At 35.4% G+C, this 72,089-nt stretch overlaps 2 protein-coding genes and 1 long non-coding RNA gene across 3 annotated transcripts; all 3 read right to left on the bottom strand.

The window, feature by feature from the left end:
- Positions 1-36,202: 36,202 nt before the first annotated feature.
- LOC122197882 (uncharacterized) lies at positions 36,203-40,451 on the bottom strand. The gene is made up of 5 exons (XM_052771719.1): positions 40,073-40,451; positions 38,623-39,887; positions 36,884-36,925; positions 36,581-36,660; positions 36,203-36,212 (listed from the first exon to the last, which is right to left on the bottom strand). Exons 1-5 carry the CDS (start codon positions 40,449-40,451, stop codon positions 36,203-36,205), a joined length of 1,776 nt encoding a protein of 591 aa, XP_052627679.1.
- A 177-nt stretch (positions 40,452-40,628) lies between these two features.
- On the bottom strand, positions 40,629-43,253 carry LOC111920364 (uncharacterized). The gene is made up of 6 exons (XM_023915930.2): positions 43,073-43,253; positions 42,894-42,971; positions 42,533-42,845; positions 41,486-42,426; positions 40,759-41,377; positions 40,629-40,671 (listed from the first exon to the last, which is right to left on the bottom strand). The coding sequence occupies exons 1-6, from the start codon at positions 43,251-43,253 to the stop codon at positions 40,629-40,631; spliced, it is 2,175 nt and encodes a 724-aa protein (XP_023771698.2).
- A 4,582-nt stretch (positions 43,254-47,835) lies between these two features.
- Positions 47,836-49,149, bottom strand: LOC111920362 (uncharacterized). Its single transcript, XR_002859823.3, has 3 exons — positions 48,770-49,149; positions 48,299-48,382; positions 47,836-48,202 (listed from the first exon to the last, which is right to left on the bottom strand). It is a non-coding gene; the product is annotated as an uncharacterized LOC111920362 (long non-coding RNA).
- Positions 49,150-72,089: the final 22,940 nt, after the last annotated feature.

Here is a 72,089-nt window from a genome sequence, read left to right as displayed (position 1 = left end):
TGTTATGGCTCGTTCTGTAAGCAGAGTCTCCTGGAGGGAGAGCGTGAATTTACGTATAGATCTATACTGGACTGACCATCCTACACCTTGCCGCTAGCTACAGTGGGACCTGCAAGTGATCGAGTGACTAATTTCATACCATTTGGACGTCTTCGAGCGTCGTGTTTTACTAAGTCGATCAAGTATGGTTACAATTATATCACAGTATACCATAATTAACAATTTGTTAAAGGTAGTTACTACAGCAGTAGTTACTATAATACAACACTACAATACTTTATTATTTCCCCCTTGCATTCACATTGAGATCTTATCACATAACCGGTAATGTATAAACTATATTTTGTTAATGATAGTCACAGTTGGGAAAAATACTCTTTTACAAGAAACAGACATACATAACATTTAACGCCTTGGTAGAAGGATACTTTTAGTATGAAATATAGGATTTTCTAGGAGATACAAACATTACTACAAACTTTTACACTAAACACTTACAAACATTTTCATATAAACAATGACACTAAAATGCTTATGAACTCACCAGCTTTAAAGTTGATAAACTCTTTCAAAATAACTTGTATTCTCAGGTCATCAGCAGATAGGTACCGATGCCAACTTTTGAGAAGATGGAGCGCATTCAAGACTCATCCTTTATTTTGATTCATATTTTTGGTGTTTTATAAACTATACAGAACATACTTTTATTAAATTATAATATTGATGCAATGGATGATGTTGTTGCTTGTTTACTATTATGCTTTGTTTTGATACTGTACATGTCGTCCTCCACCCCAAAATGTTTCGGTCGTTTCGGTTTTATGGTTTGACACATCCTGCTCGTGCACTTTCAACTGATGATTGCCAGATGTTAAATCAATATTTGAGAAATAGCTAACACCCTAAAGTTGATCAAATAAATCATCAATGTGAGGTAGTGGGTACTTGTTCTCAATAGTCACCTTATTTAGCTCATGATAATCAATGCACATTCACATTGATCTATCCTTCTTCTTGACAAACAATACCAGAGCACCTTAGGGAGAGGTACTCAGTCGAATAAAGCCTTTGTCAAGTAGTTCATCTAGTTGGATCATCATTTCCTTAATTTCATCTAGCGCAAGACGATAAGGAGTCTTTTCAATTGGAGCAGCACCAGGTACAAGATCGATTCGGAACTCTACTTTCCTGTCCGGAGGAAGTCCAGGCAAATCATCAGGGAAAACATCAGGATCTTCGTTAACAACGGGAACATCATTTACAGTTTTATTCTCTTCTCTTGACATATCAACTGTGTAGGCAAGATAGATAGGGCACCCATTCGATATAAATTTACGAGCTTTGAGGAAAGAGATTACTTTTAAGATTCTTTGTTTGTCGTAAACATAGATAGGATCTTCCCCTTCAATAGGAATGCCTACCATCTTTTTGTAACACAAGAGTTCTGTGTGGTTCTTTGACAACTAATCCATGCCTAGAATAATATCAAAGTTGGGTAAGGAGATAGGAATTACGTTAGCAAGAAAATTATAGCCTTCAATTTCTATGACACAATCCCTATAGATTTTATTAGCAACTAATGATATACTTCCCGCAATATCTACATGAAATGGTTGTGCGAGTGCATAGTAAGTAGTTTGAAAAGAATGCGTAAATTCCTGAGACACGAAAGAATCTGAGGCACCAGAATCAAATAAGATGTGAGCACGTCTAGAGTTAACAAGAAATGTTCCTGTCACAACATTCGGGTCCTCGCGGGCCTCCTATGTGGTAATATGGAATGCACGACCCTTAGCTTTTGGTACCTACTCCTTTTTAGCTGGAGTATTCTTTGGTTGTTGAACGGAAGCTTGACTTTCCGCCACTTGCTGGTAATAGTAGGGCAGAAACGCTTCTTGTGGCCAGTAACACCACATGCATAGTAAGTCACATCCTTTGCAGCAAACTATGCTTTTTGATTGAACTAAGTTTCATACTTATTCACAGTCATTCCTCCCTGTTTAAGTTTGAGGAATTCCTTCTCCAATCTCCTCCTCATATCTAGAGGACAATACTTCTCTAGCACACAAGTTTTGAACAACTCCCAGGATAAATTCTCCTTGTCATACCCGTTGAGAGCTTCACATGTTGCTTCCCACCAGACCAAGGATTATCCATGAGCTTTGCTGAAGCATAAATAGCCTTGTCTTCATTATCCACATGAGAGACATGAAATACTTTCTCAGTGTTCTTAATCCAAGTTAGAACTGTTGGCATTAATCCAACAAGAACAACTATGGGACTAAGGACACCACAAAACTTCGTAGCACTACTATTCTTGAAATCTTTGAACGAGGTACGCTTCACCTCCCCTTTTGAAGATTCTCTAGTGGGTTTCTCTTTTCCTTTATCTCCACTCTTTTTGTGTTCTTTGAGAGTCCGTCGAATAACACATATAAGTTTACCCAAGAGTCGCTCCTCACGAGGAGATACTAGAGTATTTACTTCCTCAAGTTTAGGACCTCCACTCACCTCAGGGGTATGGCTACTCACTTATTCAACCATCACTATGAAATTTAGGAGTAATATAGTATTTTAGAATATTAGGATTTATTATAACCTAATACTTCATTTAAGTCTTTCCTATGGTTTGTATCCATATACTTACAATGATTCAGTTCATATATTGAACTTCCAGTAGTTTAAGTCTAAATACTAATCTATGGCATTTAGTTCGCTTAAACTACTGCTCTGGTACCATGATTGAAAGACCCTCACCTTCATATTTGACAACAGTTGTTACTCCAAAACATGCTACATGCATATTCACAAATAATATTTTACATTGATAACTTGTATACAAAAAACTGGATACAAACCAATTATTAAGACTATTACAAAGTGTTATATATATTACATAACTTCCCAGGATACTATAGTTTTATACATACGGGAGTACAAAATACAAAAGTAATATTATAACCATTCTAAACCTTCCGACAGTATACGATTATACTGGTTACTTATCTCCTGCAATTGTTAAACATAAAGAGGGGTAAACGGTGACGCTTAGTGAATTCAATAATAGATACAATATAACGTTACGCCATATATATATATATATATATATATATATATATATATATATATATATATACACTTCAATATGGCAGAAGTAAAGAGAAACAAGGAACAACAAAGACATATGTGAATCATGTGATAAGTTTTCCATATTAAACAATGATTGGATTTAAAGATATACAATCAATGAGACCTAACAATTTCCATACTTGATATGCATCAACAAAGCTTCTGCGCAAATGGCACAGAAGACATATAATTTCTTATTAACATTTTGGTAGATTTCAGTCTTATAGCCTTGTCTAACCACTTTCCAATGTGATAGAATATAAGTCGTTCTCTTACGGAGACATGCGCTACATGGCCAGACGCTACGTACCAATACCAATGTGAATCTAAGTCCTTTCACTGATCACATGGTCAAAGGTATTGGTTTGCTACCAAAATAGCGAATAAAAATAACGCGACAACATAACCCAGGATAAAAACACTAAAAAGCACATAGCACATATAACACATAACATACAATTGTTCCTATATATTGAACTCATCGTGAAATAATCGGGGGGTAAAATAGTAATTTGAGCAGCACTTTGTTATAATAAATAGCTTTCTTCGTTGAAAACCGAGAACTTTCTTGAAAGTCGAGCCCTGCAAGGGTTAGGCTTCAAACCGAAAAGATAAATTTCTCGGGCTTCTCGAGCACTCCGGGGCGTGCTTTGGGTGTTGGAAATGATTCCGGGGCTTCGAGGGAAATCGTAATAGTGAAAATATGAGTTTAGGGTGAAAAAGTGACAATTTTCTAAAATTAACCGGGAGGATTGGCACCCTCCTATTTATTGATGCGAGCCTCAGATCCGAAGCAAGGTGAAGGAGGCAGGTGGCTCGCATGCGAGGCTCCAGGTAGCTCGGTTTGCAGGTTAACACAGGGAGAGCACGAGTCGGAAGGCTATTGGTCCGAGGCCTCGGGTGTGAGGGTTGCGACACGGATGCGACACACGACATACGAAATTCCTCAGATTTTGTGCCCAAACTTCTAAAATCCATAACCTTCGCATACGAGCTCCGTTTTGACGTTCTTTATATGCACGCGTAGGCGGGAATATACTCCACAACTTTTTTTTAGACTTCGTCGGCTAATTTTGATTTATTTTTAATATTATTGTTTTAAACAGAACGGGAAGGAAAATCCATTAAAAATTTATGACTTCTTCATCCGACGTCCGTTTTCGTCAGTCCTTTTATCGTTGTACTACTATTGATGAGGTCTTCAATTCCCGTTTAGGTTGTGTTGGCTAAATATCGCTCCATCTTTATTTTGAGTTTTTAGTTGTCTACTACTATTCCGAAACTTAGAAAAATCTTAATTTCTCATACGAAGTCAGATTTTGGCGTTCTTTTTATGAAAATTCTTGGTTTAACTAGTACTAAGAATTTCATTTAGATCACTAAGGCTAAAAAGTAGTTTTTCAAAAACTCACTTTTTTATGTCTTTCGGCGCCGTGCCGGTTTTGTCGCAGATCTTCGATTGGTCATAACTTCATTGTTATTACTCGGATTTCGATGAGGTTTTCGCCTAAATGTTTCTAACAAAATTATCTACAACTTTCAATAATAAAATTTTACTTATTTCAAATGTTATATTTTCTCTATATTTCATTATTTGTCATCTGATTGGAATCTCATAAGACTTCCAATATTTTGGCAGTGATTCTAAACATAGTTTTAATTCAACCTTAGTAAAAACTATCTTGTTAGAACTCAACTTTCAAAATTATATAATATTTCATAATATTATTCACTTTAATTTACAAAACACGATTTCAAAACGTGTTTGTTACATCTATTTTCCAGATAATCTTTTGCACCTGCTAGGTATCTCTATGGCCATCATAAACAATATTTAGAAGAATGCGATAGTAGACAATAAAGTCTGAATTTGTTGTAGAAAAAAAAGAATGTTTTCAAGGAAGTAAAATTCTTTTAAACCTAGTTCTTTGGCCAACACTTCATTCATATTGCCTCCCTCTATGTTCATTGTTGATGTGTAAATTATACTCTGTTTTAAATATGTAAAATGATGTTAACTATGGGTAGAAACCAGCAAAGCTTAGCCCGAGACTGACCAACCTCCGCTCGGTATGGTTTTAGTTATACATGGCTCAAACTCGAGCTCAGATCGATCAAGTTTTATTGCACTAAGGCTCGAGCTCGTAAACAAATATAAAAGCTCGGCTTGGGTTGGAGCTTGAATCTTTTCTGTCTAAAATGCCTAAATAAGGTTAAGGTCACAGCTCATGAAGAAGCTCGTTTACTAATGGTAGAGGATTTAATGATACATAATGTGTGTCGTAAACATGTCTCATAAATTTGTGTCGTAAGCTTATGACGACCAAACATTTGTTGTCTTCATTTATAACCGGGGATTCAATGATACACATTTTTTGTGTCATATATACACTTTTATGACACACAATGTGATTCATGAAAGATAGTTTTGTAGTAGTGATTGCTAGTTCTTCAGGTGGCGTTCATAGCTTCCGCTATAGATCCAAGTGTTTTGCCTCGACCATCCATTTATTTTTACAAATTCTCTGGAGGAAGTTATCAAAAAATTGAACAAAGGAGAATACGATGAAAGTGATCTCGAACTGTGAGATGTTTTGTAGTACGAAACACAGAAATAATGGTCTCAAATTTGGAGAGAAAAGGTACGGGAGTTATTGTAACTTTTGGGATTTCATTTTTCCGACTTGCTATCTAATAAGGAGAGACCGTCCATTACCTATAAATATTATAAAAATGACACCTAATTTTTGGGCACACAAAAATGGATGTCCTAAATTATTCAAATTTGTAGAAATGACATTTTGTTTACGATACCAGTCTTTTCTATCATAAATCCACCTGTCTCTAAGTTTTGTGTCATTAAAAGCCTTTATTCCAGAAGTGGTTCTTCTTTTTAGAAATGTGTGCTTGCATTTCCCAAGAGGATAGTTATGATGATGGGAAAATTTTCTAGATCTCGAGGTATAAAATTCACACATTGACAAACATATATACAAAACATATACATTAAGTATATATTTATACTCATACAAATACATTGATCCGATAGAAATTAAAGGGGTTCCGAACAGAGATTAATCTGCCATGCGCCCAAAGAACAACATTTGTTGCTTTTATCAACATAGACGTATAGGAAGCTTGTACAATAGACATTATGAGCCTGAATTTTGCAGCCGAACTCGGTGTGTCCTAATATAATGCGAATTTTGGTCTCGATTATAAGAAAAACTCATGGTCATTATTCATGTGATACACAAATTCATGATCCAGTCATGATTGTGTGTTGTGTAAAGCCATAGCGAGATGATTATATGATACATGAATTTTGCTTGGAACACCAACAGATGAGCAATCGCTACATGTGACATCTCTTAAAGCTACCCTATATATAAATACCATCGTAACACACAAACCAATTGTAACGTCCTTAATAATACACCTAGGATCGAGTGTAAAGGATAAGTAATCATTAATAACTTAGAACAACTGTAATGTCCTTAATAAAACACCTAGGCTCAAGTGTAAAGGACAATCATCATTTAGATAACACCTAGGTTCGAGTGTAATGTCCTTAATAAAACACCTAGGCTCGAGTGTAAAGGTCAGGCACGTTAGAACTTAGTTAGTCGTAGATACTACTTCTCTAAGTGAGAAGTAAAGAGTAATCTTAAAGATTGGAGACACGTCCTCTATAACACTTCCTCGGCACGAGATAGTGGGGGACTGCCCCTGTAACCAGAATCTTCGTACGTAGGAGAGCGTGACTTGAGTGTATAGATCTATACGGGACTGACAATCCCATACCTGGCTGCTAGCTACAGCCAAAACGAAAGGTTCAAGGGTGACGAAAGTCATAGATTATTAATGCTTTAGACTCATTTATAAGTTTTATGTACGTAATAAAACTAATGTACGATCAAGGATGACAGACACACACACATTTAGGAAAACATGGGGTTTTCTTGGGAAGAACATCGAAGATAATCAGAATTGGTAATAGTTCACACACACAGTCAGGAAAACATGGGGTTTTCCTGGGGACAACATTGAACATAATCGGAACCGGTAACAGTTTGTACAAACAGAATCAGTAACAACTCACACACACACATATAGGAAAATATAGAATTTTCCTGAGTAACAGTAGTATGTAATCAGAAAAGTATAATAAGTTAAATAACTGAACTACAATTCACAATAAACAATGAGCGAAAATACTTCAAAACGAGTGTTTGGAGTGACCCGGGTGACATCTACGGACGGAAATTGAAGCGAGGGACTTGGGATTTGAGTTTACTCCCCAAGAGTAAACTTCCTAATGAGTTTTCAGCCTCTAAACACATAACCACATGATTTCACGGCCGTGAACTCATGTCTGGGTGTTTTATGGTGCTTAATGGGTCACAAATGGCTATTAACACTTGGAAATGCTTGGAATAATTTTACCTAAGGCTTGGAATGAATTAAAATCACCAAATACAACACTTTAGGGAGTTTACGGCCTTAGCATGGAGCCTATGGCCGTAAACTCTCATATTCCCTTGAATATGTGTTTCTAAGGTCCAAAAGTTAATCACATGTGATTCTAAAAATTCCTACAAGCCTTGAAATGATTTTTGGGCACAATTTGACATCCTTTTTGGAGTTTACGGCCTTGGAGCACCTTCTATGGCCGTAAACTCTCAAATGAAGACTTTTGATGTGTTTAAAGCCTTTAAATTATTTTTGGTTGGTTCTATGATTTATTCCAAGGCTTTTGGTGGTGTTGGATGGCTTTCAAACACCTTGAAAATGAGTTTACACCCATGTTTAAGGAGTTTACGGCCCAAGCACATGCCTTGGCCGTAAACTCACACAAACCCCTCAAAATTCATGTCTAAGGTGTTCTAGGTCCATAATCAATATTCTAAAAGTCGTATCTATGTCTTGTTTGAGCCATGGAAAGGTTTAAGGGCTTAAAAACCCTTTAAATATGGGTTTACAGCCTCAGCACCATCCTGGGCCGTAAAATCATATATAAGGCTCTAAATCATGGTTTGAGGCATTCTAATTCCATTTCATAAAGTCATGTAGCCATATTCAAGGTCTAATTGTGTTTTGGAAGGGTTTTGTTGCTTCAAAAACCCCATTCATATGAGTTTACGGCCTAGGACTATTATAGGGATGTAAACTCATGATAATGGTCCTAATCCATGGTTTAAACTCGAATTTGAAGGCTCAATATGATGCAAAATGAGTATAGGAGGGTACCTTGAATATTTGAGACCTTAAACTTGAGATTTGGACCTTTAATTCTAGTTTGAGGAGAGAGGTTGGAGTGAAAGTTGTAGAATGGAGCAAAAGCTTCAAAATGAAGACTTGGATCACTTTAAATAGTGTCCAAGTCCGGGACACGGTAGAATTCTACCCGATACCGGCGTTAGACGGGGCTTTTGGTCGCACCCGGCCAATTTTCCGTAACCCGATATGGTTGATTCTAGAAATGTTCTGATCATTAATATGAGACGTTAGAATGAGTTCTAAGGGTATTAAGACACTTATTAAGTCATAAAATAAAATACACAATAACGACTTAATAAAAGACCGGAAACAAAAACGAAATCGGAAGCGGCGATTGGATGATCGGAACGAGTCGCGAAAAGATTTACATTTAGGGATATGAATTTCAGGTTGTTACAAATGGGATGCGGATTCGATTCGTTCGTTTGACCTCTTGGCTCATAAGTTCTACAGGTTCCTTTACGAAATTGGGGTTCTCAAAGATTCTTATCTCGACGAGTAGGATTTCGAGAGTCACGTCGGACAAACACCTTGTCCATGCTGGAGACGCGAATAGTCTAAGGCGAAATTTACGGAATTCCTAAAGTAGCCAAGGTCTGACGAGGGTTGGACCAATTCTTATAAAGAATTTCAGATGGTCGTAAGCTCTCGGAAAGGTAGAGCATTTTCAGTACTTAGAACATAAAGTACTTCTATGGTGAGATCATCACTGGCGTGATCGCCATTTTAAAGTTCCAAAAGTTCTCTCTTACTCAGGGTGTAGTTCCCGGGTTGGTTCATAGAAGGCTCCTGTTAACTTCGGATTCGTACTTCCTACTGATTGGTTTTCTAGATCCTCGGATGTAATGGTTACTACCAGTATCTATTGGTTACGAGGCATCGATCTCGACCTAGTGCAAAATGGACTTGCACTTCTGACTCTTGAGGCGTCCCTAATGGAAACTCTCAGAGTCGGTGAGATGGGGTTTTACAAGACGATCGTTTAGAAAATTTTTAAACTTTTCATCATCGTCTAGTTGATGCTTTCATGATATGATTTCTCACAGGAAAGAATCGTGCTCTTACTTGCTTTGTTGTTTCATGAATAGCAATCTCTGCTCAGGGCTAACTCAGTCCTTAGAGATTTTATGAAGTGTTCGACTATCTCGGGGGGTGGTTGTCACACCCCGAAAACCGAAGGCGGAAACATTTACGGGGTTGACTCCACGTTGAGTATCAAATCCAATGTACATAGTAAGTAAAGTAAACAACCATTACATTACATATAGAAACGTTTTACATTTGTTTCAAAAGCAAAAGTTATACATGTGATACATAGTATATATGAACAACACAAAACGAATCTTCTGAGAACTCCGTCTTCATACAAAAGGATCTTCGAGTACCTGTCCAACACAGACCTGAGAATACAAGCGGTTTGAAAATCAGCATAAAGCTGGTGAGTTCATAAGCGGTTAGTTTTTCTGAAAATGTACGAGTTCCTTTGGTTTCCTGAAAAAGTGGTTATCCAAGAAGATCCCATATTTTCTTATGTAAAGTTAGTTTCCAAATCCGAGAGTAAAGTAAACGATGTACAATGAAAACATGATTGTTCTTATGAATTGTAGTTCAGTTGTTTAACTTGTTAGACTTTTCTAGTTACGTACTACTATTACTCAGGAAGAACCCCATGTTCTCCTAACTCTATGTGTGTGAACAATTACCAATTCTGATTATGTTCGGTGTCCTTTCCAAGAAAACCCCATGTTTCCCTGACTGTGTGTGTATGAACTATTACCAATTCTGATTATGTTCGGTGTCCTTCCCAGGAAAACCACATGTTTCCGTGACTGTGTGTGTGTATCTTTACCGGTTCTGGTTATATTCAGTGTTCTCCCCAGGAAAACCCCATGTTTTCCTGAATGTGTGTGTCCGTCATTCTTGAACGTACATTAGTTTTATTACGTACATAAAACTAATAAATACTCGTTAAGTGCTAATAATCCTGATTGCGATTCATTAACCATACTCAGACTAGATATGACTCGGACCATGGCCAGTATCCTTCTTATAACTTTCGTCACCCTTGAACCTTTCGGTTCGGCTGTAGCTAGCAGCCAGGTGTGGGATTGTCAGTCCCGTATAGATCTATACACTCAAGCCACTCTCTCCTACGTTCGAAGATTCTGGGTACAGGGTTAGTCCTCCACTATCTCGTGCCATGGAAGTGTTACAAGGACGTGTCTCCAATCTTTAAGATTACTCTTTACTTTTCGACTAGGAAAGTAGTATTTACGACTAGCTATGTTCTATGTACCTGTCCTTTACACTCGAGCCTAGGTGTTTTATTAAGGACATTACACTCGAGCCTAGGTGTTATCTAATGATGACTGTCCTTTACGCTCGATCCTAGGTGTATTATTAAGGACGTTACAAATGACATATATGTGTTATCTTATGGTGATTGTCCTTTACACTCGATCCTAGGTGTATTATTAAGGACATTACAATTGATTTGTGTGTCATGATGGTGTTTATCTTTTACACTTGAGTCTAGGTGTATTGTTAAGAACATACAGATGTTTTATGTTTTCTGATGGTGTCTGTCTTTGACACTCGAACCTAAGTGTTTTATTATAGACATTACAATATTTTATGTGTTCTATCAATATAAGTGTCAACAATCATATGTAAAGTATACAATATAACAGTGTATAATAAGAATTGAAAATCGGGTTAAAACAAACAACTCTACATGTTAAAACAGTTTGTTAAAAGGTTTTCAATTCTTAAAATGTACAATTATGAAACCATTTGACTGAAATCATAAGTTTATGTACAAGATATTCTTGTACTTTTGCTTGTATTCCCCCCCCCCCCCCCTCCCCCTGAAAACATTGAAAAACCATTGAAAAAGGGTAGGGGTATGAACTCACCGGACGCGGAAATGTGTCGATTTCGGATGCTAAATGTCGAATCGAGGCCTGATAACACGTGAGGTTCCTATGTAAAATGAAATGGCATACAAATATATCTAATTAGATTTACAAACTCTTATTAGATATGAAGATACACTCCAACGAATGAAAATACCTTAAAACGGGTGTTTGGAGTGACTCGGGTGACATCTACGGACGTGAATTGAAGCGAGGGACTTGGGATTTGAGTTTTCTCCTCAAGAGTAAACTTCCTAATGAGGTTTACGGCCTATACACCACTCACACATGAGTTCACGGCCTTGAACTCATGTTGGTTTGATTTATGGTGCTTAATGGGTCACAAATGGCTATTAATACTTGGAAATGCTTGGAATAGTTTTACCTAAGGCTTGGAATGAATTAAAATCACCAAATACAACACTTAAGGGAGTTTACGGCCATGGCATGGAGCCTATGGCCGTAAACTCTCATATTCCCTTGAATAATTGTTTTTTAAGGTCCCAAAGTTAATCACATGTGATTCTAAAAATTCCTACAACCCTTGAAATGATTTTTGGACACTAAATGACATACTTTTAGGAGTTTACGGCCATGGAGCACCTTCTATGGCCGTAAACTCTCAAATGAAGAGTTTTAATGTGTTTAAGGTCCTTAAACTATTTTTGGTTGGTTCTATGATTTATTTCAAGGCTTTTGGTGGAGTTGGATGGCTTTCTAACACCTTGAGAATGAGTTTACACCCATGTTTAAGGAGTTTACGGCCCAAGCACATGCCTTGGCCGTAAACTCACACAAACCCCTCAAAATTCATGTCTAAGGTGCTCTAGGTCCATAACCAATATTCTAAAAGTCGTATCTAAGTCTTGTTTGAGCCATGGAAGGGTTTAAGGGCTTAAAAACCCTTTAAATATGAGTTTACGGCCTTAGCACCATCCTGGGCTGTAAAATCATATATAAGGCTCTAAATCATGGTTTGAGGCATTCTAATTCCATTTCATAAAGTCATCTAGCCATATTCAAGGTCTAATTGTGGTTTGGAAGGGTTTTGTTGCTCCAAAAACCCCATTTATATGAGTTTACGGCCTAGGACTGTTCTAGGGCCGTAAACACATGGTAATGGTCCTAATCCATGGTTTAAAGTCGAATTTGAAGGCTAGAGAGGTTGCATAACAAATTAGGGAAGGTACCTTGGTGATTTGAAGCCTTAAACTTGAGATTTTTACCCTTAAATCTAGTTTGAGGAGAGAGGTTGGAGTGATAGTTGTAAAATGGAGCAAAAGCTTCAAAATGGAGACTTGGATCACTTTAAATAGTGTCCAAGTTCGGGACACGGTAGAATTCTACCCGATACCGGCGTTAGACGGGGCTTTTGGTCGCACCCGGCCAATTTGCCGTAACCCGATATGGTTGATTCTAGAAATGTTTCGATCATTAATATGAGGCGTTAGAATGAGTTCTAAGGGTATTAAGCCATTCATTAAGTCATAAAATAAAATCCACATTAATGACTTGATAAAAGGCCAGAAATGGAAACGAAATCGGAAACGGCGATTGGATGATCGGAACGAGTCGCGAGAAGGGTTACATTTAGGGATATGAATTTCGGGTTGTTACAGTGGTTCTACTATTTCTATGTAATATAGTGTTATTGGAACACCTAGTAGTCCAATGAATCTCTAAGACATTCCCTATTCTCTAAGGCATTGGTTTATTTCATTTGCAGAATGCGCGTGCTCCTGTATAACCCATTGACTAACACCTAGACTGGTGTCATGTCTATAATCTCTTCGGGGTCTGGGTTATAAGGCTTAATGCAACATACCATTTTACTTTATTCAAGTATTTCTTGGTTGCGAGGTTATCATGTGGTTCTTGGCATTCTAGTATTCAGTTCGGAGAATGCAGTCTATCATCTATAGAGCGACGGTGACTATTCTCACATGAGGAGGCGGTGTGTCCTAGGCACTACTTGTCGGTAACGGGATGGACGAAGTGCCTGAGTAGTGCGAGTATCTTTGGCAACTACTCTTCCGATGTTTATGAATTTCCTTGATTTAGATTATGTCTAGAAGTATAGGGTTCTGTTACTCGGAACTTCTAATTTCCTCATCCACTCTTCTTAGAGCTTATCTTATTGCAGCTTCCAGGTTTCCAGGATATCTGCTGAGATGCTTAATTCGTGGGATTAAGCATGAATGGATGGTCAAAGTCAATGTTCTTGCCTCTTACGACTTGAGTTACTTTTCCAACTGAGGGTGTTAACTACGATGTTGGCTTAACAGGGATGACAACAAATTTCCGAATTTGTGGTCATTTTAGTAGCTCAACCCGCAGTGGTTCTCTTGACTCTAGTTCCTATCCTATGGGATAGGATGAAGGGTTTTATCACAAGGTTTGTGGTAGAGCTCATACTCGGCTTAATCATTAATACTTGGTGTATGCAAGCCGTATATAATTGAGATCGGCAGGATGTTTAGTTGTGCGACTCCACCCCAGACCCACAACCCAACGAGGATCAGGGAGTAGGGAGGAAGCACACATCTTAAATATTTTTGATCTAAATCATATACCACTCTTATACACATACTCAGTTAATAGTAGTCAATCCCATGAGTTCTTTCCTCTTGTTCACAAACCTGATTGTGAGGGGCTGAGGGTCTTTCTAGGGGATCTACATAGTAGGTTTCAGGTGGTTATCGTCCTCTGGTATGCCTATAGTGTCTTCTGCTTCAGGTTCTATTTGTCTAAGGAAGGGTTGGTTAACAGTGCGCGATACCCTACTCAGGGGTATCTCGGAAAGTTTTAGATAAGAGAGACGACTGACGAATCACATTAGGTTTCATTATTAGGTTCGGAAGGACCTTTATTTGCCGAAATGGCTACGGTGAAAGTTCTTTTTACACAGCACTAGGAATTTACACGTGGTTTCACTAAGTCGAAGCATGATTGATAGAGGCGTCGAAGTTGGCATACATCGACATGACATAGAATGAGGGTCGATATGGCCATGTGTTGAACGGGCACACAAGTTCTTGGCGTCTCGGGTTCTGTCCCGTGTATCACTGTCACAGATACTTAGACAGATAGAGTCGACGCGAATCTATAGAGGGTCCTGAGGTTTTGGAATAATGTACTTTTCATGAATGGATCCTCACGAGGTCTTTCTATAATCGCTTAGCATACACTAGTCATGTATAATTAAGGTGGGAAGCACTGTTGACTGAGCGACTCCACCCTAAATCCACAACCAATCGAGGAACAGGAAATAAGGCAGCATCACTCACTCGAGGTTTATCCATCTTAATTATACATGGCTTTAACGTATATACCAAGCCATCATAGCTTTAACTGATGAAATTTTGAATTTTTTTTTACCACACTGCTGCGACTTTCGCCTTAATCGGGAGAGTAATTACATTTAGAATTAGCCTTTTAATGTTTTCGGTTAATGCTTTTGGTTAGCTATCTGTGATTGAGAGATGTACCAAAATCTTACCGGGTTCATTGATGCTTCTTCCTAGGCATTAGAGTTAGACTCCTCCGGATTCATTTGTCGTTTCTTTCAGTTGGGTAGTCTCGCTTGAAGTGCCCTATCTCACCACATATATGGCATACTGGACTGGTCGCCATATTGGTGGTTGATGTAATAACTCAACTGGGGTTCTGCAGGTACGAGTGGTATGCCCCTTCTTGTTTCACCTAGTGCAAAAGAATTCCCAGCAGATACCATGATGATGGTAGCTGCATTTGCTGCAATGGGGGAGGTTTCTTAGGTATGGCCTTCTAGGTGTCGGGATGGAAGGGTTGGCAGGGATACTGACTGCCTCAGCTCGTTTCCCTTCAAAATGTCCTTGAGCCGAAGTACTTCCCTCCTCGTTCTTGAACTTTCTCTTTAGTGGCTTTGGTTGGGATTCTTGGGGGCTAGGTACGCAGGAGTTGGTTGCTGCCGTCTATTGCTAGGATCGGGAATCTCGATAGGGCTCCTGCTAACATTGGCTTTGGTAGCATTTAGATGAGTCATGAAAGCTGCTACGGCTTCTGAGAATACATCTTGGAACGTAGCTTCATCGAATAGGAGAGTCGGTTTCTTGCTAGCAGATTGGTTACGTTTCTTCGGAGGCATGGTTTTTCCTACACGGAAAGGAACACAAGTTGATGAGAGACGATGTTTAACTCTAGACATATCTATCCTTAATATAATAGGCATAAATTTTCCCGCGCCTCGGATATTGGTTATTTGAGTGTCGACCTACATCCCTATGACGTAGTCCAGGTATTCAAGGTAGAAGTAAGAATATCGGAAAGCCATAAGATGGGAGTCGTTCCTACTATGTTATCTTTATGCTGGAAAGGTTCACTCTCCGGCTTGGAAAGATTTGAGGGATGTTTGGAACGAGGATCACGGAAGAAAAGGGCTCATGAAAACTTATGGCTAAACACCCTTAATTGAGGTTTTGAAATCCGATCTAATCATATTACTTGCGACGGGAAAGGCGATTTACCTAACACATAGTGTGAGTAGTGTAATCACTAACTCACTAAATTGTATTATTTTATGGGTGTATTAACGCGACGAATACGAGGAAAAGACACTTCTCGGGTTCCATGTATTGGCTCCCTCTGTCTACCTCTTATCCTTGACTTTGACCGGCGTTGGTTGTCTTCGGGTAGTTACCTAGGGTTCTCTTCTCGTGAAGACATATTGAATTTCTACTCCATCTTACTTCCGATCCTAACTTTAAGTGTCATCGCTTCATGATGGATGACTGGAAATCTCGGAAGTGCAGGCGGATTTCCCACCGGTGTCCCTAAAAGGTATAGGCACTTGGTGGTTTCAATAGTCTCGTCCTGGTTCATTTATTCCCGAACTGGAAATCTTCTCAATGAACTTCTTCTTGGTATGAATCAACTCTTCGGTCGAACACTGAAGTGGATAGGGTTTCCTATAGGGTTCGTGCGAGAATGGAAATGTCTAGAATCCTAAGAGATTATTAACATTTCACTGGGTGATCCATATCGAGTCCTGCTACAATTACACAGGGTACACAAAATATATGTAGCTTAGATCCGATAGGCCTTCGAATATGTGATACTACTCTATATCCACATCCCAACGAGGAAAAGGAAGTATAGCGAAACCACACATTCTTAGTCTATGGGATCCTTATTATATATAACCTTGGAAGTATACCCTCTATAATCATAGGTATATCAATAAGGATCTTTTTAGTTTTTCACACAAGGTTATCTATGGATCCTACAATACCCCTATGGCATTTAATTTCTTGTTTGATTCTTAACTTCTGAATATGATTTTGGGATTAATGTGAATCTTTTAGTATTCCAAAATACTCCCATAGTATTTTAAACTTTATGTTTGGCTTTATCATTCCTAGTTGGTAAGTTTCAGATTTGTTGCAACACCACCATCACTCCCAAGCACACGTTGGTTGCATCTCGAATAAATGTAGTTGATCAGGTTACATTTATTCCAGCTTACAATTACATAACTGCCTAGGTTTAACGATAATGGTCAACATCCAAAGACTTTTCTTTGTTCTTCTTGTGATACTTTTGTTTAAGTGTTTACATTCTGGATGTTCTTATACTTTGGCAAAATATGGTTATATTTTAAAGTATAATTCTTGGTCAGAGTGTTTTATCCCTATGTATTTATAGGCTGTATATCTTTTATGAATTGATATACTGAGCTCACTATAAACAATGCTCTAATACCAATTTGTCACACCCCAAAACCGGAACTGCAGAAACGTTCTGGGGTGGATGACGTCATGTCAAGTATCACAACATATGCAATATAGTAATCAAAGTACAACAACCATTGCATTAATAGTAATAATTTTACATAGGTTACATGTTATAGTAATATCAAAGTAATTACAGAACATAACATAGATGCAACTCGGTACTAGGCTGTCTCCAAAAAAGCTCCCAGGATGTAATTCATCCAAGACTTTAAACCCTAAATCTAGCATATGATAATCAATATTAACATAATAATGGGTTTAAGATATTACCTTGATTGTTATGTAGCAATAACAATCACAAATCTTCCTTGTAATGACTTTAGAAAGCTTAGAGTCACAAATGTCACTCCTCTAATGGCTCACAAACACCAAGAGCAAGAGGGTGAAGAATAAGGAGAGAGGAGGCTGCCCAAAACGTGTGGAAACCCTAGAGAACAAGTTCACCGCGTTTTTGGGGCTTAAGGGTTGTTTAAATAGTGAGGCTATTAGGGTTATCTAACAAGGAAATCCTAATTTGGATGCTTAGGCCCTAAGCAACCCATGGACTCCTTCCTTAAAGGCCTAAGACGATTTCTAGAGGGTTTTAACATAGAATTCATCCACCCCTTTAATATGGAGTCCATTAGCTCAATATTCAGCTATCACACAATTGGCATTTCTAGTCCTTTAAGTTTAATTAATATCTTTTAGCCACAAACTTAATTCTTATTAATTCTTGACTAATATTAATTAAACAATATGATTTCTCCTTTAATATATTATTCTCATAATATATTAATAAATCATAATTAATCCTTTCTCTCCATAATTCATCCTATCAAGTCGCTTTGGTGAAGGCAACCCAAAAGGACCATGCACCATCGGGTCAAGTACATACCAAAATAATTATGGACTTAGACACAAATCTAACAGTCTCCCACTTGGATAAGTCTAATAACTATCTTGTGTATGACTTCAGATCCTGATCTGCAATCGTAGCATTCCAAAGCCGCTGTCAACTCTGATCTTATCAGATACGCGTGTCCTTTAGACAAGGGATCATCTATTCCGCCATTCTAGATATCATATAGATATGAGACATGAACTTAATCATTCTCTCTATATTATTTCCCAACTTCCGATTTATGATGACTGACAACAGACTACAATTGAACCATCAATTTAGTCCCACCTTGGCCAAGGACTTAGGTGCCATCACTAAATCATCGAGGGTCCCAAAGATATCGCTTTTATCCTACTTTGGATAAAAGGAACGGATAAACTTTGACTCAATGGTCGCTTGCACTCACTTACCGAATCACACACAACAATATGTTTTATAACACCAAGTTACTGGTGCGTTTACATATTATCAATGTGCAACCGACTCGCAAGATACAACTCACACATCTCGGTTTCAAGAATATAAGATGTTATCGTCTCACCAATCACTCGTGATACAATTCATGAAGTGATCCAAGTGAGCGTGGGTTTAATCCAATGCTCAAATCATATTCATAAGCACTCATGAACGTTGCAGCAAACATTTTCTTTTGTCGAATACACTTTAAACAATCCACACACCAATTCACGACAGTCTTCATTCATACCTACTTCCATCATATGAACGACTGTGGCCCATTCGAATAGTTTAACTGTTATGAACCAATTAAATTATTCAGGAAGTCAAAACATGCAAAGTGAAACACATGAATAATACTAATCCCATATGGCCTCAAACCTTTGAGTATAAATAAAACACCTTTTATTTATCACCATATCGATTACTCATTATTTGTTGTTTCGGGTAATCAACTTCTTACTAGAATTATTACTACACTTGTCCCATGCTCTTAGCATGCACACAATGCTTACCTATGGTTCTTACTTTGTGAAATAGATCAAATGAACACATTTCCAATCATACTCATTTCACAACTCCTAATCCTTTTCACAAGTGAAAAAATATCAAATTCTTTCCACTTATAGAATATGCTAGATTCTAACATTTTATGCAATGATCCTTTTGTAATGTCACTGCACTAAGGTCACAATCACTATTGCCAATGAATTACAAAGCTCTGTATCGGAAATTGTTACAAGACAATTCCATAGATGTGATGTCTCTCACTTAAAGTACATTCATTTGAACATCCTTTTGCATAAAAGTTTCTAATCTAGACATAGATTCTTAATATGGAACTCCTAATATGGAACCATTTCCATATTTTCCATATGACAACTCATTCTTAATAGAACCTTTTCTATTCATAATAATGTCGATATGGTCCATCCAATACTATACTTCCAACTACTCACAAGCGACCAATCCTCAGCGAGCTTTGGATCGTCCTTTGATAGTTGTTTAATTATCTTAGTCAAAACCGATTCTTGTCCTTTTCCCCTCTAAATGCACTAGACATTTGGAAAATTTTAGAATGGTCAAATATTATAGCATTCACAATCGATGCTATACCCGAAGCGTATAGGACACGATAATAAACGATACGATACTTTATGAATCTTTTGCCATAATATTTTATGTGTCATGTTCTCACAATTCGAATTATGAAGAAGGATGCCATAATCATAATCAAAATTTGAGAACGCACTAGGTATCCTTGACTAAATTTATTAACATTCCACAACCTAAGCCTTTAGATTTGAAATGAAGCATAATATTCTCTCCCTTAATTATAGCAAAACAACTTTTCAACCCTTGCGACTTTGCAAAGTATAACTCTTGTTTTCTATAATTAATATTGCTAACTTGCAATACTCTCCATAATAATCATACAAGCACAACATTTATGCTCCCACTATCATGATGATTATTATCATATAAGCATAACACTTATGTTCCCACTAGCTTTGACATGTATTCAAAAACCAGCTTAACTTCCAGAAAAACAATACCTACTGAATTTCTTAAGTTCATATTTATAATACCTAATGATTTGATAATCTTTTATATAAGCTTCTCAAACTTATACACATTTGCCTTAGATAGCTCATACGTGTGTCTAAACAATTCAGACTAATTGCCAAATCTCACAATTCAAATCATGGAAAGGGATACCGTAACCATAATCGAATTCGAGAATCGAATTTTCACAATTACTATCTTCTTAAAATCTCTCTTAGTGAAAGCATTTCCTCACAGTCATTTTCATGAAGGAAGGAATCTTATGACACTTAGATTTTAATGGTGTATGTGTTCCTATCCATGTGAATTTGTCAAAACCAAAGTTTGCGAAAAATCCAAACTCATATGGACCCAACTTTCTCAATCTTGATTTCTTGCCTGATGGTAACGCGAGTGCCCACCATGTCTTCCAAGTAGTTAAGCAGCTCACCATTTCTTATCAATGTACTTTTCATTGATCAAGGTCCTTTCCTTTTATGCATTCAAATGAGAAATTATAGAACTCACATGCATAATTAGCTCAATTGGAACGGCACAGAAACAAGATAGTGTCAACACGATAGGTTGTAAACCTCAAGTCGTGTGCTAGTGATGTTCGATAAGTTTTATTCTTGATTTGTTCTTGAAACCTTTCAAGACCATTAAGACTCCCACTGACTCCTTGACATATAAGATTCTCTTGTCAATAAACATTTCTTGACAAACAAATATTCAAGAGTGTTTGGAGTTTACTCTTGAGAGTGAAAGTAAAAAGTGAGGTACTTTGGGGAGTAAACTCTTGCTTAAGGCATGAGTTTACGGTTTTTGGGGTACTTTACGGCCCAAACATAAAAGTTTGGCCATGAATTTCTAAGCCATGTGGTGTTCGCGGTTTTGAAATTTCAAGACTCGAGGCTTACATTCTTTCACCCGTTCATTTAAAGAATAATTATTGTAATAGTCAAACGAACTTTAAATTTGTTAAAAACAAATAGAAATGAAATTGACTTACAATATGAAGTGATTGACTTTTAGGGTTTAACCGAATGAAAATTTCGGGTTGTCACATCGTATAAGTTAAACGTGCCCGAGCCGATCCTGATTAGGCTTGGGCTCGGCTCGACTCGTTTGCACCCCTATTAACAACCGTTACGATAAGAAGTTATGATATCGTTCTTAGAAATGGATTGGTTTTGGTCCTTACCATACTAAATTCCTATGCCACGTAATGACCCTTCGCCTTAAACAACCAACTAACGAAACTTTCTTCACTCATAAGAATAAACTAGATACGAGCCTCAGAATTGTCTTTCGCTTCAAAACCTCAGAAGTACCCATGCAAGGAGTACCACATCTTCCTAGCTTATTCCGTAGACAAGAAACTTAAAGTGAAAAACACCAAGGATATTTTGAAAGTCTGTGACTTCCCGAAGCATCCCCAACAGACCTTTTTGGAAATACTACATATGCAGCAAGTCAAGTTCAAGCACAGAGGCTAGGGACAAATACGGTTAACATATCATTATTAAGTGAATACGTAAGAGTGGTATATAATTACGATTTTATAGAACTAGGATGTTTGCTTCCGCCCTATCTCCTGTTCCTTGTCTGGTTGTGGACCTAGGGCAGAGTCGCACATCCAACCGTCTTATTAATCTTAATTATATACGACTTGTATACACGAGTAATGATAGATGGACCAGGTACGAACCCTACCATGAACTTCAGGACAAATCTGTTCAGGGATACAAGTGAGCACCTATAATTCAGATGAACAAAGTAAACCGAACACGTATACTCTTTACCGATCAAAACATCAGATCCAACAGTGAAGATCCGGTAGATACTGGAATGTGTGACTTTCGCCTCATTTCCTTTTCCTTGTTTGGTTGTCGATTTAGGGCAGATTCACACATTCAACTGTCTAATTGATATGTATTATATATAATTTGTATTCACTAAATGATCATAGAAGGAATAACTACAGTCATATTACTTATTAAGAAAATATAGGATTTTCTGGAGGAACATGCGAACTTTTCCAAAGAACAAAGAGTATACTTTTTATAACAAAAATACTTATGAACTCATCAAATTTAATGTTGATAGTTTTCCAAACCACTTGTATTCTTAGGAACGTTAGTAAACAGGTACCTCTCAGGTGTTCCGAAGATGGAGCGTTACATCTTAACTTTTGGTGTACTTTTAATGTATTTCAATTAATGTTTTGAACACAATGTAAATATTATATTATCAATGCAATGGTTGTTGTTACTTTGATTACTATGATGCATGTGTTTTGATACTTAACGTGAAGTCATCCAACCTCGGAGATTTCTGCCGTTCTGGTTTGGGGGCATGACACAATCAGGACCCGACCGGGTATTCATGATGTTGATGCGTTCTTTAGGTTATAACAATTAATGTACATAACATAAAATTACACTTAACGATTAAGGATACAAGTAACCTATTATGGATCTATGACTTACCATTAAGGTAACATTTTATAAACTACAAACCCCAGAAGAAACCTACTATAATCAAAATTCATATATAGGTTAAGGTCTACATTTCATTGAATTGTTATTGCAAAAAATTCCTTTGACTCCTTCCCCTATAGACCTTCATAAAGCTAGCAACAAACAGATGATTCCTCTAATGGCCCACACCCAAAGCTAGAACTAGAACAAAAAGAGAGGAGAGAGTAGAGGGGATAATATTTTCGGCTAAGGTAATCTTCAAAGAAAAGGACGAAATTTGCTAGTCAATGACCCATATATATAGTTGCTAAGCAAATCCAAAAACCCTAGATTTGAACATAAAATGATATTATTTCAAATCATAGTAAGTATCTCCTTTCCTTTTATTAAACGGAACATTCTCGATAGCCTTGCAAGGCATCCAAAATCTCTCCATATGAAGAGGTTTCCAGAACCTTTCATTTTCTTAACTATTAAGCAATTACAAAGCGGCTCTTGCACATTGAATTAAATCTAACTGAACCTAAGATTATGTTTCTAGTTTTTGATTTATGATGACATCATCAGACTACTAATTCAACACATCAATTTAGTCCCTATTTGGTCAACATTATAATGTCAGCATCAAATCATCAAGGGGCCCAAATATATCGCTTTTCATGTTAGGGTAAAATAATAATAAATTACTTTGACTATATCGTAATACACCTCACTTACCAAATAATTCATGAAATTACTCTTTATAACATCCTATTACGAGATGTGTTTAAGCAAAGAAACGTACAAATGATTCATGAACTATGAACTATATATCTTCGCTTGAAGAATAATAAATATTATCATCTTAGAATTACTCGTGATAAAATCGATGAAGTAATCTCTATGAAACGTCCCATAAAGAATGACATAAAATTTTCATATTTAGATTAATAAATCGTTAATACATATCATTTACATAACCCAAGGTAATTAAGATTTAGCAAAACATCATCGAATCAGAGTAAATCAGAGAATGCAGAAACACGTGTTGTGCTCTACAATCATCCTGAGCACTTCCATTTGAAAAGAAAAAGTACCTGAAACATAAACTAAAAACCGTAAGCACAAAGCTTAGTGAGTTCCCCAAGATACATCATAACGGGCCTCACCCAACGAGATATGGGCCCCACCAAATGAGATACAAGCCCTGCCCATACTCGAATAACAATGATATATGGGCCCCGCCCACACTCCCATAACAATGAGATACGAGCCCTGCCTACACTCGCATAACGGGCCCCGCCCACTAAGCATATAACCATATAATCATATAACATTCAAACACATGCAAAAATCACAATGATAGTAGTATACTCTACAATCATCGGGCCCCGCCCACATACAAATCGTATATGCATAACCTAATACTTGCATACAGAATAATCATTAGGCCCACCCAATAAGCATACAAAACACATATACATGCAAGAGTCACGCAGACATCTATCACTTTACATAGCAAGTCATGGGCCGTTTTCGTACTTTCGATTCACTAAACATAGTGAGGACACTCACCTCGCACTGCCGAATCACACAGAAAGAATCTTTGGCTGCTGGCCCGTAAGAATTCTCGTGCTATCAATCACAAGTTAAACATCCATCAATAATCGGATCTGACCCACACTAAGTGTCCAAACTAGGGTAAAAGAACTTTTTACCCTTTTGATAACTTGGCCCAAAACCAAGGACCCATTCAACAATCCAAAAGCCCAATTCCGAATAAACATCCAAGGTCGAAAATAACCTATGGTCAACCTTGGTGAAACTTCTTGTCAAATTCAAAGTCAACAAGACATTTTGACCAAACACGCCGTGTTTCTCCTTGAACACGCCGTGTTCCTCCCTCATCCAGATAAGCGGGAAATCCCCAACCAACACGCCGTGTTTGTCTGAGATTCAACAACTTAATATATTAAGATACTATCTCCGATTTCAAGAGCTCTGAAGCTGAGATCTAAACCAAAATGAGACTTAGAAGGGTAAAGTTTCCATCTTTACCCATAGGGATTACCAAAAAGGGTCCAAACCCAACCAAAAAGGCCTGATATAGAAAGAGCATAACCAATAAACACTTGATCCTTGAAGACATAACCCCAAAATGCAGATATGACTTCCTTGAGCTAGAAAACCACGTAAAGTTGTCAACTTTGCGTTTTTGCATGCCTAAATAAAGCTCTTAAGATCTTCTCCTCGTTCACAAGGACCAACAATAAGCACCAGGGACCTCTTACTAGCTCAAGAACACCATGAAGAGACTTAAAGATCGATTTTAGGGTTTTAGGTGTCAATGAAGGCTGGTAAGGAGACCAACTCTTGCGGCTTAAAGAGATTATATAAGGTGCAACATCCTAAAAATTAGGGTTTCCTTCCCAGCTTCCAACACGTCGTGTTTAGACACCAACACGCCGTGTTGACCTTAATGTGAACCATGCTTTTCCTCAATTAGACACGTTGTGTTGGTTCCTCCAACTCGCCGTGTCCAGACCTCAAAATGGGATTCATTCCTTATAGTTGCTCCTCAAGATTCCGGGTGTTACACTCTAAGCGTGGATTTATCCGATACTTAAAATCCCTATTTTCCAAGTACTCATGAATATTGTAGCAATCTTTGTGTGACGTCTAATCTCCATAGACAATCTATAAACAATTCATGACAGTCTTGATTCACTACCTATTTCTAAAAGTATAAATGCCTGCAAAATTTGAATAATAGAATATTTTTCTCTCTTTTCAGGGTGCCAAATGAAGTCGTCAAAAAGACTAAGATGGAGAGCATCCGGACAAAATTCTATTCGGTAGGTTCGATTACAACAAGAAAGTTACTTGTCTAGGTTCAGGTACAATAAGATAATGCTTTAGATACCAACGAAAAATGTAGTTTCAACATTGGCAGAGTACGAGCATTTAATCTTGCTTTATTGGCAAAATGACGGTGACGGTTCTATGTAGACTAATGGTCTGTTAGAAAAAAAAAATTTATAATGGCACTCTAGAGAGAGACCGATTGATGGTTTGTAAAAGTGGCATTTGGGGTAAAATCTTTCATCTTCACAATGATTTTAATTATTTGAATTTGGACCTTCGTTCGACGTTTTCTATCAAAAACAGTAGGTCTAGATGGATAGAATTCAAGGATGGCAATTTCTGAGCGTCCTACATCAGGTCCATAAATGATGACGTTTTGTTAAAAGGTAATACTTGCAATACTATTTGGAATCACATTGAATCTGCCAAGGCAAACATCTTAAGCAATCATCTTAATTTGAATGTTAGGCTTGGTCATCTATACACCAGATTTAACCTCCATAGAATTGGGATCCCTTTGCAATCAGCTATATGCGCCCTCTATATGTCTAGCAATGAATCTGAATCACAGTTATTTATGGACCACCCTAAAGTCATTGACGTCAGTGTGATTTTGCATCATTTGTGGAGGGTCATCCCTATTACTAGTGTGTCCATCACAGATTTGTTTTTGAGGTTGGACAGCCTCTGCTCTGATGGCCCTATTCTGGATAACATAGATATGGCAACGAGGTTGTCTTCAGTTGGAAATCCAGGAGCAGCAAAGAGTTAGTAGCTGACATCCAACCTTGGGTTGGTTAAGTATTATGGCTAGAAAAGAAGAATAGTTTTGTTAGTTAATCTGCTCTACCAATACTCGCAAAGATTGCCTCAACTACTAGTAACTCTTGCCTCTGACTAGCTTTGTTTTTTAAAAAAACACCATTTTGTCTAAAAAACATCATATAAATAATACCCACTTATATTTTTTGAGAGATATTGAGCATATTCAATGTCTCAGTAGATGTGAAAATTTTTTTCGTCTACAAAGTCTGGACTGACATTTTCTAATACGAGAAAGTATTGAAAGGTTAATACATTTGAAATGTTGTTCCTTTATGAAACGTGTGCTTGCATCTCATTAGAATAGATTATGAGTAATGTGAAATATGTTTAAAGGATCTTGTGGTATTCAAATTCATATACATACACATACAGATACACATTTTGATATATATTTGTACTCATACAAATTCCCTGACAGAAAATAAAACAAGTTTTAAACAAAGATTAATCCACCCTGCAGCCAAAGAACACTGTATCTGCTACTTTTATCAGCAAAGACAAGTATAAAGCTTGTGTAGTAGATGTTTTGTACTTAGGCTTTTTTAATCGATCGAACTAATTGTTATAACAAAAGTTCATGTTTATTGTTTTCACGATTTATCTAATAAATTAAACCAAACATTTCTGCCCTATGATGCATGGAAACACCAATTAGGGAGCCGTACCCGTATCTCGTGGGGGAAACAGAAACGCCTAGGAAACAGCTGGGAAACGTTTCCGGGACAAATCGGGAAATCCAGAAACATTTCTGTGAAGTTTCCTCAAAGTTTCAATTTTTTTTTAAGTCCAAAAAGGGTAATAGAGTAATGGGTTATACTAATCGATATAACCCTACAAGTACAAGCCTAAACCGATCGCTGCCTCGTTGGTAAATTCCAATAGTCACATCAAATTCATTACAAAATCTGAGTCTGATAGATCTTAATCACAATTCTGAGTTTATACTCTCAGCAACAAATCTATGGTCTTTCACTTACTATGGTATGGCCCGCTTTTCATTATCAGCCATTGATCTTGATTCGTTACAGACTATCCGTATCATAAGCAACCAGAGGTTGCTGAATTGCTGATCAAGGCTTTCAAACAGCTTCATAAGGCCAACTTCCTTGCTATAAACTCAGATGTTGTGAGGTTTCTTTCAGGTCTTAAAGTTAATGTTGAAATTGGTGTAGCAGCTTCATGCAAGATTCGTTGGATTGACTGCTTATAGGTGTTGAAGAAATCAAGAAATCATTGTCATGTAAGGTTACTTACAGGATAGCCATTCTTTCTTCTTTACGCTAGGCTACTGAAACATACAAATGTTTTGTCCCATCATCTCTGGATTCTTCTCAACCATCCAATTCATCCTGTTTATTAGAATGAAGATTAGTTAACTTCTTTGGTTTGTGACAGAAAAAACATTTTGAAAAAGCTATGAGTTCAAAAATTAAAATCACTAAAACTAAAATCTCTGTCAGATTTTTTTGCTTTTAGGAGATCTAATACTGATCCCGACATATCTGCATCTTTGGTGATGTTTAAGCACTAAGCATGTAAAGAACTAATGAAACGTTATATAAAGTTACCTTTCCAAGCATAAGATACAGGGGCCTCGGACAAACCCACAAAACCAACTCTTGAAATGTTATGAACACCTAACTGATTCCGATCTGATTCTACTAGGCTGACAACAGAATACAGATCAATGTATAATGTGACTGACAGCCAAACAACACAATCTTGGAAACACCAAAATGTTTACGGCGGATCCTTACTAGCAGTACTTTTTGGATCTATTGTGCATGATAAAGAAAAAAAAAATCTGACACATGAAACTCTTGGTGATTATGAGATTATCATGAGTCGATAACGTAATGAAAACAATGCATGATTTCATATATGTAAGAAACGATTCTGATCTAGATCGACAGCGGCTGCGAAATCGTATTGAAATGAAACTGAACATCGTATATATAATGGTTAAGAAATGTTTGGGCGTAATCCTATAACCCTGATCTCTAGCGTTGGTGATTTACATCAACCTCCCCTACTATTGTAGATATCTTCACATAGAGCCCAACGGTTATGCAAAATGACACTTTTGTTGCTTGATGAATTTTGTAGCTTGATGAATAAAGTGGTACTTGATTTTTTTAGTTGATGAATAAACTACTCCTAGTTCAACATGTGTGACCGGACTTGAACTGTTGACCTAAAGTAGGGAAGACAAGATCTGATACTGTTAGACTACAAATCTTTTGGTACTGACAACACTACTCCTTATTTTATTTATTTTTTTGGAAAAACATTTGCTACATTTTTCTTTCTTTTTTAAGTAAGAATATTTTTTATCATTTGACGTTGTAATTAATCCAGGTTGAGTATACCGTATTCCTGGTTTAGCCTTTCAACATGAAATGGTGTGATTAGCGCAAACTTATTATAATGTTTGGCTAAAAAATTAATGGTTTCTCTAAATGTTAAAAGTATGATTAATGATGAAATCATAATAAATACGTATACCGCTGATTATATTCATTTTAAAATTAAGTTTCCGGAAGAAACCGATGTTTATAATGTACATAATGTAAAACCGTGCATGTATTTATTGTTTAACATGTCCTTCTGTTAAAATCTACATGTCAAAGAAACTTTACGATCAAGATTCAATTTTGGTTGATTATTGGATTACTTACACCCGGTGTTTTGATATTAGCACATTGTGCTATATTAATAGCGAGTTTGCATCTTAAGTATATTAGGATTCCTTTTTTATTTTATGGTAATGTGAGTTTTACAACATGTCGGTTAGAGACACTCGAATAAATCTTGATAGGCATGCGAGAACCGTAACACAAGCACACACTTGCTATCGACGATTGAATCTCAAAGATTAAATTGTTGGTAAATATCCTTTGATTTTCGATCATTAATTGCCAGAGAGATATAGTATTGAATATTTATTGGAATATGTTTGTTAATTTGGTATAAGTTTAAAAGTTGGTGGTGGATTTATGAGCTGACGAAAATTAACTATTAATGTAATAATTGTGTCAGGCATCTCTAGCATGGTATGCACCATGAGTAACGCGAAGAAACCCTAGACTCCTTGTCCGAAACAACATACCTCATCACTAATGTTGTATATTCATCAACAAACAGCCAGGGGGAAATAATAATAAAAAGTGGTAAAAATCACCACAATTGTAAGGGTCTTCTTCTATTATTAATCCTTTTGCACAAAATCAACATCCAATACAATAACAATATGCAAGTTTTCTAGGCAATGAACAAGCATATTTCGACACTGGTTGTTAAGGATTGAGAGGGTGAGGTTTGTCGGTAGAGGTTTCCAACAAGAAGAGGGAGACAGATTTGTCAGTGAGGGGTCGATGGCTCAAAGTTTTGGTGAAGGAGAAAACTGAGGTCTACGGAGGCAATGTGAAGGAGAAAAGGTTGGATGGGATCCACATACAATTAAACAATTTCTTTTTAATAACTTTTGAATAAATAAAATGTTTAACATAATCAATAAGGGTACTTTGGTCATTTTAAGACAGGCAGGGACCAAACACGAAATTTTATCAAACCATAGGAACTATCTGAGTGCAAAAAGAACATTAGGGACCAAATACGAAATTTTACCAAACCACAAGGACGATTTTAGTAATTTGTTTTAAATAAAATAAAAAATCAATTTAACAAGTAAAACTAATTAATTCACTGGAACTCAATTCGAAAAATAAATGTCTTCAAACACAAATGTAGTGAAAATGAAAGTTATAAAGCAGCAGATTATTGTTTTAAATATTAAAATCCAATTATTCCTCACGTTAGGAATTAAAAATCAACTATGGCTCTTCAAAGAGTTTTTGTTACTAACATTCGGTCTCACCAATACCATAAACACCAGCAAGGTTACGTTTTAAATTGGTATATGCAATTATGAGTCTCGCGGTTTTCTCATTAGCTAAGGGACTCGTTCTAGTCTTTTACTCAATATTCGACACGGGAGTTGAGGAACTATCATAAACAATTATCAACAGCAAACTATTCATAAGAAAGTGTAATCAGATTATATAAAAAGATTATTAAAAGAAATAAGATATATAAGAAATATAATTGAAAGTATCTAACTATTTCTTAAATGAAATGATTTCATTAATTTGATTATTAATGAAGAGTATACTCACAACTTACGAATTTGAAACATGCTGTCTCTTTGAAATCGAAATTAATATAATTTAGTATTAGTTATGTTTTAGTACAAGCATAAGAAATGGTAAAAGTTCTAAGTAGAACATTGAAAATAATAATTACATTATTACTATTTAGAAACAACGCTATATTAAACGATATATTACATTGTTACTAATTAAAAGTACATAGCTATATTTTCATGGAAATTATAAATACAGTTTTGAAAAAATGCGAAAAGGGACCAAACACGGGCTGTGCTCCACTTACCAAAACATAACCGGAGGATTTTTGAATTTTCCTGAGGGTTTAAAATGCTTCGCTGCCCAAGCCGAAGGATTTCCTATGATATCTGCAACGCCCAACCACGGGCCATGCTTCCCAAGCATTGGTTGTGCTTCGCCATCGAAGTCCATTTTTCTGATTTTTTATTTTTTCGGATTTTCAACTTGCAATGACCTAGCATAGGCTGTGTTTACACCCCAATGGCATTTATTTTTTTATGATTTTTAAAGATTGAAGGATTATTTCTCTGTGTCTAAAGAGCACGACATGGACACCTGAGCACGGCCGTGCTTCATGCCTATGCTTCTTAAAAAAGTCTCGTTTTCGCAATGTACTTCATTTAAATACGCATGGACTCAACCGGCTTCCAACTATGGGTTGTGCTTCCCAAGCATGGGCCATGCTTCTTTCCAGAGCCCTTGTTTACTATCAGAGCCTGCTATTTAAATACCAGATTTCTTTTCAACCGAACCGTTGGTGCATATATTCTCGAAAAGAGACGATTTTTTTGGGCGATTCTTCTCCATTTCCATCAATTTCAAAATATTTGGTGACTCTAGATCGACTATTTCGTTTAGTTTAGTAAGAATTAGTCGTTTAATCTTTCTTTTCATTGTTCTTGATCTAATTTTAGCAATGTCAGGCTAAAACCCTTGTTTTTTATAATGCAAAGATTAGTACATTTTATGTAGTCAATCATTATATTTGGTTTTTTAATTTTCGATTATATCTGGTGGTTTTAGTTTTGTGCTTCATGAATGTTTGGTTTTTATTTCACTTTAGCTTGATCACCTAATTTAGGATTAAATCAATCTAGTTAATCATTTTTTGAAATTCATAATTGTTTTGATAAACTAGTAATAAATAACAAGTAACATTTTCGTATTGGGATTTGACTCTTGTTAGTAAATGTTACTCCTGAAGTTTTGAGTTGTCCCTTTGATGTTCCTGGGGTTTCTAGCTCTTTAAGTTTACGTCTTGATGGTTGTGGATCAACCATGCATGAGTTAATGATCATTTTATGGAAGTAGAATGTTAAATCTTTGACTTAAGTCTCTTTGAGCAATGCAAAGGCATCAAGTTGGTGACTTTATCGTTTAAGACATTCCCCAAGACCCAGATCTGCAAATTGGACATCTAGACTTAAAGCATTAAGCTCTTAGTGGCGTTTTGGCTAACTGGAACGTACGTCGGTTGTACGCAAGGGTATGTTGAGCATACGCGTCTGGTTTCCGATTCTAGTGATGTAATCTAGTACGCAGGGCGTATCGGTGGTACGCTTAGCATACTCTATTACACCTCATAATTTAAACAAAATTTTTCATTTTAAATCATCAAATTATTGTTCAAAAACCAGTTCATCAAAAACATAAGTGTCAAATACAAATCAGCATCAGACAATATTAGAGTCTCACAGACTGCCCCAGTAAAAAAATCTCCCAACAAGTGTTTACAATGATACCTTCCCCTTCCCCTTTGTGCGGCTAGCAATGAATTTGTGTTACACTTATTTCTACACCGCCCAAAAGTCATTGAGGTAAGTGTGATTTTTTTGTCAGTTTTGGAGGGACATCCCTATTACTACTGTGTCCATCATTGAAATGTTTTTGATGTTATTCCATGTGGTTTCTCCTGTAATAAGACCAGGCATAACAAGATCAACTCGCCAATCACCTCTGATCTGATGGCCCTGTTGTGGAGCAGCAAAGAGTTAGTCAATGACATCGAGGCTTCGATTTGTTAGGTACTAGGTGTGAGACTCGTGTAATACACGAGGTTATTACAAGAAATGAATTTTTGCATTTTTATCCCTTAATAGCATCATACTTTCATTTGTATCACATAATACATTATGATGATATTAAGGGATAAATAGGCAAGTATGATGTTATTATGGTATAAAAGCGAAATATAAATTATGATGCTATTACACAAATTAACAAACAAAAACAACATGAGCAGGGGAAATATTATTTAAGAACAACAAAATCATAAAACTAAAGCCAAATATAAGTCTATAATGTTAAAAATAAACAATCTATAAGGTAGAATGCTATTACATTATTAAAACAAACATATTTAATGCAGTAAAATCAACAAACACTGTACAATTGGAATAAAAGGAAGCTAATATGTTCTATAAAGAGTATATGTGTTATAAAGATTGATTTTTTATTTGCTTTTTTGCGTTGTTTAAGTAAAGATGTATAAATTCAAGGGGAAACCACGAACACATAGCAAAACTTGTAAAACTGAATAGAAAAAACGAAATGCAATTTTCACCAAAAAAATCCTAATAACTTCATAAAGGTAATTCAATCCAAATAAAATAATGTCAAATACTTCCAACCATCAAAGCAAAACAAACCCACACAAAGAAAAAACAAAAGTTGAAATAGTTTTAAAAGGGAGAATCCACTTAAAATATCCAGTTGGGTTATATGCTTAAAGATGCATTTACTTCTCTATTTTTGGAATCAAAAGTTCCATCTTTCCATGTCCCGAAAAGCCATCATCCATGATAGTTGAACGCACTTTTGTCGATGACATTGCTGGTGGGTCATCAACATCGTAAACTTCAGAAAGATTGCACTTTAGCTCTGCATTGGGAGATACAACTTTAGAAAAACGGTATTTGGGCAACGTACTCGTCGCTGTGCTTTTCTCAACATTAGAGGCTGCAGTGATGTTATCTCCCGTGAATGATATTGCATCCTTTTTTTAAGTACATAAAAATGATAGTTAAGTAGTAATGCAAATGATGTTAAATTAAAATTAAACTTTAAATGTAAAATAAATAGCACCATCAAATTGGTAGTTGCTTGAGATGTGACTTCGCGAAGGTTGCAGTGTTGAAAGAGTCGGAATCAACATGCTGCAAATAAGAACATACTAAGAATGTCTTAAACAATATAATAGTATAGGGATTAAATAAATTGTGCAAGATTGATACCTGGTCAATTGTAAACTTCTTTTCAAGTTCAGAAAGTATTTTACAGTCAGTAGTCAACTTGCGTATTGAATACCCTTGTACTTTATTTTTCAAATTATATTCAGAAACTTCAATCAGAAACGCAAATTTCCTCTCAAGCAAATCAGTGATTTCAGCGGGGAAAATAGCAGTATTACCATCCTACAAGACAAATGGAATACAACATGTAAGATAAAACATAAGAAGAACAATTAAGTTGTATAGTAAAACAGACCCAACCTTAATAAAAATTTCCAGCAATTCTTGTGCATTTTTTCTCAAAAGCCTATTAGCATCACCATCAAAAAGAGTCAATGAAATTACTCCTGTAGGATCTTGGACTCTAATTGGGATTTTAAACCAAAACATATTAAAAAACAATAATGAAATATTACATTAATGTGTAAAACAATAATAACAATGAGAAAGCATAAAGTATGTGTTCAATACCTAGGAAGAACAGATACAACTTTATTGTTGCAGATTGAGGATGAACACACAACCATTTTTTTGCCGTTTGATCCATCATTTAACTCAGTGTTCATCATAATATCTTCATCAACCTTCTTATGACACGATTTACATCCCCAATAATACCATGAAAAATTTGTGCACACACGCTTAACTGTACCAAGCACAATTACTCGGCTTACCTATAAAAAATAGAAGTTTTAGTATACAATCAATTGAAATTAGGTAAAACTTAAAAAAAAATACCTTTCTTATTTCTTCGATTTCAGTAATGGGTTTGAAGTCATGTTTCAAAAGAAACTCATCGGTCTCAGAATACAATAGGGATGATGAACCTTTGCTACGATTAGCAGACAAATTTTCAAAAGAATTTTTGGAAACCAAACTGTTCATGAATAAAGTTTAATTTTTGTTATGTAAAAGTGCATAAAAACAGTACAATATTAAGAAAAAAGATGGAAGCTATCTAACGTGTTCTTGAATTGTAGGATTTCTTCTATGTTAGCATTGATGTAAAGCTTGGTAACAGAGTACCAATTTGAAACAGACAAACGACCTGCAAAAAAGAGTTATATTTCAGGTTTCTGTGTAAAAAATGGAACAAATATGAAATTTTATGTTGTAGTTATTTGAGTAGGGTCAAAACAGTACAGTTGGTTCCCAATAAAATATACAATCAATTTGTTGTTTAAAGTGGGAGGAATTTATTACTTGTTAAAGTATATTGTTGTTTTTTGCTTTTAATGTTCTGTTATAAATTTTACTCCTGGCAAAATAATATAAAGATTCAGGGGCAAATCAGTCATGAAAAAGTATAATAGTATACGTTATAATGAAAAAACTACAAATCTGTATATCATGCATATTGTCTATAGCTTAATTGTTTAATTTAAGCTTTATTTAAAAAAAGGGATTTGTGAAGGGACAATAATGGTAACCAAAAAAAAAATATTAAAGTAAGAAACATACCTCGATAATCAGACAGTTTTCCAAACTGGATAATTATCAGTCCTTTCTTCCGGATTATTTGACACATAATCAACAAATTGTTGAGCATACTCATCCCATAAAGTAACACTCACTTTTCGGCCTTTGAAAAAATGAAGTAAGGGGAAATGAGATTGTTATACAGGTAAAATAAAATTGTTTGTGTACAATAACCGGTTCTCACTCTAAATCTTGGATTTGCACATTCTGTCTACGTGTTTCCTTGCCATGCTTTGACATAAAAGTCTCAATTGGAAAATATAAAAGCACGTGACCAATCACATCTAGAGAAAATCAAAGTATAACACAAAGTGTAACACAGGTATTAGGAATGGTAATGTATGAAAGAAAAGTATAATAAATTAAATAATTAAATTTAGATTAAGCACCAACCGACTGGTGTTTTTTCGGGAATATTATTTTCAATGATTGTTTGATAATTCTCCAAAGAAAAACCGTACAGAGGACCCACAAAATCATTGGATTTGGTAACCATTGTGATTGGACAGAAATCTAATTTGTTTGAATTAATCACAAATTTGTTATCCGCAGTGTTTTCACCAACTTGAGGATTCTCGATATAATAAGATTCATTTTCAGCAAGCATCTTTTCAAATCTAAAAACCCACCTACTTGGAACTTGAGCTTCAACTTTAGTACCCTATATGCAAAAATCATAATTTAGAATAATAACATAATTATTAGAATACCATTGAGAAGTCGTATGCTTAACAAAAAATGAGACAAAGAAACTGAAAATTGAACAAATACCTCTTCATCAACTAATATCATATCAATACGAAAAGTCTTCTTCTTATCATAAGTTAGTTGTTTAGTCAATCGAATGACTCGAACTTTCAAAGTGAACTTCTCATGCGACAAATCAAGTTGTCCAAGTAGTGTGATGTTTTTAGGAGCCATGAATATGTAACACGCACAACCAACAAAAGTTACGTTATAGACAATGCTAATATTTGCCAAAACAGAATGTACATTGAATCGAAAGCATTATGTTATTCTACACAATGCTAATATTTGCCAATATGAAACATTTTTACTCATTCAAACAGAATATTAGTATTATGTTATCATGAACAAAAAAAGATAACAAACAAATTCTTAATTAAAAAGACCATACTACCCTTATACCCACGATTAACTTTGGAGGTTATCAATACTTAATCGTACCTGTAATAACACCAACAATAAACATTTTGAGACATTTTTACTTATTCCAACAAAGTATAAATATTATGTTATCATGAACAAGAAATATACATAATCAAATAGATTGTGGCAAATTTAACAATTTTCTAATACTTGCCAAAACATAATGTACACCAAATTGAAACAAAAACAGTCACATCTACGATTTTTTAACAAATAAGAGTTTTTTTTTTTTTTTTTGAGATTTGTTTTTAATCACTCGATCATGTGTGTAGGGATAATTTGATGAGAGTGACATTTTTTAATCTTAATTGAAATTGTATATTAAGATTCTCACAAACTTGCAAATTACACCAAGTGGGTTATTTCAACTAACCTAAACCATTAACCATCTGGCGGTTACATAGCAAACAGTTATATCATCAAACACATAATCTTCATTTTGACCAATTATCAAGAAATCCAGAAGCTACATTATAGACAATGCTAATAAAGCTTTAAGTCATATATAGTCCAATATTTTAATTTGGCTGACGCATTTTAGCAAACACATAGACTACGATATATGAAAATTTTAGCAAACATAAAAAATTAACAATCTGAATGAAGCATTCAATCAACAAATAATGTAAGATTCTTCTTTGAACATTATCAGATGATGGTATGTATAAGATGAAGGAAATAAAATATACCTGTATGCAGACTGCATTGAAGAAGAATAACGATGGCAGCCTCTACAGATGGGAAATTGCGAGAATATGATAGATGATAGCAAACGTATTTATACACAGTTTTGATTATAGAATCCATTATGTTTCCTAAAATATTGAGATATTACGTTGTCAATCTAAAAATCAAATCCTTTATCTTAGCATATTATTTCAGGAAAACATCAATTCCCTGTCAATTTTTTTCTGATTTTTAGGGGATTTAAACTTGACATCCGATTGTACAGTTATACAGGCTCATTATCGTTAAAATAAGAAAATTTTGTATCGAATGATGGTGACGAGATATACGATACTGGAATGTGAGCGTGAGAAACTTGTTTTGGTAGGGAAAATGAAAAATAGTGTTTTTTAAGAAAATGATTTTGGAAATGTAGTGTTCGTCCGTTTTGTTTTGTTTTGTTTTTTTTTTTTTTTGTATTAAAAATGCCATTGATTGACATTATTTTGACTTCTAATTGCAATTTTTATGTTTATTCGAAACTAATATCCGTTTTTTTTACAGAAGTAACCCAAAATTGGTGTTGATATTATGGAGTTAAAGAGATTGGCATTACCATCTAAAGAGGTTGGCATTGCCATCTATAGAGTTATTAAGGTCATTGTTCGTATATTGGCTGCATTGTAATAAATTTGTTTTTATGCCTTCTTCTTTGCCATAGTCCATAGTGGATAACGAAAATATTTTGGCACCATTATTCGACAAATCTTATTTTATTGTACCAGTGAAATTATGTTTCTATTTATTTAATTAATTTAAGAAAAGCCTTATAGTTTACACTTTGATAATTATTTTTTTTAATGAACCCGTGTAGTACACGGGTCTTAGTTAGATTTTTTATTTCTATTTTTGATCTAAATGTTTTTATTTCTATTTTTGATCTAAATGATCATTTTGACCTTTATATCCAATTTACTTAGATTTTAAATGTATATTATTAATTTATTTTCATTATTTTAAGATTGGCATACTTCAAAAAATTATAATACACTAATATGAAACTCTTAAAACATAAATCAATTTTATTTGTTAAAAGTTGTTATTTTGACCATTTTAACGGCAAATAATCGTTTTGACAATCATAGAATAATTAGCATTCTACTTGAATATTATTTTCTTATTTTTTTTAAATGTACAATTACTAAAAAAATGATAACTAAATGATTAATGATTACACATTCATATTTATTTTTTCATGGTATAGTAATATAAAGTTTAATTTTAGAAATAAATATAAAGGAAATGATGATCAATTCAATAATTGAATCTATACAAATAAAAAAAAGTATTGAAATATTTTAAAAAATTACTCACAAATTTCCAAATACTTTTTTTAATACAACATTAGACGTTTTATTGCTAAGGTTGCCATCACTATCTAAAACTAATATTTTTAATCCATCTTTGCTTTTAACTCTCGACAATGCAACACACAACTGTCTATGAGTGAACACTAGTTGTCTCAAAAATAAACCTACTTTCGATAGTGATTGTCCTTGACTCTTGTTTATTGTCATTGCAAAACATACAGCCAATGGAAATTGTCTTCTTTGAAACGTGAAAGGAATTCTTTTTTCTGAAGGAGTTAAGGTCATTGTTGGAATAAAAGTACGGTTTCCTATATTACTTCCGGAAATTATCTCTACTTCTATAACACGGTTACCCAATGTTATAACTCGTAGTCTCGTTCCATTACACAAACCACTTTTTGGATAATATTCCTCAGTAACATAACTGGAACACCAACTTTTAATACCAACTTATGGATCGGCAAACCTGACGGTTTAAGACCATTTAGAACATCCGGCGAATACAAGCTTTCATCAATGTCATTATGAACAAAATCTGAATGACAAAGACTGTCTGAACTCAAGTATTCTTTTTCATCACCTGGAAATAGTGATAACAGACGATCATTTATTTCCTGAACAACTTCGTTTTTCGGTGCAAGGATTGCTCTTTCTTGAAAAAACTTGGGATGATTGGCATTTTCAATAATAGAAGGATAGACAAATGCAATTAATGAACCGATTGGATCAGATGAATCAGTAATGAGAAGATCATCAGGTCTATCAATAATTGCCTCACCATCATTGAAACCACCCACATTTCCTTCTCCTATATCCAAAAGCCAGTTTACAAAGGCCTTTGTTTCCTCAATATCATTTGTTTGATCACTCAACCTCATGTTTTTTGTTAATCTTAAGACTTTGCAATCTGGCCAAATGTAGGAGGAACTTAATGAAGCATTCACAATGTCTTGTCTGCTTCCGTTTGGAACAACAGGTAGAATCTGCCTAAAATCGCCTCCAAAAACAATTGATTTTCCTCCAAATGGAAATTTTAAGTTGCTGCGAAGATCACAACTCAATATATCCTTCAAAGATCGATCCAATGCTTCAAATGCATGTTTATGAATCATTGGTGCCTCATCCCATATAATCAATGATGCTCGTCTTAACAAATCGGCAACATCATTATCCGGCGCGAACGAACAAAAAGAATCCTCAGTAAGATTTATAGGAATTATAAAGCGAGAGTGTGCCGTTCTACCTCCGGTAAGTAATAACGAAGCAATACCACTTGAAGCAACATTTAAAACCATTTCACCTTCAGATCTTAAGGCTGCAGATAATGTCTTCCAAAGAAAAGTTTTCCTAGTACCACCATAGCCATATACAAAAAACAAGCCTCCTTTTTTTTGTTGAACATGTTTCATGATTTCGTCAAAAACACCTGTTTGTTCAACTGTTAATGAATCCAACAGATGAATCAACTCGTTGTGTAGAACGGTCCTGTCAAAATCTAGCTCCTCGGTTATCAAACGATTGTTTGAAGAAGATATAGATTCATGATCTGGGTAAGGTATCCCATAATAATCTTTGAGGCTTGAGTTGTTCTGGAGTAAAACTTTTTCAATCTCATAAAGGGTCAAGTTCTTATGTTGATCCTCATTAAGCGATAAACCTGTATAAATCGAAAGCTAATTATTTATAAAGAAACATACACAATCATAAGTACATAGAAATAATGTTTCCAAAAATAATATGATAACATATTATGAAAAAAATGTAATTGTGAATAAAAAATACTTATTAAACATAAGTATATTATTAATGCATATATTTAAATGCTAAAAAATATCATAATACCTGGAGAATTTAATCGCTTCTGTTGATTGTATAGAATTCCATACGATAAATATTTCGATGTAGTTTCCCAACCACAGGAGGGGTTAGACAAACTATTCGACTTTAGCATAATTGCAAATAGAGATCGTAAATAATAACCAGACCCTGAATGATTGGCTTCCTCGATGGCATCAATATATTCTCTATCATCTTCTAAAAGTCCAAGAGCATAACATGCCTCTCTAAAAGTAGCATATTCGTGACCTTTTACCGTGCGGATATCTTCAAACGATTTCGGACCTTTGACTTTATTTAAAAGAGTTCTTAAAAAATACGCTTCATCGAGATTAGGTGAAACTGCATGAATTCTACCAACCGATTTTCCTATTTTTCTTGGCATCCAGCAACGATCTTTCAATTTCCATACAAATTTTGAACGAAATTCAATGTATGAAAGTTTTCGTGTGTCTTTATTATGTTCGTTACATGTCATCCAAGCTAAGAACATTGAAAAATAAACAAATTCTTTGTCGAGGACATCGTTGATATCGTCGTCTGCACCATACACAACATTTTGCTATCCAGGAAGATGGAAAGGAAGTCTAACAACAGAAGGATACCTGTAAATAATTATTATTTAACTAAGAAAAATAATTAGTATTTAAAATTTATCTTTTTATAAAACAACATTTGTTTAGTGCTAATACCTATAGTGGACGTCAAATCCAAATATCCACCACGAGGCTTCACATGCAGACAAATATCTACAATCGTAGTAGTTCTTTATTTCATCAACTGCATCTTCAGTATCATCTGCATTGTTGCTTTGGATAACTGCCATGGTAGCCCTATTAGGACCCTTGTTAATATATTTAATCAAATATTTGATGGAAGCACCCTGATTGCACCATTCAACATTAATGTGAGCTTGATATCTTTTCAAAAGGACTTTGTGATATGGAACGACACTTCTGTTGTCTAATTTCACACCCGACTTTTCAACAAATGAACCATCATTACGTCTCCTGTATATAGGATAACCATTAGAATCAACAGAAGTATGATCTAAGAATGGTTTCGGGAAGTTTTTTGAACACTTGTTCTCAATCATGCATGGGCATTTAGGATTATCACCACCACAAGGACCATGCATCATGAACTCGCTGACAAGTGCATATAATTCCGGATCCACGTCTTTGTTTGGAATTTCAGCAGAAATAACTCGATCAATATGTTCAACGGTAGGCAACTTGTAATCACAGTGCATGAATAGACATATATGGGCGTGAGGCAAGCCGCATTTTTGAAACTCCACCATGTAAACAACTACATACGTATATTAATAAATATCATATTATAAAATATTGGAAATAGAACAAAAAATAACAACTATAAGTATAAACATATTAAAATTATAGTTGTTATATAACATACCTGCTTGGACTGAACCCAATAATGCATTTGTCTTTAAGTCTGTAATCAACGAATCGAGCTTCATTTTAAATAGCCTAGATAGGATATCTAGCCTGTCTGTAGGATTGAGCTTTGTATCCTTAAGAAACCTTTTAATTTCTGGCCACTTTGGATTACATATTACGGTTATGAAAAAATCCGGGTACCCATACCACTTACAAAGAGACATAGCATCTAAATAGTTCTGTATCATGTATCGTGCACTACCCGTAAAAGAAGAAGGCAAGATGACACGTTTTCTGATGTTGGAAATATCTTTATTTCCATGACTTTGTAGGCTACGCAAAGTTTCATAACATTCACATCTAAGAACTTTTTGCTGGTTGCGTACGTAATATAGCCGTTCACTTTCGATCATCGTATAGGCATCAACCAGGAATTGTTGAAAAAGTCTTTTTGAATTCAAAACTAATGAAAAAATATTCACCCTGTCTTGAATTCTATAAGCAAAGAACTCTCTCATTGTACAGTTGCGTCGTTTGGTATCCGTTGAAGGCGTAACACCTCTATGAGGGATGTCAACTCTATATCCATCATCTCCATAAGGAAAGAGTAGTGGGTATTGAAGAGCAAGGTATGCAGGATGTAATTCATTTAAACGTTGTAGACGTCCTGATTGAGTTGTTACAATGATATCTCTATTATCAATTGAATCACCAATGTCACCAACAATCAAGGCAGCAACCTCAGAAGCAGTAGGTAGGTTATACGTTCGTCCATCTGTTTGCCTTCTTCCTATAAGACGTAACTTTAAATCCATATAAGGATTTTCAGAAAAACAATCTCTTGCCCTTCTATACCACTTAACCAGCTCATTTATTGAATCCAACATAACCTTCAAGAACTGTATGGTCTCGATATCAAGTGAATGAGAAGGTGATATACACCCATCTTTTTCATTACTGTTAAACATAAAGGTTGTATGAAATATTCAGTAATTAAATAATTAAATATATAAAGATAATAAATTAAAAAAAAAAGCATACGGAAATAAATATGAAGACAAACCTGAAAGTGTTTTGTCTATGTGAAATTTCATTTTCAGTATCATATATGTAAAGTTGAGAGAACTTTGGTTTGGATCCATATGAAGGTAACAAACTTCCCATAGTATGATAATTTTGACCTCTAAGTCTGAAAGTGTACGGAGCATTGCCTTTGTTAATGGAAGAGTCAATTTTTCCACCCATTGAAGTAAATGAAAACATCGAATTGAAGCGACGAATATTCTTCATGAAATATTTGGATTTGGGATCAAGCTGATGATACAGATTTAGGTATTCTGGAGGCGCTTCTTTTAATTCAGGAAGCTCAACTTTGCCTTTACCACAACACATCCAAAAATATGTGTTCTTCCGAGATTTATTACCTGGATGGGCTTCATCTTTCCGTAATTTTGCGTGACAGATAGCACACACAAGAGTCTCATCACCATGGTCCAAGTAATCTGATATATATAAAAAAGTTGTTAAAAGATTGAAAAAATTGAAGTTTAATAAAGAATTAGTTTAATTAAAAATAAATGGAGTTATAGCCAACGAACATTACCTTTTGAGAGACCTGAAATTACATCCTTAAGAATGTAACGATCATTTAAGTCTTCATTTGATGTCAAGTCAAGAAAGGGTATAGCGGATATATTTTCATTCTTCCTTTTTAAAGTTTGTTTCCCAAACGATAAATTTATGGAAGAATCTCGAGTTGTTCCTGATGAAGTTGATGACCTCATATGAGCGAATAATACATAATATTGTCCATTTTCTGAGGACAATGTTTTAATTGTTAGTATTGAATTTAGAAATGAATTGGATATAAAAATAAAAAATGTTAAAAGAAATGTATTTGTACCATTGAAATGTCAGATAACGGAGTTCTTAGATTAAAATTGGAAGTAGATTCGGAAGTTTGTTGAACACGACCAAGATTTGCTATAAAATAAAAACATTACTAACTACAGATATGTATTAATTAGCTGAAAAAGAAACAAATTGATTTCGATAAACATATATTTTTCATAAATTATATATATGGAATACATGCCGGCGTGGTTGGCATTGTTCGATTGTTAGTATTGAATTTAGAAATGAATCGGATACAAACATGAATTGAAATATGTATAATGCATGCAGATGGACATAAGTAACATATAAAATAAGAAATATTAGATGGAATGTATTTGTACCGTTGGATATGTTAGATAACGGAGTTCTTAAATTAAAATTGGAAGTAGATTCGAAATTTTGTTGAACACGACCACGATTATTAGCTATAAAATAAAAAACATTAGTAAATACAAATGCATATCAATTAGTTAAAAAGAAACAAACATATTTGGATAAACGAATATATTTTGTATATTATATGGAATACCTATTGGCGTGGTGGTCATATCATTATATTTTCTCTTATCCAAATACATTTTTCTTTGTTTTCTTTTGAGCTTCGGATCGTTATACAATGGACCTTTGCTATTAACAATGGGAGAAGATTGAAAACTTGTGTGCTAATATCCATATGCTATAGTTGGGCTAACATTTTCAATAAAACAGGTAACGTGTGTAGAATTATCTTAATAAATTATATGTTGTTGCCGATAAGTCACATCTGATATATAAAAGTAACAAAAATAAATAACAAAATATATTAGTTATATGACATAAAGATTCAATTGGATATAATACCATATTTTGAATAAATTAATTGATATTAACCTCTCAAATTACTATATAAAAAATTCAATTGTATACAAACGATTACCATATGGCATGCTAGACGTAACATTGGATTTTCTTTTATCCATATGTATTTTTCTATGTTTTTGTCTTTCTTTAGGGTCTGTAGAATCCATATCTTGTTCGAAACCGTTTTTTTATATTCCTGTAATAAATAGTGTAACGGAAAGTGTTAATTTTTTTAATTAAGATGTTACTTTTAAGACAATTGAATATAGTTTTGCATGTAATGACGGTGTTTATGTCGTTATGATCATTGAATATAACCACAAACAAACTCAATTCCGCAAGAAACTAAAAAAACCACATCAACGATTAAAAAAATTAAAGACAAATACAAACGACATACTTAAAACATAATTAAAGACATAAAACATAATTAAAGATAAATACAAACGACATACATAATTACACACAAACACACAGTGATAACACGGTTAAAAAAATAATTGATTTCAGCGCTGTGTAGAAGCACATTCCAACCTTGCGTAGAAGCTGCAAGGTAACAAATATACACTTTATCTAAGCAAATTAGTATAAGATAATGACAGTAACATGTATGCAGGATGTTTTTTTTTTGAAAAATAAATGTCCGCATACACAAACATGATAACATAGTAGTTTCAATTTGGTGTTTAATGTGGTAGAAATGTGGTAGTATACTCATATTTTATAAATTAAAACGACATGTCACGAAGTAGTTAGTTGAGAAGGGAAAAAGGTTAATTTACAACAAATACACAAAATAAGGAAATCATTAAACAGAAATGGACGAAGTGTGGATGCAAAATAAGACCGAAAATGATATACAAATCAAGTTTTGTGCAGCACATATAGAACATCTAAAAAGTTAATAATACCTCAAGTACCACGTACCTACTTATACTATCAAGTATGAACCATTTAGATAGACAACAATTTGATAGAGAAAGTCGTCTCTTAGAACAACTGTACCACCTGTGGAGATAACAAACAAATACTTGATTAAAAAGACGTTATTACCCTTATACTCACAAGTAAATTTGGGGGTTATCAATTATAACAAACAAACACCAATAAACAATATGAAACATTTTTACTCATTTAAACAGAATATAAGTATTATGTTATCATGAACAAAAAAAGATAACAAACAATTTCTTAAGTAAAAAGAATGTACACCAAATTGAAACAAAGGCAATTTTCTAATATTTGCCAAAACAGAATGTACACCAAATTGAAACAAAAACAGTCACACCTATGATTTTTTTAACAAATAAGAGTTTTTTTTTTTTTTTTTTTTTTTTTTTTTTGCAGATTTGTTTTTAGTCACTCGATCATGTGTGCAGGGATAATTTAATGCAAATGACATTTTTTATTCTTACTTGAAGTTGTATATTAAGGATGTACTATTCTAGACAACAATTTGATAGAAAAAATCGTCCCCCAGAACAACTGTACCACCTGTGGAGATAACAAACAAATACTTGATTAAAAAGACGTTACTACCCTTATACTCACAAGTAAATTTAGGGGTTATCAATTATAACAAACAAACACCAATAAACAATATGAAGCATTTTCACTCATTCAAACAGAATATAAGTATTATGTTATCATGAACAAAAAAAGATAACAAACAAATTCTTAACAAAAAAGACCATACTACCCTTATACCCACGATTAACTTTGGGGGTTATCAATACTTAATCGTACCTGTAATAACACCAACAATAAACATTTTGAAACATTTTTACTTATTCCAACAAAGTATAAATATTATGTTATCATGAACAAAAAATATACATAATCAAATATATTGTAGCAAATTTAACAATTTTTTAATATTTGCCAAAACAAAATGTACAACAAATTGAAACAAAAACAGTCACATCTATGATTTCTTTAGCAAATAAGAGTGTTTTTTTTTCGTAGATTTGTTTTTAATCACTCGATCATGTGTGCAGGGATAATTTGATGCAAGTGACATTTGTTAATCTTAATTGAAGTTGTATATTAAGATTCTCAGAAACTTGCAAATTACACCAAGTGGGTTATTTCAACTTACCTAAACTATTAACCATCTGGGGGTTACATAGCAAGCAGTTATATCATCAAACACATAATCTTCATTTAGACCAATTGTCGAGAAATGCAGACCAAAAACTGTTATGAGCATATAATTAAACAGTTGGTGTGCAGGGATAATTTGATGCATGTGACATTTTTTAATCTTAATTGAAGTCGTTTATTAAGATTCTCAGAAACTTGCAAATTACACCAAGTGTGTTATTTCAACTAACCTAAACCATTAACCATCTTGGGGTTACATAGCAAATAGTTATATCGTCAAACACATAAGCTTCATTTGACCGGTTATCGAGAAATCCAGACAAAAAACTGTTATGAGCATATAATCAAACAGTTGGTGTGCAAGGATAGTAGAATCATACATGTTATAACGCCAACAATTAAACTGAGAACGTGGAAGATCGATAATTGCAAGGGTTACAGCCTGAAGATGGATGTAGATCCTAATGATCGATGTTGGTAGATCAAGAAATTGGAAGATCGATGATGGAGTTTTGGACTGGATTGCTGATCGAAGATGGGAAGCCTGAGGATGGATTAAGAGAATAATTGGATGCGTTGTAGAGATGGAGGCGTAAATGAGGAGATGTAAAATGAGGGTATCAAAAAGAAATCAATTGTATTAATTATCGCCTTTATTTCTAGCAAATTTGTAACCGAAATAAACTATGAATGTAAACTAATCAGAAAATTACATTTGGAAATAATAAAATTCTAAAAATCTATTAAAATGCCATGTGTCCAAATCATTGAGGACATGCCATGTGGCAGAAAAATGGTTTTATTTATTAGTGTAAACTAGGTGTGAGACACATGTATTACATGAGTTTATTTAAAAAAAAATTAAATATGAAATTTTAACAATTTGAAAACTTTAAATTTATTAGAAAAATAAGAAATTTTTTGAATTATTAAAATTAATGAGACTTTAATGCATTAGATACATTATATATATAAACCATTTTTTAATAAATACCTTCATATATATTACCTTATATATTAAATGTGGATTTTAATTTAATAAAATCAAAAATACAATAAAATAACAAGTGGAAAATAGAAAATTTTAAAATTTCTAGAAAATGCAATGTGTCCAAATGAATGAGAAGAGGACATGTGACAAAGTTATTTTCATTTATTAGAGTAGATGTAGATGTAGATTAGGGCTAGAAAAGATGAATAGTTTTGTTGGTTAATCTGGTCAATGGATCCTCGCAAATATTGCCTCAACTAAATGTAACTCTAGCCTCTCTCTAGCTTTGTGTTTATAATAAAAACACCCTTTTATTTAAATACATCATATAAATAATACCAACTTATATTGTTTGTGACTAACTGTGCCTATTCAATGTCTCGGTAGATGTGAAATTTTTATCCAGCTACAAAGGCTGAACTGTCATTTTCTAATAGGGGAAAGTATTGAAAGGTTAATACATTTGAAATATTGTTCCTTTGGCTTTATGAAACGTTGCTTGCATCTCATGAGAATAGATTATGAGTAATGTGAAATGTTTATAGGATCATGAAGTATTCAAATTCATATGCATACATTGATACACCAACACATACAGATACACATTTGATACATATTTATACTCATACAAATAACTTGACAGAAAATAAAACAGGTTTTAAACAAAGATTAATCCACCCTGTAACCAACGAAAACTACATCCGCTACTTTTATCAGCAAACCAATGTATAAGATTGTCCAGTAGATGTTTTGTACTTAGGCTTTTTTAATCGATCAAACTACTTGATGTATCCCGATATAAAGTTCAAGTTGGCCTCTGTTATAACAAAGGTTCATGTTCACTGTTTTCATGATTTATCTAATACACTAAACTGCAGATGGCATCACCTGAGCAAATTCAGTCTGAAATGAAACATTAACCCATAAAACATTATATAAGTCCACAATAGAGGTGACAATTACAAAGGAGTTGTTGTATTAAAAATTAATCATATTAACTGTAGGTTGGACAACTTATAGGGGAGCCTTCCTTTCGTCTTTTGCCTCATTTTCCCAGGATTCGTCTCAGCCAACCACTTCATCCTATTTATTATAATGAACATTAATTAACTTTTTTGGTTTGCCACACAAAAAAAAAAAAAAAAAAAAAACTTATTGAAAAACCTATGGATTCAAAAATTAAAATTACTAAAACTAAAGTCTCTGTCAGATCTTTTTGCTTTAAAGAGATCTAATACTCGATCCACACATATCAGTATCTTTAGTGATATTTCAGGAATAAGCATCTAAAGAACTAGATCTGCAACACGATCTCCATAATCTCCATACAGTATTCAATAAGAATTGAAGTAGATGTCGGCTTTAGACTAATGAAATTAACGTTACTAGATACAGCATAAATTGGAAAGTTGAGCAGAAAAATTGATTGGAATCGAAACATTCACATAAGAAAACGTTATATAAATTTACCTTTTCAAGCTAGGGGCCTCGGACAAACCTACAAAACCAACTCTTGAAATGTTATGAACACCTAACTCATAGTAATCTGATTCTACTAGGCTGACAACAGAATACACATCAAAGTATAGTGTGAGTGACAGTCGAACGTCATAATCTTCGAAACACCAAAGTATATATGGCGGATCTTTACTAATTTTTAGATCTATGTGCATGATGAAGGAAAAAAAAATCGACACATAAAACTCTTGGTGATTATCATGAGTAGATATCTTAATGAAAACAATGCATGATTTTCATATATGTAAGAAACGCTTGTGATCTGGATTGACAGCGGCTGCGAAATCGTATTGAAATGAAACTGAACATCGTATATATAATGGTTAAGAAATGTGTGGGCGTAACCCTACAACCCTGATCTCTAGATCTAGCGTTGGTGATTTTCATCAACCTCCTCAACTATTGTACATATCTTCAAATAGAACCCTAAGGTTACCCAAAATGACACTTTTATTGCTTGACGAATAAAGTGGTACTTGATTTTTTATATGTAAATTTTTAAGAGCTCTTATATATAAATGGCCACAGCTTGTAGAGTAACTTTTTTTAACGTAAATTTAATCATTTGTAGACTACTCTTAGTTCCACATATGCCTCCGACAAAACCAGAACCGTCGACTTGAAGGAGGGGCAACACCTAATACGGTTAGATTATTATAAGTGTTTTGGTAAATGACAACAATACTCTTGATTTTTTTTTTTGGAAAAACAATTGATACATTTTTCTTTCTTGTTTAAGTGAGAATATCTTTCATCGTTTGACATTGTAGTTATTCGAGGTGGAGTATACGGTAGGGATGAGCAACGGGCCGAACCCGGACCGAACCGGCCCAAAGACCGAAAACCCAAAGACCGAAAATCATGAATTGCCTTACCCGAAAACCAGACCGTTTTTGGGTGTAGCGGGTCCGGGTTTGGTCCGGTCCGGTTCCGGGTACTAAACCGGGTTTCGGGTTTTGGACCGAATTAGACTTTAGTAGTACTGTTTACGGTTTCGGTCCAATCCTGTACCAAACTAGGTTTCGTATGTTTGTTATTTACGGTTTCAGGTTTTTTTTGTCATGTCACTCTCTAGCATAGTATTTCAAATTATAATCTTATTACGTAACATCCATCATTCGTATCTTTGTTGTTTCCACAATTCAACTAAAAAAATACATAAAAGATGATGAATACAATGGTACGATGCGAGACTCTAATTACAATACGTGCAAATGAGGTGTATGCAAACAAATAAAAACGTTAGTAAAAAGTCACACTATTTTATTAAAAAAAACCTACACTATTTATATATAAAAAATTTACACTTAACATCACTAATTTTATCTAAAAAACTGTACTATTTTTATAAAAAAAAATTACACTTGACAACATTATTTTTATTAAAAAATACAATTTAAAAAAAACTGCACTATTTTTATTAAAAAAAATGTAGTAGGAAATAACTTTTGGTTTTTCGAGAAAAAAAATCGACACCATAATACGATCAAGAGAAGAGGTCGAAAAAAAAAATTTGCCACTATAATGTGATCCACAGGAGAGGCCGAATCAATTCAGTCGGACAACATTTTTTTTATTTTAGTAATTCTCGCTTACTGTTTGTCGATGAAAAAAGAAAATAATTTTTGGTTTTCCGGTCCGGTCCGGGTTAAATCCTTTAATATGGGTACGGTCCGGTCCAAACCCGAAACCCGATTATTGATAAAAACCAAACCCGAAAACTGGCCCATTAATATGATAATTCGGTTCGGTCCGGATCCGGTCCCGGTTTTTTTCCGGTCCAGTCCGGTCCCACGGGTCGTATGCTCATCCCTAGTATACGGTATGCATGGTTTAGCCTTTCAATATAAGATAACGTAATTAGCACAAACGTATTAAAATGTTTGGTTACAAAATTAATGTTTTCAATAAATGTAAAAAGTATGATTTAGGTCTTAAATGAAATCAAAATAAATAATATACTGCTAATTATATTTAACTTAAAATTAAATTTCGGGAAGAAACCGATGTTCATATGGTACATAAAGTAAAATCGTGCATGTATTTATCGTTTAACATGCCCTTGAGTTAAAATCTATAAGTCAAATAATGCTTAACGATAAGTATTCTATTTTATGAAAGTTTTGTTCGAATGTTTATTTAGTTGATTATTGGATTACTTGATTATTAGATTAATCAAACCCTGGTGTTTTTATATTAGCACATTGTGGTACATTGATTGCGACTTTGTAATTTAAGTATATTTGGATTCCTTTTACTATTTTAAGTCAATGTGAGTTTCACAACATGTTTAAACATGCTATGGACGATTAAATCTCAAGAATTAAATTTGTTGGTAAATATCCAATGATTTTCGATCAATAATTGCAAGAATCACATATACCTGATAATAATATATTTGTGAATTTGGTATAAGTTTAAAAACTAATGGTGGATATATCAACTTACCAAACTCAATTATGGGTAATGTAACCACTGTGTTAGGCATATGTTGCATGCTACTCCACCGTGACTAACACGAAGAAACGCTAGACTTCTCATCCGATACAACATACCTCACTATAAATGCTCTACGTTCCTCAACAAACAATAGGGGGGAACAAAAAAAGTGGTAAAAATGAAACAATTGTAAGGGTGCTCTACTATTAATCATTTTGCATGAAATGAACATTTAATACAATAAAATTATGCATGTTTTCTAAGCAATGGATAAGCATATTTCACGACTAAGCAACACAGCCATTTTTTCTATGATTTTGTGAATGATAACTTGCATCCAACCACCTAATTCTAACCATATGAAGGCCTCGGTAAAGTCGTTTCAATGGTCCCACAATAGTCTTTTGCTTCCTCAGTATCCCACCATCAACCACTTGCAACATCATGTATGTCCTTGAATCCGGATGGATAATGTAGCATCCGCACTTAGGGCCTACAACTTTTAGATGTTAGGTTTTCTATGTAGCAAATACACTTAAACTAGATAGTAAAAAAATAAATTATGATATTATACCTAAGTGTACATGCAACCTATGGATGTATGCCTTCGTGCTTGAGCTCTCGTGCTCGTGACGTTGTTTATATGAAAAGGATTCAAACCAGAATACCTCTATTGGTTCATAACTAGTAAACTCAAAAGTGCAAAATCAAAATATAACTAGGTGGTGTTAAAGTCTAAATGAATTCCTCCACAAGAAGGGGAGAAAGAAGACGTGAAACTTCAAGCCAAGAATAAGAAAGGATTATGGCTTTGGATATATTCCACTGTTTTTGTTGGATTAAGTGTCTAATCCATAACTATAATTTGTATATATACTTGAACTGATTGTAGCACAGTCTATTTGGGTTGCCCTGATAACTAGCAACGGGACAACATGACTTTTGGAGAGAGAGGTCGATTTATTATATAATTAATAAATTGAAATAAATAATTTATTACTATATTATGAGAATAATACATTAATTAGAAATAGTAATATTTAATTAATATTTAATCAAAAATTAATTGGAATTAATTTTGGAAATTAAACAATTAATTAAAAGTCTAGGGTCTAACGTGCAATTGTTCAATAGTTGAACAAGAGGCACCAAAACCTTCTTGGAGAAGGTTGGACGGTTTCAATAAGGATATTCTAGGGTTTCTATAATTATAAATAAGGAGTTGAATAATTACCAATTTGAAATATTATTATTATATTAAGATTAGGGTTATCTAGGGCATCGTTGTTGGACAATAAAAGGGCCTTCACCCCTAAGGATTTTGGACACTCATATCTTTAGACAGATAACCAAAATTCTTATATTCCCCTCTCCTCTCTCCATATTCCTCTTGTTGCTAGTGTTGGGTGTGAACCACTAGAGGCACAATCATGTATTTGTTTTTGAGGTTGGACCACCTCTGCTCTGTGGCCCTGTTATGGATAATGTACATTAGGGAAGAAGGTTGTCTTCTTTTGGAAATGTTATGGATAATGTACATATGGCAATAAGGTTGTCTTCCGTTTGAAATTCAAACGCAACAAAGAGTTAGTAGGTGACATCCAAGTATTATATAGCTAGAAAAGAAGAATAGTTTTGTTAGTTAATCTGCTCTCTCATTCATGGCAAAGATTGCCACAACTACTTGTAACTCTAGCCTCTGACTAGCTTTGTTGTTTTTTTTTTTTAAAAAAAACACCCTTTGGATTAAAAACATCATATAAATAAGACAAAATTGCAAAAATGGTCCCTGTGGTTTGCATTTTTTCAGGAAAAAAGTCCAAACCACGAGTTTTTTGGTTTTGTGGTCCTTTTGGACTGGTTTGTTTGTGAGAATGGTCCCTATACTTAACACCTGTTAAAAAAAATCCGTTAACCCCCTCATGTGCCTTGCACGTGAGGGGATTTTTGTCTTTTTACTTACAGTGTCAACACTTCCTTCTACCTTTTATCCCTCATTTAGAATCCCAAACACCCGTCAACTCCCCACCTCCCTCCTTCTTCCTTCTGCTCCATTAAACCTGCAAAAAAAAGTCGTTATCGAAAGAACCTAATCGAAGCAAAAGGAGACAAGGTCATACTTTAAAGTCGAAATGGTGTACGTAATGTGGCAGATCAGACCAAAAAATGAAGTTGTCGACGTATCATCCTTATATGGTAAGTTGCTCTGTTTTCTTAAACATTCTTATTTTTCATTTTACCCTTGATTTATACTAAAATCCGCCAAATTTTGACTTTGTTATCATGTACAATTTTGACTTGTAGCGGGTGCACCCACATGGTTTAGTATTAAGCTTCATCATGGTGGGAAGTTTACTAAGTTACCTGACATAAAGTATACTGGAGGTGAAGTGCGTTATGTTGATTATGTGGACATAGATGAGTTTTCTGTACATGAACTTGATGCCATAATGCTTGACCTAGGTTACCCAGACCCACGGATGATTGAATTGAGTGTTGAATCCCCAGTGATATACTACCATTTCAGGATACCCAATGGTGACTTTCAATTTGGTCTTAGAGCTTTAGGGAATGATCAGGATGTTATCAATCTTTCTAAATTTATTCAAAATAACAAGTTGATTGAAGTGTACACAGAACATGGGAAGACAAATCTACTCACATACTTCATGTCTCCAAATGCAAAGGGTAAAGTTGTCATTGAGGAATTACCAGAAAATGATGATCAAGGGGCTAAATATGAGGCTGAAGTTCATGTAGAATCTCCATTGAGAAATATGAACCATGTCAATGATGAACCAATTGGTGAGTACATGTCTTTGATTCTTTTTGGGAGTAAAACTGATGCATTCTCTCCAGAGTATAGAAGGGGTAGAGTTGGGAATTCAAAAAGAGAGGAAGGTTCTTGTAGCAAGAGGCTTAATTTAGAGGATATTGATGATTTAAAAGAGAAGGAAAACACTAATGAGGGTGTTAAGGAGGTTCATGAGGCTGCAACTGTTGTTGAAGGATGCTACAATCCATTTAATTCAAATATTGCTAATGTAGGGGATGAGATGATTGGGGTTCATGATAATGACCATATTGATGGATGCTACAACACCCCACCCATTAATGATGATGAACAATATAATGAACTTTTTGACAACCTTATGGAAAATTTAAATGGAAGTGATGAGTATGTTGAAGAGTATGAAGGGGATGTTGAATCTGAAGAGAGTGATGAAGAGTATGAAAAGGATGAAGGTGATGATCATGATGGGAAACAATCAGAAAATGAAGATAAAGTGGATGACATAATGGATGAGGAGAACAATATAGAAGATGTTGATGTGGACATGGCAGACTTCTTTCTAAATGTTGAAAGTGATGTTGAAGGAGCATGTATTAATGATGGTCATGAACCTGAAGATATGGAAGTGATCAACAATGAGGAGTTCGAATCATTGGATGAAGGATCAGACCAAGACAGAGAAAGAAGAGCTCTCATAAGAAATTTGGGAAAAGAAAAAAGGTGCAGCCTTGGGTCAGCACATATACAGTCATTCTCAGTGGGGCAAAAGTTTAAAAGTAAAAAAGAATTAAAGGATTTAATTGATGTGCACGCACTAGAAACAAGAAGGAATCTATTCTTTAAAAAAAATGACAGTCAAAGGCTTAGGGCACAGTGCAGAGGAGTTGTACCTGTCATCAATAAAGGTCAAGTGGGGACTAAACCTACCACTTCAAAAAGCAAGGGCAAAGAAGTAAAGACACAAAAAGAAACATGTGGTTGGTATATACATGCATCTAGGTCAAACCCCAAATCTGATTGGTTTATAAGGACCTTAAACCAAACTCATACATGCTTACAAACAAGAAAACTCAGAGCTTGTACTGCTTCTTTAATCTGCAAGAAAATCATAGATCAAGTTGAGGCAGATCCGAAGATTCCTTTGAGAGCCATACAAGATCACTTTCAAAAGACCTACCAGGTGGGTATTTCAATGGATAAGGTGTTTAGGGCAAAAGATATGGCAAGAAAGCATGTAACTGGGGACTACACAAAACAGTTTGAGTTGTTGAGGGACTATGCTCTTGAACTTCATGCTACAAACCCAGACACAACAGTCAAAATAGATGTGTGTCCTAATGGCAACCCTGCATCCCCAACAAGGCAGTTTAGAAGGATTTATGTATGCTTGGGTCCACTGAAAAAAGGTTTCAAAGCATGTCTTAGAGACTTAGTAGGTTTGGATGGTGCCTTCATGAAAGGCCCATTCCCTGGTCAGGTTCTTACAGCAGTTGGTCTAGATTCCAACAATGGAATTTATCCCTTAGCTTATGCAATTGTTGAGTCTGAAAACACAGCTAGCTGGAAGTGGTTTTTAGAAAACCTTGGGGATGACTTGGAGCTTGGGAGCAACTCAAACTATACTTTCATAAGTGACAGGCAAAAGATAAATTAAAACTCATCAATTGATCATTTAGATTGTGTTTTTTTACCAAGAAATTAATTCTAATTATTGTATGTTGAGTCATGTAGGGATTACAAATTGCAGTTGATCAATTGTTTCCCAATGCTGAGCATAGGTATTGTATTAGACATATTCATGACAATATGAGAAAGAAGTGGGGGTAAACTGAGTACAGGGACCATTTATGGAGGTGTGCATCAGCAACCACCATTCCTGAGTTTGAACATTTGATGAAAGAGTTTAGTGAGTATGATAAGGAGGCATGTCAATGGTTGAAGCAAATTCCTCCTGTACATTGGGCAAGGAGTCATTTCTCAGGTAATTGTATATGTTTGCATATGGTAAAGATTATGTGTTTCAGTTATTTATCAGCATTAATTGTATGTTATTGTAATGTGCAGGAAGAGCTGTTTCTGATGTGTTGATTTCAAACATGTGTGAAGTGTTTAATGGGAAGATAGAGAAAGGCAGGGACAAACCTGTAATTTCATGTTTAGAGTTCATTAGGGAGTATCTAATGAAGAGGATATGCAATGTCATGAAGGCAATGAAGAAGGCTAAAGGTCCACTAACACCTACAGCAACAGACATCCTAGATGCAAGGAAAAAAGGTGCTTCACAATATATTGCTAGGTGGAATGGGGCAAACAAGTATCAAGTCACTGCAGCATTGCAAGATCAACATGTGGTGGATGTTAGGAACCAAACTTGTACTTGCAGAAAGTGGGAATTAATGGGAATACCTTGCAGGCATGCAATTGCAACTCTGAATGAAATGAGCAAAGACCCTGAGGCTGAGCTTGACATCTACAAGTGGGTACACAAGGTGTATTGGCTAGAGACATGGCAAAAAGCTTATTCATTTAAGGTGGAACCAATTAAAGGGAGACCCATGTGGCCTAAAAGTAATTGTCCAACAAAGCTAATCCCTCCTCCACATCACACTCAGGTGGGAAGGCCTAAGAAAAAAAGAAGACAAAGTGAGGGTGAAAGGTTAAGCAAAAGGCAGAAGGCAAGTGAAGGTGATGGAGTCAATGAGATGCAAGGAGAAAATTCCCAAGGGCCAAGAAATGATGGAGTGTAGAAGCTATCAAGGAAACATATTAGTGTTACTTGTAGCAAATGCAAGAATAAAGGACACAACTCTAGGACCTGTAAAGGGCAAGGAGGGAATCAATCTAAGAAGTGATTATGGTTATTTGTTGTGGTGCAATGACTATTTAGTTTCTTGTTGTTAAAAACTATTTGTTTTTGAAAACTTTAGTTATGGTTTGATGATGTGGTTATGTATGGTGCACAGACACTTGTATGCTTAACTTGGTAATGGTTTTTGGTTCCACTCATGTGGTTAATGGAATGTTCATTTTGGTAAATTTATGACATGTATTTTGGTAATGTACTTTTGTTACATTTTGGTTCTATTTATGTGCTTATATCTGACAACTGATACACATTTTGAACACAACTGATACACATTTTGAACACAACTGATACACATTTTGGAATTCATTACAAACATGATGAAGTCAAATTACAACAAAATTATACCATTTTTACCCTGCATCACTTGATCAACAAAAATCCCCACATTTGCCTAACCCTATCCTTTACATAGACCAAGTATTAAAGATAACAATCACAAACATAAACCAACTTGCACATAAATACATCTTCAGCTTGAAACCTTCATCCTTCAATGCATCACACCTTGCCTCCAACATGTTGTTCCTGCTCAAAAGTCCATTGCACTGTTCCTGTAACATGTTGATACTTCTTACCAGCCCATTACATCTTTCCTCCAATGTATTTATGTTTCTTAGAAGACCAGGTATGATGGTTTTACTCCTAGCACACATAGGTGGGTCAACCCACCCGATAAACCCACAAACAGAATCCTTAGTAGGGCAAGCATAAAACCTCCTGCCGGGATTTAGTGGTGTCCAAGACGTTTTCACCAAAGCAAGCTTTCCACAAAAACAAACCACCATTGTTCGATTGCAAGTCAGGAAAGGAGAAATGGAAGAGAATAGTCGTTGGGGAAGAACAGTTAAGAACGTTGGGGAAGAAGCTGGGAAAAGAAAACGATATATAAAGGATGTTTTATTTTTCCATATGCAAAAATGGTCCCTATAAGTAAAAGGACAGAAATACCCTCACGTGCAAGGCACATGAGGGGGTTAACGGATTTTTTTTAACGGGTGTTAAGTATAGGGACCATTCTCACAAACAAACCAGTCCAAAAGGACCACAAAACCAAAAAACTCGTGGTTTGGACTTTTTTCCTGAAAAAATGCAAACCACAGGGACCATTTTTGCAATTTTGTCTATAAATAATACCCACTTATATTTTTTGAGACTTATTGAGCATATTCAATGTTTCAGTAGATGTGAAATTTTTTGCCGTCTACAAAGGCTGGACTGACATTTTCAAATACGCGAAGGTATTAAAAGGCTAATATATAAAAAATCGACACATAAAACTCTTGGTGATTATCATGAGTCGATAACTTAACAAAAACAATGCATGATTTTCATATATGTAAGAAACGATTCTGATCTAGATTGACAGGGACGATTATGACAGCGGCTGCGAAATCGTATCGTAATGAAACTGAACATCGTATATTTAATGGTTAAGATATGTGTGGGCGTAACCCTATAACCCTGATTTTTAGCGTTGGTGATTTCATCAACCACCCCTATTATTGTACATATCTTCAAATAGAACCCTAAGGCTACGCAAAATGACACTCATATTGCTTCATGAATAAATTGGTACTTGATTTTTTATATGTAATTTTTTAAGAGCTCATATATATAAATGGCCACAACCCACAATACTTAAATAACTCTTTTTAACGTAAATTTAATCATTTCTAGACTAGTCTTAGTTCCACATATGCCTCCAACAAAATAAGAACCATTGAGTTCAAGGTGGGGCAACACCTAGGCCACACCTGATACGGTTCGACTGTAAGTGTTTTGGTAAATGGCAACAATACTCTTGATTTTTTTTGGAAAAACATTTGATACATTTTTTTTTTGTTTAAGTGAGAATATATTTCATCATTTGACATTATAATTATTCAAGGTTGAGTATAGTGTATTCATAGTTTAGCCTTTCAACTTGAAATGGCGTAATTAGCACAAACATATTAAAATGTTTGGTTACAAAATTAATGGTTTCAATAAATGTTAAAAGTACCATTTATGTGTTAAATGAAATCACAATAAATAATATACTGCTAATTATATTTAATATAAAATTAAATTTTGGGAAGAAACCGATGTACATAATGTACATAAAGTAAAATCGTGCATGTATTTATCGTTTAACATGCCCTGAGTTAAAATCTATAAGTCAAATATACTTAACGATAAATATTCGATTTTATCAAAGTTTTGTCCGAATGTTTATTTAGTTGATTATTAGATTACTCACACCCTGGTGTTTTGATATTAGCACATTGTGCTACATTAATTGTGACTTTGTAATTCAAGTATATTTGGATTCCTTTTACTACGGACGATTAAATCTCAAGGATTAAATTTGTTGGTAAATATCCATTGATTTTCGATCAATACTTGGAAGAATGACATGGACTTGATCATAATATATTTGTGAATTTGGTATAAGTTTAAAAACTAATGGTGGATATATCAACTTACCAAACTCCACTATGGGTAATGTCGTGTCACAACTAGGAAATTCTGATGCTTTGTAAACACTTAACAAGGATAACATTGTAGCTAAAACTTAAAAACATGAATGGTGCTTGTTCAATGACAACAAAATTTCATCAAATACTCGATAGAAACACTCAAATAGTCAACAAAAAGGTTGTAAACCCTAAAAATCCCGGATTAAGTACATTTTGGATAGACACTTCCTTATTGGGCCTAATGGATCAATAAGCTTCCAATTGGATTGCTTTGGGCTTAGAACCCTTAAATGGGCTCCAATTGGACCCCCTTTCATAAAACTTAACATTTCGGGCCATATTGGGCCTAAAATGGAATAAACTACTCCAATAAGCCTTATTGGGCGATAATTGATTCAAATAGTTTTAATGGACTAAAATCCATTCCTTTATGCTAAATTGGGCCGTGAACTACTATAAAGGCCCCATGGGCCGAAAATCATCAAATTAGGCCTCATATTTTGGACTCAAGCTCAAAAGGCCCAAACAACTCTTTTCCTTTACCCCCTCTCGGCCGAAATACAAAACAAAAAAAAACAAAAGACAAAAAAAGTGGGAAGGATAATTAACTCTAACTTTGCCACCTCAATGTTGCATGGTGGTCAACCATGCACAATAACCACCATACAACAAGGTAAGTTCATGTATCTAGGAAAAATAATTCTTTCTCCCTTTCCCCTCTTCAAGCTCACGTCCACAATGACTTTCCACCCTCACCCTTCATTTCCAATTCCAACATTTTCTCTCAAGACTCAAAGAATTCCTCCCATGATTCTCTTCCAAATTTCGCGAGTTGTATGTGTGTGATCAAGAACACATCATCAAAGTTCCCCACTCTTGGTAAGTCTTTGCTTAAATCTATGGTTTTACTCCAAGATTCCATTAATCTCTCCTTAACCCATCTCATTTCGTGATCCATACTCTTAAACTTCATAGATTTCGAAAAACCCCTTCAAGGAGTTACTAAGGCCGTATTCTTCTCTTTAATCTTCATCAAAACCGAATTCAAGCCACAAGGTGAGTTCATACCCCTCTATTTTCGGTTTTCACATGTTTTATGGGGGAGAATACAAGTAAAATGTGTAGATCTATGTGTATTTGTATGCTATGTGTGATTTCTTGTGTTAATGTGGTAAATATGTGTCAAAAATGAAAGATATTTCGAGATCTATAGTTCAAGGAGGAAAAATATGTGATCTAAGATGTATTGCACTTAACAAGTTAAAAACAACTATCATCTAAGGTTATGTTAAACATATTACAACATAAAACTCATTTTTGGGCTATATTTGTCAAATAAGCAAAAGTTGGGTCAAAGTTTGTCATTCACGGTTTTCATAAGGACCAAAAGGGTCAAAATAGTTAAAATAGATGTTTTTATGGATATTATGCTCTTCAAAGGACTATAAATGTAAATTGTAGCCTAATGGGCCAATTTTTTGGCTTTTCGGCCCATAGGCCCAAACTTGCGAAAGAATATGGTTTTAAGGGGCTGAAATGGTAAATCTCCCAAAACATTGGGTAGAAAAGTAAACAAATCTATTTCAGGGGTTAAAATGACTTTAAAAATGTAAAGTTTTTGGATTTTGGGTCAATTTTGTAAAAGTTGCAAAAAATTTGGGTTATAAATGAGAACCCTTTTACAAAAGGAGCTGAAACTGCCAAAAAGTAAACATTGGGCTGAAAACATTATTTAAACAAGTCTTTGGAACAAAATGTCAAGAAAAATAGTTTAGGGACCTAAAATGTCATTTTCCTATAAAAAGGGACTAAAATTGTAATTTTTATGAAAGAAGGCTGAATAGGTCGAACCAATATTTTTGAGACAATTATTTTATTATTTAGATAATTGGGTCAAAAATATACCACATTACAACTTATGAATTTAGAATGAAAAATATACATATATTTTCATAAATCTAAATATCGTTATAAAACAATCGACAAACTTTGCGCCTTGCGATTCAACAATTGTTCAAACAAAATTCCTGACATTTATACTATACAACAACAAGTAAACATTAAATTTGTTGGGCTTGAGAGATCCTAATCACGCTTATTGGGCCATTATGACCTATTAGTATGACTTTTGGGCCTAACAACAATAATACATGCCTATTGGGCCTCTTGTGACCCAATTGCATGCTTAAGGGACCCTCAATGGCTTTCACATGCTATTGGGCCTCAGTGGCCCATTAGCATCGCTAGTAAGGTCTACATAAATCATATGCGAAATAGGCCAACATGTCCTTCGCATACTCGACAGCCTTAAATAACATACGTGATTAGTAGGACCTCGTGATCCTCTTCTCCTCGTATGTTAGGCTTACCTTCAATTCAAGTAAACAAATACATGTTGTTAATCAATAGTAATCAAATTCATTTGGATTAAGTGAGTAATAACGGGCGGCACCAACGAGTGTCGGTCGTAGTCTGTAGTTATAATCAAAGTCTCTTGGAGGGAAAGCGAGAGTTTGCGTATAGATCTATATGGGGGTGACTCCCCCACACATCAACTGTTCGCTACAGTTACACTCTGCCAGTCTAGGGTGACAATATCTTAAGATCAATTCTGGCGTTCACTAGAATGCCAAGACAGACAAACTAGTCATTATCATGCATGGTTATAACGACTCACATCATAAATCCAATACTATCTGTGTAATCAAAGGAAATCATTTTCATTCATTGTGAAGATATATTAATACAAAACAATCATACTATTTTATCTGAAAACATCGGGTTTTCGGGGGAAATCAACATTGTTCACTTGTACTTTCAATGCAAAGCTTCTCATTTATACACGTTTTGAAATCACCATGCATATACTATGGATCTTCACACTTTTTGCATAAACAATTGCCGTTTCAGAAAAGATCGGATTTTCTGGGTTTTACAAACTACACAAAACATTTTCATATCAAACCTACTTATGAACTCACCAACATTCTATATGTTGACGTTTTCAAATAACTTGTATTCTTAGGTAACCGATAACTTGAAGAACAATACCAAGTGTGTTAGGATATTATGTTTAGAAAACTCTCGAATAATTTATCCTATGGATATCTAATATCTAGACAATGTACTTGATGTGAACAAGGTCAGTTGTAATATATTAATGCATGGTGATGTTTATGTTATGTTTCATGTATATTCATTGTGATGATATTCAATTTAAGTCACGCTTTGGGGGTGTGACAGGTTGGTATTAGAGCTCTGCTTATAGTGAATTGGCATATCTAACCACACATTGATATGCAACTATAAACCAAAGAGGGGCTAAACAACTCTGAACAAAACAAATAAAATATAACGATAAAACACCCTTACTTGTGCGATATAGGAAAAAGAACATAATACAAAATCAAATAAGATGACACTGGCATCTCCGTTAAGCCGGGACAGTTCATAGTTGTATTAAGGGGTGAATGTAGCCTGATCAACTACATTTCCTCCAGAATACAACTATCATATGCCCCAGGGAAATCGCGATGGTCGATAAACTTAAAACATACCCTCTTTGTTACCTAAAAGAACGCATCAACTTAACCTTTTAAATATCTGAATACCAGACCTTAGGGGTAATAATAGCTTATTCGTATACCTCCTCACAGTCACCATGGAAGGGGACCACCAGGGCATTCCGTTTCATCAGGTCTTAGTTGCTCACGGAATGATAGAGGATGAACCCGAGGAATATCAAAGGGGAGCACATGGCATCGGGCCCGACGAGTACACGGACACAGACTACTAGTTTGATGGGACCGATGACGACATGGAGGACGAACGAGACACGGACGAGGCCTCCGTCACCCCACCTACCAGCAATACGCAGCAGAACCACCCTGCCCCACCAGGGAATCCCATGAGAGAGAATCATTCTCTGGAAGCTGAGATTGCCGCTCTGCGGCAACACCTATTTGCCATGGAAGCATGAGCAGTGCAGGCTAAACAGGAAAGAGATGAAGTCATTGGAGAGATGACTGAGATGGCAGAGTACTACCCGCGTGGTGAAATTCAAAAAATGGTGCAAGAGTTATGGAATCTCACTGTCCGAAACTCCGACATTGATGCATACATATCAAGGTTTAGCGAATTGTCCCTGTTGTGCCCTGGCATAATTACTTCGGAGGGAAAGAAAATCGAACGGTTCATCTGGGGATTAACCTCCCCAATTCAAGGAATGTGATAGCTGCAAATCCAGAAACCTTCGACAATACCAAGAGGTTGGCCAAGAAACTGTATGACCATAACAACAAGAAGGGCGAGAAGTCAGGGGAAATTGAAGGCAAGAAGGAGAGTGACAACAAGAAAGGAAAGAATAGCAAGAGAAAGGGGCGATGTGATAACTCGTAATTTATTCCGTCACTGTAACCCGTTCCCGTAAATAAAACCGTTTGTATTCCAATTTTTTCGTTAACTTTTGGGTTAAGTTAATTAAATTGATACTTTTATTATGATCTAGTGAGTGTCCAAACCCATTTGAAACATGTTAAAACACCCCAAATTTTTATTTGGAATTTTTTTTTAGTTTCGAGCACGTCGGGTTACGACAACTGAATTGGGTACGACCATAAGCCTCGTTTAACGTCAGTATCAGCTAGATTTCCATTGGGCCACAAGCACAAGCTTTATATAAAGGATGAGTAAACTTCAATTTTGGCTTTTTACCACCACCTCATAACTTTCTCTCTCTACTCTCTCTCTAAAACTTGAGTTTGATCCAAAAAAAACGCCTCTTCAAGCTTCCAAAATCGCAAGTAATCTACCCTACCTTGTTGTTTAACTTGTTAGGAAAATCTATGTTTAAATCACCCAAAACACTCAAGAACAAGTGTTTACGGTTTGGGAACACCTCCCAAAACCATAAACTCCTTTAAAGGGGTTTTGAAGCTCCAAAACCCTTCCAAGTCCCTTCTACTGCTTGATATGGCTTAAGGACTTGCATGTACGAGATTTGAACACCAAAATCATATCATTTGGGTAGTAAACATGAGTTTACGGCCCAAGAACATTCTTGGACCGTAAACACACCTTCAAGGACCATAAACACCTTTTGGGTGTTAAATTGCCCCTTAAACGCCTCCAAAAGTTTCCATTGAGTACCTAGGACCTTGCATTCCTTCATGTGATGCACCAAAACATTCACAAATTAGCCACATTTGAGTTTATGGTTTGGGAAGGTCTCCCAAAACCGTAAACACCGCAAAAGGGTGTTTAGGTGCCCTTAACACCTTGTATGGCTTAGAATTGGGTCTAGAACTTTGTATGCTTAACCTACAACCACCAAAACACATGACTCATGAACAAACATGAGTTTACAACCGTAAACTCATGTGTTTGAGGTAGTAAACTCCCCAAGGATCCTTCAAGAACCGTAAACCCCTTTTCCAAGGTCAATTCAAGTCCGGATCACTTCCTAAGCCATGGAATCAAACCTAGAACCTTCCTTTGTGCATTGTAAGACCTTTAAACATCCAAGAACACACCACCCATGAGTTTACGGCCATATACTCATGGGGACATGGCCTATGGATCGTAAACATGATGGGTTTTAGCCATAAGAACTTTCCTATGTGCGCATGCAAAACACTAATGCTTGGATCTAGGCTTTCTTATTAAACATGCTTTGAATCCAAGACTTCTAATGACTAGTTAGGTATAATAACAACATTGAAACAGATCTAGAACCATACCTTTGAATTACTTGTTGATCTTGTTATCTTGGAGCTTCTAGAGTCACAATTGTCACTCTTCTAATGCCTTACAAATACCAAATAGCAAGGATGATGATTTGGGAGACAGGAGAGGGGAGGAAATCGGCCAAGGTTTCTATGGTTTAGCTGAAGTACCGATTTCCTTTAGCCATAGGGTCTATTTATACTTGTAGACTCCTTAAGGGTTACAACCTAAACCCTAATTGGATAATCTTTACTTAAAGCAATCTAAATCCTTACCATGGATAACCCTTGGACAATTTGAGGCTATCCCTAGCCCTAGAATCTGTCCATCCTTCATCCAATAAGGATTTACAGTCTAAAGTGTAACTATCAAACAATTGACTGTTTATACCCTCTTATTGAATTAATCTCTTTAAGTCACCAAATTAATTCTAATTAATTCTATGACTTATATTAATCAAATAACAATATTATTATTCCTTATATAATTCTCATAATATATTAATAATATTTATTCTCTCATAATAAATCATCCTATCAAGTTGCTATGGTGAAGGCAACCCAAAAGGACCATGCATAATCGGGTCAAATACTTGCCTAATATAGTTGCAGCATTAGACACTATTCCAACAGTCTCCCACTTGGATAAGTCTAGTAACTATATGCACAAGTACAACACGATTTGCAATCATAGCTCTCAAAGATGCTGTCAAACTTTGATCTAATCAATCTTCTCCTTTAGATAAGGGATCGTACAGTCCTCTGTTAGATATCATGCTGACAATTTTATGGAATGATTAGTCAAGCATTTAGGTTTCTCGATCTCCGATTTATTTGACATAGAACTTAATCGAACACATCAATTCAGTTCTGACCGGGCCCATCACATAAGTCAAATCAAATCATCGAGCGGTCGAGATATCGCTTTTACCCTCTTGGGATAAAAGTTATAGATAAACTTCGACTTATATGCATTTACTTACTCATTAACCAACCATACACAACAATGCGTTTTATAACAACGAGTTACTGATGCGTTTTCGCATTATCAATGTATAATCAATCAACAAATAACAAACCATATATCTAGTTTTTAAGACTATATGATATTATCGTCTTGCGATCACCCTTTTTATATCATATTCCATAAGGTGATTCCAGCAAGCACGGGTTTGTTCCAATGCTCAAAACCAGTTCATAAGCACTCATGAACGTCGCATCAATCTTTTGCTATGTCTAATACCATTTAGACAATCTACGCACCAATTCACGACAATCTTCATTCATATCTACTTCCAAAATATGAACGATTGTGGACAATTTGAATAATTCGATTATTCTTAATGAATTCAATTATTCCGGAATTCAAAACATGCAAAGTGAAACAATAGTTAAACAATTAACATAAGATAGTAACATTACTCATAAATAAAACTCCTTTATTTAATCACCAAATGTTAATTACATTTATCTATTACACGTTTCAAATACTATCTAATCTATGCTAATATCATCCTTCAGCCCAATACTCCTAGCATGCTGCAAGTGCTTAACCCTACTCAGTCCCTTCGTAAGTGGATCTGCTGGGTTATCTTCCGATGATATCCTCTTCACTACGAGTTGTACTTCTTCTACACGATGTCTAATAAAGTGATATTTTCTGTCTGTTGGGTTAAAGATTTGTTCAAGGGTTGCGTCTTTGGGCTCGGCTGTTTGTTTATTTATTTTGTATTCCGGTTTGGGCCTGTCCAACCGAGAGCCCATTTTGTTTATTATATAAGTATATGCTTGCATGCATATTAGGTTAACGATTGATCTAGAGCTTAACGATAGTATTTACAGATTTCTTTGATCGTTCTTGTAACCTACCAATCCTCTACAGTTGATGTTCTTAATTGAGCTCTTCTGAGGATTTTGTTTTAATCATTCGACACGTTTGATTCACTCTTGCCTTGTTCTTATTTTCGTGTTCTTGCTGTTTCATAATTAATTACCTGTTTAAGATCTAATCGATCTTCAAAGATTAAAGTTTCAATCTCATCAATTGGTATCAGAGCAAGAGGCTGTGTAATCGATACACATCTTTTCTGTGAAAAGGTTTCAATTAGGGTTTTTCCGCAACTACCGATATTTATTGAGCCGTCATCTCATTATTGACGTATCTTGATATTTATTGTTTTGCCCTAATCTGCTTTATTACAAGTCTGATCTTTGAACAGGTTTTTCGATCATAATGGATGAGTCGCAATCAAATCCTATCAATATTTCCAACAGCATCGGTTCAACCACGAAGATTCCAATCCTATATTCCCACGACTATGAAGTCTGGGCGCATCACTTCGAAGACTACGTGATAGGATCTGAGGATAATGGATACCTCATATGGGAAGCTATCATTAATGGACCTTTTTCTCATTCTGCAACGTCCAGGATTATCAAAACTCAAAGGGAGTACAATGATCTGCTGAAGGATGTTAAAGATATTGCACAAGATGAAAAGGATAAATTCCAGTGCAATATCAAGGCGTTAAGATTGATAAGATTCGCCCTTCAGTCCGACACCTTCAGGTTGGTCAGCTCATGCACGACGGCAAAGGAAGTTTGGGATAGACTTCGCGAACTGTACTCTACAGACGAGGATCTTGAACATTCTATCCAAACCTTGCTCTTATCTGAGTTTGGAGAATTCAGGCAAGGAGCCGAAGAAACAGTGACCCAGACGTTCGATCGCTTCAATCATCTTCTCAGCAGGATGATCAAGCATGACATCGAAAGGAAGCTTATCGAGCAGAAGGTTACATTCTTAAATGGTCTGAGGTCTGAATGGAGAGTAGTGGTGTCTACAGTCAAAGCCCATGAGCAGTTTAAATCATATTCTTTGGCGAAACTGGTGGGTATTCTCAAGTCCCAGGAGAAGATTGTACTGCAGGAGAAGAACGTTGTTTCAAGCCTTGGTTCGCTGGCCCTCCTGTCAAAAAGTAAAGCTGTGATGGAGGATGAAGACCTTAACTTGGAGGAGCTTGACCTCACGTCTGAGGATTATGCTATGATGGTGTCTAACCCCAAGAGGTTCATAAAGAAGAAATTCTCCAGCAATAAAAACCGAAACTAGCAGGGGAGTTATAGTTCAGAAAAGGTTAATAATGAACCGAAGGTTGAAGAGCCCAAGAAGGAACCGAAGGTGGATGGTGATTCTGGAGTAAGCTGTTACTACTGTGGTGGGAAAAACCACTATGCTAAAGATTGTGTCCTTAAAAAGATGGCTGAAAAGGATGATGAAAAGGATGAGGAAGCTATGCTGCAGAAAAGGCTGGATGAGATGAGAAAGAAGAAGTCTACCGCTAACCCTTCTATGAATGCTCTTATTGTGCAGGGTTCGGTTGCTGATGACGAGTTCGGTAGCGTGGAAGTTTGGTCTACCGACTCAGAAGACGATGAAGTGAGGAAGCTTACTCATGGAAAGGCTTATGTGGCAAAGGAGGAGAGCAGTGGAGGAAGATGATTCATGGTGTATGATGTATCTCAGATGAGGGGATACAACACTGATGGTGGAAGCAATGAACCGAAGGGGCAGGAGGACATGTGCTTTACGGCCAAACCACTCAGCCAGCAGTTCAATGAGGTTGATGAACTAATAAAGAAGGTACAATCGGTTTTCCTTTCATTTAAAGTACCACAATCCTCATATGAGAAAGAACTAAAAAATGTTAATACAAGAATTTCTCATCTAGATAGTAGCTTAACTCAAACTCGAGTCACCAATTCTAACCTAACTAATCAATTAAGCAGGGTGTCTTCAAAGAGTGAGGAGCGGCGCATGTGGATCGAGTTAAAGGAGCCTGAATTAGTTAAAATTAAAGACGAAAACATTTATTTACAAAGAGACAATTTAAAGTTGTTAAAACAGCGGAATGTTTTTTGTTTAATCGCAAAACGTCTTTACTCTAATATTACTCAGCTTCACTTAGACTGTGAAATAGGCCAAAAGATCCATCGCATGATTTTGCCCTTCCTGGAGTTTAAGGAGGATGAAATTGATGCCGAAGCTTATAACTGTGAGAGTGTGATATCATCTGATGATGTCAATCCGACCTACATGTATGGACTGGACAAAATTGAGTCCTTCATTAAATCCAAGGACCACAAGGACATGCTTAAAAACCTTTTGGATGAAAATGATAGACTTAAACTGAGAACCGAAACCATACAAAAATTTGACTCTTTAAACGCCAACGTAAGCTCAGAAAACAAAGTTGATGTTGAAAATGCATCTGAGCTTAATGAGGATGACAACATGAGTGAAATTTCTGTAGAGGACACGGTTGACTGCTCAGAATTTGTAAAAAGCGAACCTGAAAACCACAAGAATCTAATTTTTGAAAATTCAGTGGAGTTCGCTCGATTGTCCCAACAAAAGTCCCCGATCTTAGCAGAAAAAGCAGTTGTGTATCAAAAAGTCAGGACCACTCCAAATCAAGTATACAAGGTCAATGGAGTAACCGAACATCAGACGGCTAAACTCACAACTATTGTAAACGAAGACAATGCTGATGGCTATGATGAGTACTTCTGGTCAGCTCCAATAGACAATGCAAACGAAACGGTAGGCTTATCAGAAAGAACCACTTGGATGAGTAAAGGTAGATACATACCTGAACCCTTGAATAAGCCAGATAATTTCGATGAGCCATGCACCAGTGGTACGAAAGACATTCCTCAGGAGAATGAATGTTCGGCAAAAGAAGACGTTCCCTCTACTTCCTCAGATCAAATTGAAACTCCTACAGTTCAAAATGAACCATCCAAGGAGAAACCGAAAATGAAAGCTAATATTCATCATCAACCGAAGCAGATGAGGAATTAGAAACGTGAAAGGAACCAAAGATACAGGAAGAATCTCTCTGAAAGGAGGCAATTCTGGCAATCCCAGAATGCATACTTCTCACATCAAGACAAGAATCTGAAGTATGAAAACAATCCTGTTGGAAAGCCTGAGAGACACAACAACCGAAAGCCAAGGTTCGGTTCACAAGAGAATACCAACCGAAAGCAAAGGTTCGGTTCTGAGAATGACTTCAACCGAAAGCAAAGGTTCGGTTCAAAGAACGATTCCAACCGAAAGCAAAGGTTCGGTTCTGAAGTCAAAAGAGATCAAAACTCTAAGGTCACTCCCTCCAATGATCAAAAGCAAAAGGGTCACCTAGAGTCTCCAGCCAAGAAGTCCTCTCAATCGAAACCCACTTCTTCTAGTCCATCTAATTCTTCTACTTCCACTAATTCATCTCCATGTTGCTCTAAAGCTCATTCTGTTCATTCTCAAAAATCTCATTCGTCGTCTGAACAAAAGGGCAAACAGAAAGTTTCTACATCCACACCAGAGTCTAAACCGAACACACCCAATCCTAATAAAATAAAAGTTTTTACCATTAAAAAGAAAGATGAAACAACACTTATAAAACGAACATATCTTGTTGACATCTCTCTTACTATTCCTGTTCCCATGAAAAGCTCACGTGGACCCAAGAAACTTTGGGTTCCTAAATCTGCTTAATTTTTGCAGGTTATAAGTGACGAGCAGTTCGACGAAGAATGGTACATCGATAGTGGCTGCTCACGTCACATGACAGGGAGGAAAGAGGAGCTCAGGGAATACAGGTCTCTTGCAAATGGTGGCAATGTCAAGTTTGGAAATAATTCTTACGGCACCATAAAGGGATACGGGATGATAACAAATGGTGACTTTACTATAAGGAAGGTGGCTTATGTGGAAGGACTCCAACACAACCTCATCAGTGTATCTTAGCTTGTTGGAGGTACAGGTCTCAAAGTCTCATTCGATGATGAAGGTTATGAAATTATTGAGAAAAAGAAAAAGAAAGTAATTCTCAAGTCGGAGCGAAAGGGTGAAATGTTTCCTCTAAACCTTAAACCCATCAAAGGAAACCCAGCTATATGCTTGTTATCAAAAGCTCAATCTGACGAAAGCTGGTTGTGGCACCGAAGACTCTCTCATCTCAACTTTAAAGATATCAACCGACTTGTCACTGGAGGTCATGTTAGGGGTCTTCCATTGCTCAAGTTCGATAGAGATCATTTATGTGCTGCATGCGAAATGGGGAAGCAGAGTCGTCAAAGTCATCCGTCTGTAATTAACACAAAAGTTGTGGAACCACTCGAATTACTTCATATTGATTTGTGTGGTCCTTCATCTATCGAAAGCATCGGTGGTAGCAAGTATATTCTTGTTATTGTTGATGAATTTTCACGATTTATATGGGTGTTCTTTCTAAAGCTCAAATCTGAAGCGACTCATAAGCTGAAAGTGTTCATCAAGCAGATTAAAGTACAGCTCAAGAAGGTCATTCGCAACATCAGGAGCGACAATGGTCTGGAATTCAAGAACAGGGAGTTTGAAGAATTTCTAGCAGAAAAGGGAATAAGTCACAACTTCTCAGCTCCCTACACACCACAACAGAACGGAATTGTCGAAAGACGAAACCGATCTTTGTGTGAAGCTGCCCGAACTATGCTAAGTTTCGCTTCCTTACCTCTTTATTTTTGGGCTGATGCTATTTTTGCTGCTTGTTTTACACAGAACAGGTCCTATCTCAACAAGCGATTCACGCTCACACCTTATGAGATACTAAACAACAGAAAGCCCAATGTGAAATTTTTCCATGTATTCGGCTCACGGTGTTTCATCTTTAACTCTAAAGAACACCGCAACAAGTTCGATGTCAAAGCCGACGAGGGAATCTTTCTGGGCTACTCTCTCACATCCAAAGCATACAGAGTCCTAAACAAGCGTTCGAGAAAAATTGAAGAGACATATTACGTGACCTTTGACGATAGCTATGTCAAAAAGCTACAAGCCATAGGAGACACCGCTGGGGAAATCTTTCCTCAAACTGGCCAAGTCACAGTCTCGATCGCTAATCTATACGAGAAATTTCTGGAGCTCTTTGACGAACCAGAGAAAGCTTCTCTCTCA

The sequence above is a fragment of the Lactuca sativa genome, chromosome 5 (assembly GCF_002870075.4).
Source record: "Lactuca sativa cultivar Salinas chromosome 5, Lsat_Salinas_v11, whole genome shotgun sequence".
Classification (NCBI taxonomy): domain Eukaryota; kingdom Viridiplantae; phylum Streptophyta; class Magnoliopsida; order Asterales; family Asteraceae; genus Lactuca; species Lactuca sativa.
The sequence above is the reverse complement of the archived record's forward strand: the minus strand, read 5'-3'. Positions and strand labels throughout refer to the sequence as shown.

What these genes read in the sequence shown, in the direction of transcription:
- LOC122197882 (XM_052771719.1), bottom strand. Translation starts at nt 40,451, where the DNA reads ATGCCAAGAAAAATAGGAAAATCGGTTGGTAGAATTCATGCAGTTTCA. An exon ending in GGAATATTATCCAAAAAGTG is followed by an intron (nt 36,926 to 38,622) that starts GTTTGTGTAATG and finishes TCCCATCTGTAG; the next exon opens with AGGCTGCCATCGTTATTCTT. An exon ending in TCAATGCAGTCTGCATACAG is followed by an intron (nt 36,661 to 36,883) that starts GTATATTTTATT and finishes TCTATAATGTAG; the next exon opens with CTTCTGGATTTCTTGATAAT.
- LOC111920364 (XM_023915930.2), bottom strand. Translation starts at nt 43,253, where the DNA reads ATGAGGTCATCAACTTCATCAGGAACAACTCGAGATTCTTCCATAAAT. An exon ending in GAAAGATGAAGCCCATCCAG is followed by an intron (nt 42,846 to 42,893) that starts GTAATAAATCTC and finishes GTTGTGGTAAAG; the next exon opens with GCAAAGTTGAGCTTCCTGAA. An exon ending in ATTGGGTTCAGTCCAAGCAG is followed by an intron (nt 41,378 to 41,485) that starts GTATGTTATATA and finishes ATACGTATGTAG; the next exon opens with TTGTTTACATGGTGGAGTTT.